This window comes from Pleurodeles waltl, chromosome 10 (assembly GCF_031143425.1).
Source record: "Pleurodeles waltl isolate 20211129_DDA chromosome 10, aPleWal1.hap1.20221129, whole genome shotgun sequence".
In the NCBI taxonomy this organism is placed as follows: domain Eukaryota; kingdom Metazoa; phylum Chordata; class Amphibia; order Caudata; family Salamandridae; genus Pleurodeles; species Pleurodeles waltl.
Genome location: NC_090449.1, coordinates 313,766,528 through 313,838,616, shown reverse-complemented (window position 1 = coordinate 313,838,616; position 72,089 = coordinate 313,766,528). Strand labels below are relative to the sequence as shown.

The 72,089-nt window shown below is 45.1% G+C and overlaps 1 non-coding gene across 1 annotated transcript; it reads right to left on the bottom strand.

Moving 5' to 3' along the window:
• Nucleotides 1-58,570: 58,570 nt before the first annotated feature.
• Nucleotides 58,571-58,705, bottom strand: LOC138262495 (small nucleolar RNA SNORA57). The gene has a single exon (XR_011199227.1). It is a non-coding gene; the product is annotated as a small nucleolar RNA SNORA57 (small nucleolar RNA).
• Nucleotides 58,706-72,089: the final 13,384 nt, after the last annotated feature.

Below are 72,089 nucleotides of genomic sequence, written 5' to 3'. Positions count from 1 at the left end.
GTTAAGTCTATCAAGAGGATCCTCTGGAGGGCCAACATCTAGAAAAAATGTTATGGACATGATTTCCTCCCCTCCCTCTTCTTTCCTTGTTCTTATAGTTAGTGGGCTTAGGGGGCTTAGTGTTAGGTTAGTATAGGCTGTTAGTTTAGTTAGTGTTAGTTGGTGGGGGGTGGGTGGTCCAGATTCTTTATATTTTTACTTATTAAGTGTGTGGGTGGGTGGGTGGTGGGCTATGTTGGGGTTCTGGTGTGTTTAAAAAATAATAATAATAATAACACAAGAAAATACAAAAAATATATATTTGTTTAGGATAGTATAGTATGTGTTTAGGTTAGTATGTGTTGTCCTCCATGTGTCCCGTCTCATAAGGGGGGTGGGGGGTAGATGTTTAGAACGTTTCTTTGCATGTGATAAGTAAGTGTAGCTTAGGTTAATTAGGGACAGTTGTGGGTAATGAGTAGTCAGGGTAGATGAGGGTAGGCAAGATTTTTCCCTCAGTTTCCTCTTCTGTGATTAGCATTTAATAAATATTTGGTTAACCCTTAATAGTATGTGTTGAATGGTACTTGATCGTGGGTTTGGATTCAGTGTACACAAATTTTGTACTATTACATTTGTGTACTATGCTACAAACAAATCCCAACTGAGCTGTACGATTGGCAGCTAGCCCAAAGCTACCTTGCAAAGTGTCGACCCTTCGTTGCAACCACCAATCACAGTTAATATGGATGACAATGTGTTTCTGTTGATAAGTGTGTTTTCAAAGTCACAAACAGTGCTTCCAGACTTGGTATTGGGGAAACAGTTTTAGGTCTGACTGCAGTGTGATGATCAAGGACACCCTTATAAGATGAGTTCTCGTAGGCACTCTTGTATTCTTGTCTTCATGACTCTCATACATCATTTGTGACACAGTTCAGCATGATTACCTATTTGTATGTAAACTCAGACACCTTCATTTGTGCAGTTTTTGTAGTGTTTGCTTAGATTAGTGTGCACTGTTATATGTGTTATTTTTGCATGTTGACAACATTTTGTGGCCACTATTTGATGACTTAGATATCCCCTGAGGAAGCATTCTTCTGTCCAACACAGCATGATTGTGTATGGTTTCTCACTTCATCAGATATGTCCCTCAGGATGGGCAGAGTATGATGCAATCATGGGCACTGTGCTGATTTCTCTGACTACATAATATCAGGACAGTTGTATTGACAACCTACGTAATTTGACAGTAGGCACATTTCAGTTATATACTGCACAGTTGATATGTCACATTACCCAGAGACAGATTTGTTGTGTAAGTGCTATTTATTGAAAAGTGCTGTAGTGCTATCTGTACATTCTCCATGATTGTTAGTCCATTATAGTGACATCTTACATTGTGATCCAACACAAGGGTTTACAAAAATGATTTTGACATGCTGGGGTTGCTGTTTCAGAAAGTGCAGAGGGATATACAGTGGTTTGCAGAACAGTGCTTGAGTACAGTTGTTGCAAGACTGGCAAGTTACAAAGCGCAGTACCTTGGTAATTGTTGGCCATGTGGCAGGGATTAGTCCTTGTGAATGTGATCTGTTCCATGCCTTCTTCTTCTGATGTGTGTGTTGCCTCCTCTGTCCTTGTTGTTGTTGGTGTGAAGGAGCAACACACACCTCAGTGTTAGAAGACGTGGAGTCAGACATCCAGGTCGCTGCTCCCTGTGAAGGTCTAAAGGGCAGTACTGCAGCAAGGAGTAGCTAGGTCGGCCCTGAGGGGTTCAATGTTGCATTCGTGCACGCGTTGACAGGGTTGCTGTTGTAGGTGTTGGGCCAGCTGTATTACAGCTGTGCTGATTTCCTTCTGGGTTTTCTGCAGTTCCTGCAAGTTAGATGTTAGGGCTTGCATATCTGCTGCCTGATCTGCAGATGACATCATGCATGAACGCATCCCCTCAAGGCTGGCTGCCATATTTTGCATCCCCACCCGCACCTCCTTGGCTAGCTCCCGCTCTACTCCAACTACAGTTCTCTCAAAGCTGGTGCCAGTGTCGTCAGAGTCCTCAGCTGTATTGGAGCTGGCAGGTCCTACAATTGGGGTGGTGGGTGGATCCTCTGTGATGGCTGCTTGTTCTGTGCTCATCCTTGTGACTGAAGGTGGGGTCTGGAGGGTTTCAAGGACCTTTTGGATAGTCTCCTGGGGAATGTTTATCGGCTCGTCATCCATGTCATCAGGGTAATCTGCAACAGGCATATCCGCAGGAGATCCATCTTCCTCTGCAATGAAACAGGGTACAATTAGTGTGTCGTTGTTGTGGCAATTTTGATGTGACGTGCCTGCCTTTTGATGAATTCACTTTGTGATCTTGTTTCGTGTTAATTGCTCCAGTCCTTCAGATGGGCATTCTTCCAGGCCTATGACCCACCTGCATGTCTCATGTATGTTATTGAGTTATTAGACTTGTCAGCATCATCGCCTCTAGGTGTTGGTTTAGGCCAAATAGAGAATTGCCACCTTCTTGTCCTACTCAAGCCTCCGTCTACATCCATTCTCATGGTGAGTCCTTTCACTGGCTGTGGGTGTTCTGATGGCCCTACCAGCACACTTAACAATCTGGACCTGCCCCAATCTCTGATCTTTCACATCCACTTAAATGTATTTGACATGTGGCATATCCTATGCATAGCAATGTTATGATCCGATATGGATGTTGACATTGGTAATGTGTACTGCTGATGTTGGGGAATGTGTGTTACATTGGATTGCCCTGATAATCGTATCAGTGTCCTATTTCCTCCTCTGACTGTGCAGGTGTATTTCAGTGACCCGTTACATGTGTCCACTCCTCAATGCTGTTGTCTGAGCAGTATGACATTTGGGATGTTGCATTGTGACCCAGGCACAGGATGGACCCTGACATATGCAGCATGGGTGTGTCCTTAGTGCTGAGTAGCTCCTACTGTTGTTTACATTGGCTGATGTTTGCAACAGCTATGGGCATTGACATTTGACAGTACTGGGGCCTTTGTCTTGTTTCTGGGGATTGTTGAAGTTGTCATCCTCACCCCCTAATTAGGTGTGTATGATCCATGGGGAGGTGACTGCCATTGGCTACTTGAGCTGCACACAGAGTGGAGGTGGTAGTGACAACTATTGTCACTGTTACATTCCAGTTGTCGGTATGGCTAGAGGTTGTTAATAGGGCCCTAGTTAATGTAGGGGGTATGGTGGCTGACGTGTGCCAGGATGTCAGTTTGACGTTGTGGCCTTCCCTCCTGGCGTGGCTTTCCCTTTGCTCCATCGCTGGCATGACAGCATGCCCCCATGGGACTGTTGTTGGTGTTGTGTAATGGTGTGCCCCAGGTCTTCTCAGAACGGGCCATGCCCCCCTGCCGTGCCCCTTTACCCCTGCCACTCCATTATTAAGATGACTTCCATGCATTTTGTGGTCGGTATCCCCCCTGCTCACAGTTGAAATTTTTTCCATTATTATTCCCCATGCGACTTACCCTGCATGTGTGTTGTCTCCTGGTAGTCTATGCTGTCCTGTCCTTGAATCCCTGTGACGATCTCCTCAGGGATGACAGCTGCGACCATCTCCTCCATGTGGTCCAGGGCCTCCTGGTGTGCTGGACTCCCACCTCCAGTCTGCAGTGCTGCCTTCCTGTTCCTGGCCATCTTTTCCTTGGTCCTGCGCTTGCGTCATGCCAGCGTTTCTTGCACTCGATGACTGTTCTGCGTACTTCAGCTACACTGTTAATCTTGTTGACAATTTGTTGCCATATAGCCTTTCTCCTACTGATGTCAACTTTGAGGTGACAAACAGTTGGTGCTGGTGTTCTATCACCTCTTTAACCAGAATTTCCTGCTCCTCTGCACTGAAGCAACACTTTCTTTTCTTCTCAAAAGTGTCCTGGTTCTTGTGTGGGTCATCCTGGCTGGTTCCTGGTCTGATGCCATCTTCCTGGGGTCTGTAGTGGCATCCGGAATCCATTTTGGCTCTCCTCTGGTGAAATGGCAGTGTTTGCGTTTTTTTTTTCACGCTATTGCGTAAAAAAACGGCACATATCCGGTTTGCGGGCTCGTAAATCGACCTACAGTCATTTCCGCTGCGTTAACGTCGTTTTGCTTTACGACTTGATGCTGCAGTGTGCGTCAAAAATAATTACTCCCACCTGTGGTTTGCGCCGCCGCGCGTCAAAGTATAAATTTGACGCCTGCACGGCACACCAAAATGGCGTTAGCCGGCGGTAATATTTTTGACGCAAAACTGCGCCGGCGCAGTTTTGCGTCAAAAAGTATAAATATGGCCCTGGATGTCTGAAACAGAGGAGACTTTCAACCAGTGAAGGACAATGCTGGTGAATCTCATCCGAGAATCCAGGATGTGCTTGAGAGTTGAAGGGTCAACTTTGTCGAAGGAAGCTGAGCGTTCCACCAATATTAGGAGGCAGAGGTCATCTTCAACTGTGGTCAGGAGGACATCATCTATGAGGTGTAAGGTAGTGGCCAACGTGAGCTGAAGCCAGACTCATCATCATGCAAGTGATGGTTAGCATTAATGTGATTTTGGATTTGAACATAGACTGCTTTTAGTTCACAAGGTTATCTTCTCTGGTAAAGTCTCCCCCACTATCTCTGGGTTTGCTCCTCACTGAGCCCACCAGCTTGACTATTGTTTTGGCAGCTCCTCTTGGTTTTGTTAGTTTCTTTTTAAATTGTTTACTCCCTCCCTTAACTATTTCTCTCTCCTGCCTCCACTGCAGTCAGCACTTACTCCATGTGCTCCCCAAGTCTATTTCATTGTTGCTCATGCCCCTCTCATTTTATATAGTTTCTAAGGGTGTAATATTGTCAGTCGAAATAGTTAAATTGCAACAAGTTCAGTCTTGGAGAAATTGCCTGTATCCTACATACTATCTTGGCTTCAAGCCCATTATCATCTAATGCTTGAGGTCGGTCACCCATTGTTCCTTCAGCAACTAGAGCGGGTCCAGTGCATTAATTACCACTGTTTTGTAAAGTCTCGAAATGCCCAAAAGAGTCAGTTTGGCCTTTGAGTGGCTGTCATCTGGAATGGGGGTAAGGGAATCCCTAAACCTGTCAAGTGCCCACACTTAAAGAAAACAAAACAATTGTGACTTGTGGAGGTCGTATTCCGTCCCCAGTTCAGCGAATAATTTAATATGAGAGGTGGCCCATACATTCCCTAGAGTTGAAATATCAGTTCTGTTCCAGGGCTCAAATCCTTGAACCTGTGAAACTGAGGGCATACACTCTGCCACCAAAAAGGGGATAAACTGAGTCAGCCTTTTAATCCAGGCCATCTGTTTGAGGGATAGAACCAATCATTCTAAAGATAACTTTGTAACTGGTAAAATATCTTCCTGTGGTTTTGTAAATAATATAGAATCTGCATACCATGCCCCTCAAGCCCCCTCATTTCAAGACTGAGAGAGCAATCATCTCTTTCTTCAAAGAGCCATTTGTTGATGGGGAGCATTTGTGTGGGCCAATCATATAGTTGTATATCCGGTACTGACAGGCCCCCATCCCATGGGGACTGAGCACATTTGGCAAATGGAACTCACGAGGGCTCATCTCTCCACATATAAGAAGTGAGATTAGCATGCAATTTACCAAAGAAGGAGGAGGATAGAGGACACAGGTAATTTTGAAAGGTGTAAAGTAGCGGTCTAAGAGAGATCATTCTATAAAGGGCTGCACTACCCATGATCAAGAGGGGGAGTTTATACAGTGCTGTCAGTTGTTGTTTAAGTTTGTGTAGCTGTGGCATTATATTCAATCCCCACTATTCATCTGGCCTCATTGAGATCTGAAGACCAAGGTAACGGAAAGGGCTTGATGACGATCAGAGGGTCAAAATGTGGACCGAACCATTTCCTCAGACATCTCAAGTGGGACCAGCACAGGCTTGTGCAAGTTCAACCTTAAGCCTGCTGAATCCCCATGAATAGGAATAATCTTAAAAGTTCTAGGGACCAATAATTGGGGGGTGTTCTAAATATAACAGAACTTTGTCAATGTAAAGAGATATATGGATTACTGAGAGTTTTATGCTCAAATCAATTATCTCTGTGGTAACCAACTGTGTCGAAGAAAACGTGTCCCCAAATTATTGCCCTTAGTGTCTCTCATAGTGTAATAGCAGAAGTGTTGGAACCCTTATTGAAATCTAAAAATTATTTAATACCCCCATGGACACGATCTGCAAAATGGCCACCTAACAAACTATAGGAATTTAGATGCCATTGAACCTCTTCCCTTAGGTTGGGGGGGGGAGCTTGACTGCCATCTCCACCGGGGAGTGTTCAGAAAGGAACCTAGTAAGAATGGTTGATTTTAGCAACATAAGCAGGTCAGATGCAGGGTTAAAGAAACAATCTAACCTTTGTCCAATGAGCCCCAGGGAAGAATGTGCAATTTCTAGTCTGTGGGTAGTGTAGTGTCCAATCATCAGTCAGCCCCAGTGCAGAGGCTCAGCCTGGTAAGGGAATCCTACGGCCTTTGGTACCCAAGGTAAAAAATGACTAAATATGCTTGAGCAGGAATGGTTCTCCCCCACCACAGTCCTCTTGTCTTCCAGTCTAGTAGCACATGATCCTGCGAATACCGCCTCATTCCCATTCAGTTAGTTGGGGTTTACTTCCTGCCTCTAGCAGACCTCCACAGTACCGGATCTTAGCTGCCACCTTGTCCCCAAGCTGAGGAAGCCCCGGCTTCACCTCCTTCACAGTCAATCTATCATCAGTCCTGGTGCTTCTCAGAAGCTCCTGGGCATTCACTGGCTCCTCCACATAGTCGCAAGATCTCTCTGGGGATTCAAAGAAGTGTGCATTCCCTTAGTGGATAACATTCAGGCTTAGAGGGTAGAGCAGCATATACTCGAGTTCTATGGCTCTCACCTTTTGTTTAATTTCCTGCAAGGACCTGCATAGCTGCTACACCTTAGTGATATAGTCAGGGAAATTTAAGACCTTGGACAAATTAAAAATTGCTTCCCTCCAGACTCACGCCTTCTGTAGTATTGAGGCTCAGTCCACATAACTCCATGCTCGTGCACTCATTGGGTAAGAAGGGGCATTTGGAGGGGGATTTGACTCCAAGGCATGGTGTGCACATTCCAGGATGAAACAGGGGGAAAAGGGCATGAGGAGGGAACCAGGATTTTAACCAGTCCGATAGGAATGCCGCTGGGTGTGGGCCTTCCTGTCCCTTGGGTAGCCGCACTAGTCTGAGATTGTTCAGACTGGACTAAGCCTCCTTCTCGTCCACCCGGCTGGCCAACTGTGAGTTGATTTCCTGGAGTTTGGGAAGGTCCCTCATGAGAATGTGGAGCTAGTCTGTTCGAAGACGAGATGCGTTCCTCCACTTCTTTGGTACAGCCTGATGAATTACGCAGGTCTTGGTGCAGCAGGGACACTTCCATTACCACCACCCTGCCAGCTAGTCCCCACCATACAGTCCTGCAGCGCAGTCAGGTAGCCTGTATTGCCTCATTTTAAGTGAGACCTGCTCTAACTGAGGGCTCCTGCAAAAAAGGCCAAATGTTGTCTTCTCTCACCCGAAGGGGAGACAGATCCCTCAAATGCCACCCTGAGGCAATCCCCATGGCCAAAATTAAACACTCCCTGCTGGGGATAGGGTCAGCTCCGTTACAGCAACAGCCAGGTAACATGCACGATCAAGCCACTGACTTCTTTGAATGAAGAGCAGTGCATCAAGGGTAATAGGGCAAGCAAGGAAGAGGCAGGTAAAGGTAGTGATAGTGTGGCTGCAGCTTTAACCTTGATAGCTCAGTGATGCTGTGCGGTATCAGACTACTACCTATCTCCTTCAGCAGCAGCGACAAGCATGGATCTCCCTAGCTGCATTGGGTGAAATGGGGCACATCACAGACCACTGAGTCCTTTAAATGTGTAAAAAAAGTCTGTATTATTGAAACCAGTTCTCATCACTAAAAAACATCCTCAGCATACCGCCTTACAAAACCAAAACCTCACTGTACATTTAATCATCTACAATTCTTACTCCCACCCTTAAGTTCCACCCCCCCCTCAATACATAGCCATCAAAAACTCTATGTCAGGGCATTCTGCACTTTCTGGTGTTGGCTTGTTCACACCTTCCCTAAAAGCCTATTTTGCCTATGTCAACAACCATAATTTTTTCTAAAGCTCTGCAAACTTGTGTGCCAACCGCCACACAACTAGCATTTGTCTCAATGTGACAATCAATAAAATTTATTTGCCCTTGCGCACTAGTCTCAACAAATACGCCCCCCCCCCCGAAAAATCAAAAAATGAATTTAACCCCTCAAAACCTTTAGTACAAAGGGAGGCTGGGTGAGAAAATTTACTTTCGTAAGCTAGGGGGTTTCCACCATGTGCATCGACCACAAAATGGTTGGTGGGAGGCCCCAAAACAGCCACTTAAATATCCCTTGGACGACATCCTTTAACAGATGGGACTCATGAAGCCCAGACTGCACCAATGCCCTCGGGGAACAGCCCTTCCTCTGATCTTCTGTCCCCCAAAACCCGATTGGGTGAAATGGGGTGCATCACAGACCACTGAGTACCCTATGTGTGTTAAAAAGGCTACTTTATTAAAACAGGGGCACATTTCACAACACATCCTTGGCATTCCATCTTAAAAAACTAAGGCCCTCATTACAATCCTGGCGGTCAGTGTTAAAGCGGCGGTAATACGGCCAACAGGCCGGCAGTTAAAAAAAAAGGGATTTGGACCATGGCGGTTACCGCCAAGACCACCACTTTAACACACCGACCGCCAGGGTGGTAATGGCCGCTGGGCTAGAGACTTCGGTCTCCAGCTCGGCGGCTGCCACAATCCCACCTCCGGGATTACGACCCAGCCTACCGCCATGGTTTTCATGCCAAACTTACCGCCACAAAAACCATGGCTGTAGGCACCATCAGTGCCAGGGAATCCCTTCCCTGGCACTGATAGGTTCTCCCCGCCCTCTGCCCCCTCCCCAGAGACCCCCCACCCTCCCCCCTCTCCTGCCCCCTGCACATATACACACCACCACGCACCCACATACACACATGCACACAACACCCCCCATGCATACCCTCCACCACCCATGCATGCACACATACATACCCACACACCGCAACACACACCAACATACCCTGACACACATGCATTCACAACACACACTCACAATCACTCATTCATGCATGCATCCTACGTGAATCACATGCACGCATACCAAAACATACACACACACACATCACGCATGCACACAACACCTCCACCCCCTCTCCTGTCGGAGAACCCAACTTACCTGCTTGCAGGGTGTCCTCCGGCTGGCGATGGTCCACGGCGCTGCTGTCAGCAGCAGCGTCCGCCAGCAAAACAGCGCCAGGCCGTATCATTGTTCATGATACGGTCGGCGGTGTTTTGCTGGCGTGGCAGTGCTGCTGTCAGCAGCGCTGCCTTACCGCCGTACGCCGCCATGCCCGTTCTGGCGAATACCATTGACGGTCATGATACCGTCACCGTGGCAGTAGGTGGTCAATACCGCCAATGTTGGAATGAGGGCCTAAAACCTCACTATACATGTAATCACCTACACTTCTTACACCCCACCTTTAAGTCCCATTCCCTGCAGAGGTAACCATAAACAACTCTGTCATGACCTACTGCATTCTGAAACTGCATCACTTAAAACGTCTCCTCCCACTTAACAGTGAATCTATTAATACCTAATAAACGTGATCTTAATGTGAGGTAACCTTTAACTTCCTGTCCCTTTCCAGTGTTGACTTGTTCATACCTACTCTTACAGCCTGTTTTGCCTATGTCAACAACCATAAACTTAAGTAAAGCTCTGCAAACTTGTGTGCCAACCACCACCAGAATAAGACAGTACCCTGGCTTTTGTTTTGTCCCCACCCTTCATTTTACTCTATACACCACATGTCTATGCTCTTAATGTCCTATATAAAACCTCTCTCACCTCCAAGAGGTATAACTCCATACCATACTTTGACAGATGCACTCCATCGTCCCAGAAAAATTCCATCATATAATATCGTAAGCCAGAGTACTCTACCTATTACTGCGTCCCTGCAGAAATGCCTCATTTCCCAATTCACATTCCTCCTAGCTCTATCAGTGGCAGCTGTCTTGCTAGCTCCTCTCCAACACCTCAGAGGAACAAACATGGTCCAAGCTACAAAACACTCAGACCTTAACATCTTAGGTGGTCATTATGACATTGGCGGTAAATCCCGCTTACTGCTGCAGTGATTGCGCCAACATACCATCGCAGATACACACATACTAAACCGACAGAACACTGCCACAAACACATATCCGCCAGATCAAAGGTGAGTGTTAAACTGTCGGTACGAACACCCACACCATCACGCCAACTAAACAACGCCCTCCACATTATGACAACGACTCACCCCTGCGGACATTCAACGGTGGTAAACCATAGGCACTACACACCGGCGCGGTCAGAATGGCCACCAAATACAAAACAACACAACATTGGGCAATACCAAAAACACACACCTGACACCAATACACTCAGCACACCCACCCACCAACAATATAAAACCCACAATACCTACAACCCTTTACCAGCACGAAAAATAGCCACAAGACAGAAACGCAAATCACAGACACACCTACACACAGGTTCTTGACATCATGCAGGAGAACCAGCAGCTGCAGGAGGTACACCATCAGGAGATCAGGACAGATTTGCAGGCCATCAACACCACCATGGTCTCCATAGCAGGGGTGCTGGCTGACATGGCCAACATAATGAGGGAATATACAGCAAACCAGCGGGCCCCTTCCACTAGCCAGTCAACTGAACCGCCCACCAAATCTGCTGCAGCTAGTGGACAGGAGGCCCTGCCACAGGACTCACAGGCCACCAGCACCCCTCAACCTGCAGAAGATGAACCACCACTCAAACGGTCCCTGTGACCCAGACAGATGCCAGAAATACTTGCCAAGATCAAGCCCACCGGCAGGAAATGAGACACTCCTGAATAACCCCCTTGTGTCCCACTCTGTCTCCTTGACCACTTTGAACTGCCTATGCTCCCCTTCCTATGGCCCCTTGGACACTGGACCTGTGCTACAAATAGACTGGACCAATACCCTGTACTTACCTCTACCATCACCCCATTCTATTGCACTATTCCGTCTATAAATTTCACTACAATAAACACCCTTGAACACAACTTGAGGTATAGTGCTTTATGTTAAGAAAATGTGCAATTATGGTAGCAGTTGCATCTTGTGCGAATGACCTGAACTCTGTTATAGCATTAAAAAAAAAGACCTGTCGCTGTCTGTAGTCATCACATCAGTACACAGTAGTAATAACACCAACATCTGCAAAATAAGAAGGCATAGGTGACAGTTGAGGTGCAAAGGAATTGTCTGCCATCATGCTACAGCCACACTGAAAGAAAAATAATCAGAGGAATGATCAGTTCCGCTGTCTCACCTGTGTGTCATTGGAAGTATTGCCGTATAACTGATGTTCTGTTGACCAAATCCTCACACTCTGCCTCCTCATCCTCACTGTCCTCAAGGTCCACTGCTGCCACACAGGCATTTCCAATCTCCTCCTCCTGCAGATAAGGTACATGTCATCTGAGGGCCAGGTTGTGCAACATGCAGCATGCGACAACTATCTGGCAAACCTTCTCAGGGGAGTGGCACAGGGATCCACTTGTCAGGTGGAGGCATCTGAAACTGGCCTTCAGGAGTCCGAAGGTACGTTTTATGATCCGCCTGGTTCGCCCATGTGCATCATTATACTGATTCTCAGCCACTGTCCTGGCATTCCTCACAGGAGTCAGGAGCCACTATAGGTTTGGGTAGCCAGAGTCACCTGCAAGTATTGAGGGACAAACATTAGCCTTACACAATGGTATTGGGGATGACTCCTGAAGGCATACACTGACATAAAGTGGGTGGGGAATGTGGCTCACTTATTAGCCACACCCTGTGGCTCTGTAGTTGCGCCATCACATTTGGGATACTGCTATTCCTCAGGACGAAGGCGTCATGCACCAACCCAGGATACCTGGCACTGATGTGGGGGATGTACTGGTCAGCCAGGCACACCATTTGCACATTCAGTGAGTGGGAACTCTTCAGATTCCCGAATACCTGTTCATTGTGCTCGGAGGGGTGGGGACAAAAGCAATATGTGTTCCGTCAATCGCACCAATAATATTTGGTATATGTTCCTTTGCATAGAATCCAGCCTTCACAGTGGCCAAATCTTCCACTTGGGGAAAGTGATGTAGCTGCACATGTGTTTGACCAAGGCAGAAAAAACCCTTTCCAGCACTATTGAGAACATTGGCTGTGACATTCCTGCTGCCGAGGCCACTGTCACTCGGAAAGAACCACTTGCCAGGAAATGGAGCACTGATAGAACTTGCACAAGAGGGGGGATCCCAGTGGGATGACAGATAGCTGGTATCAGATCAGGCTCCAATTGAGTACACAGCTCTGTGATTGTCCCTATCCAGTCTATACGTGAGTATGATGTGCCTGTCCTCCAGTGTAGCTAAGTCCACAGGGGGTCTGTACACCGGCTCTTGTTTCCTTCTATTCCTCTGCAGTGGTAGGTATCTAAGGGACACAAAATTGGGTAGGGTGCCACAATCAGAACAATGCACCACCTCAATGTACATAGAGCATGTATGTAATCCGAAATTTGTGAAGGCAATGTATGTGCCATTTATAGCAATGACGCAGATCCAATTTCTGAATGTTGTCCACCAGCATAAAATAGCGACCGCCTGTCCTGTAATTATGCACAGGTGAAAGTGATATAACTCACGGGGTTGGACGTCATGGCGGAAGGTGGTCTTGCACCGCCGTGCTATCCCTCATTGGCTAAAATGGGGGTCTATGGAGTACAGTGTCCATTGAGGATCACTAGCAGCGGTGACAGCGTACACTGCAGCGGACGTGATTTTCTGTCTAAAACCTCACTTGAGTCCTGACTTTCCATATGACAACAGCTCCACAGCGTGTGCTGCTGGTACTTGCGTCTGGATCCCGCCATTGACCGTGTGACAGGGGAAAAGGCCCCTGCCTTCACTTCGGAGGAGTTAGAGCACCTGGTGGGTGGGGTCCTACCCCTGTACGGACTGCTGTATGGGCCTCCAGACCAACAGGTGAGTACACCATGGGCATGATGCATGTGACAAGGTTGTACGGAGATGTGTGTGCTAGCAGTGTGTAATTTGGGCGTGGGGTATGTCTGGTGGTAGTGTACATGCAGTGCTCTGGGTGATGTGTGTGCCAATGGAGATGGAAATTGTATTTTTGGGTCAAATGTGTGACTGGCTGGATTGTACGGTTAATGGTGTCCTCCTGTCTGTATTACCTCTGCAGGTCAGCGCCCATCAGATGAAGGGATTGTGGCGTGCCATCGCCAAGGACGTGTGGATCCTGGGGGTCTATAGCAGGCGGAGCACCCAATGTAGGAAAAGGTGGGAATACTTGAGATGCTGGGCCCGGAAGACCTTGAGGCCCAGCTGGCAATTGCCTCCCAACAAGGGTGTGGTGCCCGTCAGAACCTGACCCCCCAGATGGCCCGCATACTGACGGTGGCCTACCCAGAGCTGGATGGGCGTCCAGAAGGGAGTGAGTACAGTGAGCGTGAAAACAATTATCTTTGGGTCGCATGGAATCCTGGTGGTGGGTTTCAGTTAGTGGGTGCCCCTTAATGCCAGCTGAGCCACTGCTGCGTGATCAAACTCAAGGTAAATGGGTGTGTAGCAAAATCTGGTATCCCAGATAGGTAGCATTCCATGTCAGTCAAGGCTTAGTGGGTCCCAGGAGGGGTGCTGTTGGCTGTGGTTGGTTCTCATCTTGTTGTGGCACTAAGCAAATGTTATGCCAGTGTGATGTATAGTGCTCAATCCTGATCCCTGCATGTGATGGTAATGTGTATGCCAACTGTGGTGTTGTTGCTGTAATTGACCCAGTGCTCCCTTTCTCTCTCTCCCCCATTATCTTCTGTCATCCTGTACATATGTGCATTAGCATCATCTGGCAGAGGAGCAGGGACACTGGCAACTGAGGGAGCTGCATCCCACAGGACCCAGGAGGCAGAGTCCACCGACCCCAAGAGGACCTTTGGGAGGGAGGGAGCGGAGACAGGAGGTGACAACCCTGACTCTGACTCCTTCTCCGATGGGAGATCCCTGGTGGTGACGAACACCTCTTGAACCACCCCAGCTACAGGTACAGCCACCACCCCGTACCAGTACTGCCCTCCCAGTAGCAACCCACGAGTTGCCTGTGCCAGCTCACCCAGGAGTGTGGGCATCTCCTTCGCCCCAGACACCTCAGGCCCTGCCCCATTGAGCCCTGACACCCTCAATGAGGAGGTTTATTGACTTCCTGAGATTCATCGCTGTAGGGCAATCAACAATTGTGAATGCCATCCAGGGGCTGGCATCCCAGATGCAGCAATGCACACCTGAAGGGCATCCACGGTGGGTTGGTGGCCCCACAGAGATTGTTTCAGGCTCTGGCCTCCTCTCTGATGGCAGCCAGTGTCCCTGTTCCTATTGTCCCTCCTCCAACTACCACTTCCCAGTCAAAGTATCCTCAATGCCTGCCCATCCAAGGCACAGATGTAGACAAGCATGCACACAAAATATCACACAGGAGTAGAACAGTCAAACACAGGCAGCACACTTACGGCCACATGCACTCAGACAAATAACAGTTGCACACACAACCTCATCCACTGCCTCCACTGTCTCCCCGTCCTCCTTCTCCTTCACAGTCACATCCACACTCACACCTTCATGCACTGTATCAACAGCCACCACAACCATCACCACATCATGCAGCACCCACATCTCACTTGCAGACACCTCCACATCATCCATTCACACATCCCCTTTGTCCTCTCCCACCCTGTCTGCCCCCCTCCTAAGAGACACCACCACATGCGCACAGATACCCAACAGCCATCCACCCCACACACGCACACTGTCCATGCACCTCCACTCAAGTCCAGCAGACGTACACCTCCGACAATCACTCCCTCAATTTCTACTCCCATCCCTCCTCCCACATCGCACCCCAACGCCCCTATGAAGCTTTTCCTTGCACGTCTTGACCTCTTCCCTCTGCCTCCACCCCTCCATCCTGCCCGTAAAAGCAGGGTCCCAAAGACCCAGCCCAGCATTCCAGCCTAACAGTCTTCCACTGCTCCCATCAAACCATCAGCTGCTGGCACAAAGGGGCCTCAGAGTGTGACAGCTGCCACTCCTACTGAGAGCACACATCTGGCTCAGAAAGGGAGGACTAGGGTGGTGAAAAGCAAGGGACGTGATACGGGGACAGTTGAGGCGCCTCCTAGTCTTGGAGGCAAGGACACACATGACATTTCTAGGGCCAAGGGTACCCGTCACAAGAGGGGACACATGGATTCCCCCTCCACCAGCAAAGAAAGTGAAGGTTCCCACTCAACCACCAATGAAATTGAAGGTTCCCACTCAACCACCAATGAAACTGAAGGTTTCCACTCAACCACCAACAAAACTGGAGGTTCCCACTCAACCACCAATGAAAGTGAAGGTTCCCACTCAACCACCAATGAAAGTGAAGGTTCCCACCCAACCATCAACGAAAGTGAAGATTCCCACTCAACCACCAACGAAAGTGAAGGTTCCCACTCAACCACCAATGAAAGTGAAGGTTCCCACTCAACCACCAATGAAAGGCAAGAAGCCCACTCAACCACCAATGAAATGTAAGAGGCCCACTCCAACAGGAGAGGGCAAGGAGCCTCCACCTCCAGCAGCGACACAGCAGCCCTCATCTCCAGAAGAGGGCATGTAGGCCACCCTCCAGGGACTGTTGTACAAGGAGCCCCCTGCAGAACCAGTGGGCAAGTCCCCCACTTCAGAGACTGTGGCCATGCACTCCCCAGCAAAGACAAATGGGCATGAAGCCCCCTCCAGAACCAGTGTGCAAGTCCCCCACTTCAGAGACTGTGGCCTTCCACTCCCCAGCAAAGACAAATGGACATGGAGCCCCATCCAGAACCAGTGGGCAAGACCCCCACTTCGAAGACTGTGGCCTTGCACTCCCCAGAAAAGACAAATGGGCATGGAGCCCCCCTCCAGAACCAGTGGGCAAGTCCCCCACTTCAGAAATTGTGGCCTTGCACTCCCCAGCAAAGACAAATGGGCATGGAGCACCCCCCAGAACCTGTGGGCAAGTTAATTACCGCCAGCCTGTTAGCGGAATTACCGCCATTTTAACACTCTCTGCCAATGTCATAGTGACCACCTCAATCACCTTCAAGTCCTGTTTTATTGCCTTCAGTGCAGCTAATCCTTTTTTCTACTACTCAGTCATTTTCCCCCAAATGTATGAGCAAAATAACCGGGAAACCCTGTTACACATTAACTGATTCAATTTGGGCAACAGTTCCTTCCACTGCATGTCTCTTTTACCATGTCATGCTACCAATAAGGATGTGACGTCAAAACCAAGATTACGTCCCCACACCCTCTTCCCTGCTTCCCGATCGGCCCATTTGACAATTGACCCACGATCCACCCCGCCAAGCTGGCAGACAATCGGCCTAGAACCAAACCTAGGAAGAGAAAGTGGTGTTAACAAATTGGGCAACTTTTACAACACATTCCCAACATATGGCCTAACATAGCACTGAAAGCAATCTGACGACCATCTGTCTAAATCTACAGTTTGTTCCCTGGGCCAACATCGCCGACCCGCTTCAGTCACCGCCCCTGTGCGAAATCAATGAATGCCAATGTTCACAGGTACCAAACTTGCAAGTGCCTTTTGCAGCACTGCTAATAGCTGAAAAGTTGTAACCTGATCCTCTTGAGTGTGAGTGAAGACCCACTCCTTGGGATCGTGCATCTGAATCCGAAGCGTCATGTCCCATGTTGTGGGATACAAGGCCTTCAATCCATGCACAGGCAACATGACCGTCATACCTCTGTATCACTGGTCTGTTTTGGAGTAGCACAATTTTATTTCTACCCCTTCTGGCCTCCACAAGAAACCCTTGCCAACCGTGCCCTACAAAAGTTCTGATACCCTAAATGCACAAAAAACATCCACATCATTAGTGTGTAAAATAAAATTATTTTGCTAGGTGATGAACAAACTCCAGGCAAACAATGAACCACCCTTCACAACAACTGTCAGATAAGTGGTTTCATTTTGCACCGAGCACCTCTGTTCCCTGCCCAATATTCCAACATCATTTTTCCCAGTTCCCCTGCTAATGGTGCAAAACCCTGGAGCAGCATACCCTTAAATGTGATGCCTGCCAGTTCCCTGTGGTTGTTACTCTAGACAAGCCTTTCTCTGTTAACCACAAAATGAATTGTACAACATCCTCCACTTTTTCCCATTGCCCTGAATGTTGACAAGACTGTGCTGAAACTTTTTTCCCATGCCTGATAATATGCCTTACGAGTGACTCAGCCAATGACCCTACCACCAGCTGAAACATCTTCTGTCTCCTACTGTCCATTACTCCGAGTGCATGAAAGTCTTGTCCCTGCATGCTCTGTGGCCAGTCCATGGAACCTCTCCCACTGTGAACAAGACAAAGCATCTGCAATGTCATTGTTCATAGCGGGCATATGCCTTGCTTTAAACAAAATATCCTGCCTCAATCATTCTAACACAAAGATACACAGTAATTTGAGCACCTGTTTGTCCCCCGCTGATTGCCTATTGACTACTTGGACCACCGCTATATTGCCCACTCTGAAAACAACTCAAGAAATGGAGTGCTGAAACCCCTTCACTTCCAACTGTCTGGCCATTCCTTAGCGCATCGGTTTCCCTGCCAGTACCATCCAAGACCTAGGGCCCCTGATTAATCAAAGTAAATCTGAACATCCCATTCCAACTCACGTTGTTATTGTGATAGGAATCCCATTAAAGGTATCCAAAAAGAAACACCACATTCGTAAATCCTCTTTCACTTCTGCTGACAAGGAAACATGATGATGTGGCAAAGACAGTCCTGATACGGCTAATCCCAGTCTCCTACAAAAAGTCCTACCTGTCCTCACCACTCCAGAGGCAACGTTTAAGTGACCCAATAGCACTTGCACCTCTCAGGACGTGACTTTATTTTTTGCCTACAATAATATTTGCATTCCCACTTCCTTGTCTTGTGGAACTTGAGCCACCATCACTTTTAATTCCAGCTCAATGCCCAAGAATAACATTGTTGTCAATGGTCCTACCCTTTTTTCAGGTGCCAAAGGGGCCCCAACATCCACCGTAAGCTTCTGGAAATTTACCAGCAATCGCTGACAGTCCACAGAACTGGAGTCTTTCACAAAGAAAAAATCATCGAAATAATGTGTGACCTTGTCATGTCCAGTGTACAAAGTAAATGACCATCGCAGAAAGGAGCTAAACTTCTCAAAGAGAGCACATAAGATTGAACATCCCATTTACAGTGCTTTGTTCACATACCAGTAGCCCTTCAAATTCAGAACCAACGAGCTGAAAGTCCTCTGGATATACTGGTAATAATCAAAAAGCTGATTTAATGTCACATTTCAACATATAGGCTCCAACTCCAGTCTGCTCAACCAGGAACATTGCCACATCCACTGATGAATAACTCACTGATGAAATTTCCTCACCAATAAACTAATTTACTGACTGTGCTTCTGGCCATGACAGGTGTTAAATCCATATGAATTTCCCCTTGTCTTTCTTTGGCATCACCCTATCAGGAAGACAAGTTCTCCATTGGCCATTCCTCAAAGGGGCCAGCTATTCTTCCTTCCCTGACCTCCTTCTGAAATTTGTCCAGCACTTCCAATGGGTGTGCCTTAACTGATCTCAAGTTGTCAGCCTAATGCCACCTCCTATGTCCCTTGTACCCCAGTCTGACATTGAAAACCATTTTGTATTATTGCTGCATATTCCGTGTTAGGGTAAGAGCACAACCACATTGTTAATCTGTCCAATTTAACTTGAGTATGAGTGTTTCCCATTAGGTACCTAGCCCGACCTACCCTGTAGCTCCCTGAGGTGGCTGATCCTGTCTCTCCCGAAAACTGTTGCCACTGTTCTAAATATCCACCTGTGTGGGTCCCCTGTGAGCTTCCTACATTCCTGTTACAGTGTACAAGGGTGTGTTTCCCTGCACATTTGGAACATTCATGACCACATTTACAATATTCTCTGATGCACATCCCCTTGTTGTAGTCCCAACAAGCCACTTGTGTGCTTCCTTGGTTATTGGCTGTGTTACTCACCCATCCCTCGGTGGGACCAGCCTTAAAGGGTCAACAAACTATGGCTAGCCCGCTGGCCATGAAAACAGTCTTTCCAAATTTTGCCTGGCCCGTTGTATGCTGCCATAAGTCTGAATCTATCTCCTCCCACTTATCTCAGGATCCAAGGCCATTCATGCCCTGAATTCATCATCATACTGGGCCCATGTGTTGTCACCAAAAGATATTTGTGCCTTGCTTATAACATCCATATATTTGAATAATGCTCCACTCCACTCAGGGTATTTCTCACAATATATTCTGGCGTAGATGAGAAATGCCACTGTCAAATTTTCAGTGGGCATGGGCACTTGCAGATGTTTAGCCACCTCATACTCATCCTACTTTGCATCTTCCCTAACCCTTAACTCTCTATGAAGGCGTTTGAACATCTCAACATACTCCCCATTCCAAATTCTTTTCTAGTGAACATCAAATGGGCCAACCATGGTTTGGTTACTCCCATGTATGGGAGTTTTTTGATCTTCAGGTCCATACTTTCCTTTTCTTCCAGTCCCTCTGCCTCACGCTTTTCTCCAGTGTTGTCTACTCTACTGGCAACTTTGGATGTGCTCTGTGCACTTGTATGTCATTCTCTGTTGTACCTGGCCCACTCCCTGTACTTTTGATCTCTTTCTGTGAAAGCTGACAATCCATTTCCTCTGTCCCCACACACATATTGTTAACATCCCTACCCTTCTGCAGCCTTATTTCTCCCTGCTCTCACCACCATCTCACATCCACCCCCTTTGACACTGTCACTGGGCCTGCCCATGCATATGTCCTTGTGCTCTTACCTGGTTTTAAGGTCGGTGCCTGCTTTAAGCCTGTCGCCTTGCCATTGAAAGGTGCCTCTATATTCCTGGGATGTCAATAGACTCTTCCGGTGCCTTATGTTGCACCTGCAAGATAGTACTTGACAACTGAATGGGCTGACACCTCTCCCTTGTGAGCCCCATGTCCTTGTGCCACCAACACTGGCCCTATGTCCTCAGCAGCTCATGCTCCACAGCCTTGCCCTCTTTGAAATTGTCATCATCATAATCCAATTTCACAATGTCATGCCATGCTGCCACTTCTGCACCATAAGACACAACAGTCACACCCCATGGCACTTGGGGCCAGATGTAGGAAACAATTTGCGACTCGCAAACGGCAAAAATTGCCGGTTGCGAGTCGCAAATCGGAGTTTCCTATGCAGAAATGCATTTTGCGAGTCGGGACCGAATCACAAAATGCATTTCCGACTCGCAAATAGGAAGGGGTGTTCCCTTCCTATTTGCGACTCGCAGTGGTATGCAATTCCATTTGCGACCGCGTATGCGATCGCAAATGGAGTCGCAGTTACCATCCACTGGAAGTGGATGGTAACCCACTCGCAAATTGGAAGGGGTCCCCATGGGACCCCTTCCCCTTTGTGAATCGACCACAAAATATTTTTTCAGGGCAGGTGGTGGTCCAAGGGACCACTACCTGCCCTGAAAAAATACCGAAACAAAAGGTTTCGTTTTTTTTTTAAAGTGCAGCTCGTTTTCCTTTAAGGAAAACGGGCTACACTTGAAAAATAAAAAAACTGCTTTATTTAGGTGCAGTCATGGACATGGAGGTCTGCTGACTACAGCAGGCCTCCATATCTGCGAGTGCCCATAGTCGCTATGGGGCCACAATTTGCGACCCACCTCATTAATATTAATGAGGTGGGTCTTTGCGACCCCATAGCGAGTCGCAGACGGTGTCCGAGACACCGTTCTGCATTGCAAATTGCGAGTTGCAATTTGCGAGTCGCTCGGACTCGCAAATTGCAACTCGCAATTTGCAATATTGCTACATCTGGCCCTTGGTCCTGCTATTGGGCTATCATGCACCAGCACCTGAGGGGTTGTACCAAATGCTTCCAGAATATCCAGTGACGTGGGCCGCCACAACTGGTGTAGTCTCCCTTCCGATGATGTCCTGCATTTATCCATGGATCCCCTTGGCGGGCCCTCCCCAGACTTTCGCGTGCCAGCTGGGTATGGGTCCCATGGCACTGTCCGACAGTGCCGCCCTGTGCTGTGCCTTCACTTCTTCTCAGGGTGCATGAGCCACACTGTGCTTTCCTGAGTCCGCCACCTGACGTATGCTGGAGAACTGTAAAGAAAAAGGTTGGTCCGGTGTGCAGTGCCCCGAGAACCTAAACCCATGAATTTGCTCCTGATCCACCATGCCCTCTCCACATGTAGAATTTAGTAAACCAAGCCCTCCACTAACTTGAAGGGAGGACTTGTTGCGTCATGACTCCATGATCCTGGAATAAACCCTCTGTGGCTTAGCTCCCTGAACCATAACCTCCTCACAAGAGACCTCCTTGTCGCCCCATTTCAGCATGGCAACAATCATCGAAGACACCATGTCCTTCAGCGCTATTGAGGTAGGCGTGCTGGATGAAGCAGCAGTCTACCCCTCCACTGGACCCCCAAGAAACTGGTTGGCTGCTTTCCTTTCCAACTCTCTTGCCTACCATCTGTCCTGAAACTCATGAGGGCCCTGTCCAGCCAGCCCCATTTGCTCAAATCCAGATGTTTATCCACCCCAGCCCTGCTGGCCTCATTTGAAAATTGAAATTCGCCAGGTAATAAACCCCACTATCTTTTAAATTCAAAAGAACTCCTCCATACCCACGCTTTGCTGTGGTCGATTTTGTGGCTCCCTGTCCCACAGCAAAAGTCTCTGGCACACCTCACTGTCCCTTGCCTGGTGGTTGCTCATAGGATCAGGCCCTGTATCCTGCACGCCATTCCTTTCCTCACTTTCTTCCTGCACTCAGGACTGGAGCACGACCTCTAATCACTCTCCCTCCCCTACTCACTGCAAGCAAAGGGCTGGCCTATGAAGGTCTCCTTGACCTCTCTCAATTATTTTTTTGGCCTCTAGCAGCTAGCTTTACTTAACGTACCCCAATTTTCCCCCCACTCACTGGAAGCATGACACTCATACCCCACAGCCCCTTCCCAAACATGCCTTGCCTGGCTTGTTAACTGGAGCCGCTTCACAACCATGCGGGTGCCCTCTTGCATATACATGGGCCTTCCCTGCACCTGCAACATGGGAGCATGATGGAGAGCATGCCCGAACAGCAGCGGCCACCCCTTTCCCTCTGTACACCTCACCTGCCATGACGGCTGGGCCACTGCGCTGCCCCCCACCAGGAGATACAGGCACCCGGCATCCTGCAGGAGTCAAAGTGCCTACTGTATTTTTCCGTCAGACATCACACAACGGAAATACTACACAAAGTGACCTTAGAGAATACACTGCAACTTGCTCAGTAAGGCTTGCCCTGACACTAGGAAAAAACAGACGGATGTGAAAATTGACTTTTCTAAGCTAGGGGGCTGCCACTGTCTGCACCTACCACAAAATGGTGGGTGGCTACCCCAAAATGGCCACTTAAATATCCCTTTGGCTACATCCTTTAATGATGTGGTCCATGAAGCCCAGTCATGTAGACGGTGACTAGCCCCCCAATTCCTCCGGGGGACTGGCCTCCCTCCGATCCGATCTGCTATCCCCCAAAATCAGAGTGTCCAAGCAGGGGGTGAGGGGATGTGAGAAGGGTGAGAAGAGAAGTGCTCCAGTCAGCCTCTGCAGCCAAGAGTCTCAGCATGTGCATGCCCAACCCAGCCTTTGAGTGCTCTTGACATCTGCCTGAGCGGGCCCCTAGCGTCTCTGGACAAGGAAACGTCCCAGTCCACGGTCAGAGGCAGAGGCAGAAACAACAGCAACCACATTCAGCCACCAACTCAGGCTGTTTAATTGTCACTGAGTCCAGTGCGGCATTGGCACAAAACCATCTACGCTGGAGTTAGGTTGTGATGATTGCATATCTGGGCCGGCTAGCCTCCACTGGCAGCGCCTACTTTAGCCTTGCCACCTGTAGACTCTGTGCACTGGGATTTGTCTCGGCCAAGGGAAATGTTATTTTTGAGCTGCGCCTGCAGTGTCAGGGGAAATGTGCTGCCAGTAATGGCCCCCCCATACCCAGGATGGGGGCTGGTGTGCAGTATTTTTTGGGAATAGAGGGCGATCGCCTGTATCCGCTCTGAATGCTGAAATTTGTTTGAAGATCAGAAGCTAGCAGGGTCTCTAGAATCTAATGAGGTTTTTATTTTATTTTACTGGCAGTGTGATGATGCCTCTTCAGTGTCAATAGCATTGTACTTGCTTCAATGGTAGATATGCTATTTTCGAGATGGAAGGGGCAAAACACTCAGGAAAAAATTATCTCCAAATTGCCTCAAGAGGCTTAAGCCTACATTTGACTAGCCATTCTAATTTGATAGTTTTGCCTGAGTGGGTGGGAGAAGTTGCAGTGAATGAGCTTGGATGAATTATGCCTCGATCTCACAATGAAAATTCCCAGTACAGAGTGGTGGCACATTTAGACAATAACTTAGTTTAGTAGTTGCAAGGATGTAACTCCTTAAAGTCTGGAATTTGGCTCAAAAGAAACTGGCATCTTTGGGTATTTCAGGAAAATATGAATGTCTGTTCAATGCTTCACTATATGCAAGCCATGCCTTAATTTGACAATTTTAACATAATAGAATAACAGAATAAAATAAAGTTGGAAGGCACTTCGAATTATAACCAACAATTTATTTCTTCTCTTTGTTTTTCCTAATTTCATAATCACACTTCCATTTTTCTTTCTTGTGCTTGAAAAATAATTCAGTTCTCTGCATGTACATAAAACATAGACTATCATGAGTCCGCTAAGGCAAACCGTACACCTTGATGCAATTCTGCAAACAAAGGGGCATATTTATACTCTGATTGCGCCGTTTGTGCATCTTTTTTTGCGTAAAAACAGCCCAAACTTAACTTCATATTTATATTTTTACGCTAGACCCTTCTAGCATCAAAATATAGCAGTTAACGTTATTTTTTGGATGTGTGAACCCACCTTGCGTCAATGAGATGCAAGGTAGGCGTTCCTGTCCAAAAAATGACTCTAAGTCTGTGGCGCCATATGTATCCCCGTGTAAATGGTGCACGGGTGGGAGGGAGGCCTAAATAATGGTGCTAAGCCTGTTTAGTGCCATTATTTCGCACCTGGGTCAGACCATGCATTAAGGTACCTGTGGACCCATTTCCATGGCCAAACACCATGGGATGGGCCCAGAAGTGCCCACCCCAAACCCTAGGAACACCCCCATCCACAACAGGACACCAGAGGATGGGGGAAGGATGGTAAGTATAGGTAAGTATTTTAAAAAAAGTTTCTAGTTGTCATTGGGGGCCCTGACGTGGGCCCCCCTGCGTGGCACTGGGTGCAGTGGCCATGGCCAGGGGACACTGGTGACCTGTGCTGGCCATTGGAGTGGTGGGCATGACTCCTGTCTTTGCTAAGACAGGAGTCGTGTGTTCTGGATTGTTGTGCATCAGGAAATGATGCTCGGCTGGTTGAGGGCATTTTTTTGCCTCTAACCAGCCAAGCATAATTTTTTAGGCAAATCCCCCTTTACCCCTGCTGCCACCCCCACCCGGATAACATAATTTTTTCTCATGGTAGCCCAAGCTTAGAGTCGGCTTGCGGCGTTCCATAAATTTGGCACGCGGCTGGTGCTTTGGAATGATGCAAGCCGGTGGTAAACATTTTGACGCAAAACTGCGTTAGTGCAGTTTTGCACCAAAGTATTCTTTGCTGATTGAAAGCCATGTTTGATGCATTGCTGGGCAAAGTATTATGTTCCGTATAGTGCAAACTTTCAAATGTGAAGTTGTCTTTTTAACCCGAGACCACCATGTTTCATGTAGAAGTCTCAGGCAGGGAAAATGAGTGATGGTGGGATGACTAAAACTCGCCTATTGTATGGTAGATGAGCATATCTGTTAAGGCTTCCACCGGCGGAGCAGGATAAGGCACTGTTTTATAGTGGAAGCACTGTTTTGCAAAACTCTACATAACCCCGAAGTCTGCTGCGCTGTCCACAGGGCTACTTGTATGTTTGTTGGCTTGGGTAAGTAAGTACATAAGAGTCTGTAGGAATTGGTGGTGTTGTGTCCACATGTGAGCATACATATGTTATCTAGTTCAGTATGAGTTGTCTTTGTTAATGCTTGTTGTTTTTTCTGCTGCAGCATCCTCAGCCTCCCACTACATCAATGCAATGGGAAGGGATTTCTTCATACGCTTTAGCACTGTCTCACTTTCAGACTTTAATTAAATCGTAATGAATCGAGGCACTCCAGCTTTACAGGCAGTTGAAGATCACTAAGGTCACACCAGTCTAACACTTCATCTGCCTGACGTATATTTAAAAGTGTTCCCGGTTGTCATACTTAATTATTCTGCTAACTCACCCCATCACCGACAGAGGCTGAATAAAATGTCAAACAATAATTTGCTCCGCTGTAGCTCAATATTACCAATAGTGATGGCACAACAGTCACATCCTACCTCATCTATCTCTCTGATTGGAAAAGACACAGGACTTCATTGAGCCCTCAAGTCCTACTAACTTGACGGTGGCATGCTAGCTGCATCCCACACAAAGAAACTATTATGGGCCTATGCAGGGAATCCCCCTCTATTTCACCAGTGGGTACAAACCCTGTGCAAATCATCCTCCGCCATTCCCTGAGCCTGCACAGATGAACTTTCTTTATCCTTGCGTTTTGACTCATTCAGCAACTCCATGGTTGTTCCCTTTCCTTTAAGCTCTTGCCTTCCTATTCTCTCTTGGTTAAAATACTCCAGCAACTTTGGTTCCTTGATCAGAAACATTTTTTATCTGTCAGTAAAGCAAAACACACCCTTATTGAAGTGTAAGGCTTCATCTGGACATTAACTTCATAGGGTAAAGGTTGCAGTCACAGAAGGAAAGTATAATCCTGGTTAGACATCTTGAGCATCATATTGGTGTCATCCTTCCCATTATTGGAGTAGACACTGTGAGAAAGTAGCCTTGTTCTAGCATGGTTACCCCACTTTTGGCCTGTTTGTGAGTGTGTGTCAGTGTGTTTTTACTGTCTCACTGGGATCCTGCTAGCCAGGACCCCAGTGCTCATAGTTAAAACCCTATTTGGCAGTGTGTTTTGCCTGTCTCACTGGGATCCTACTAGCCAGGACCACAGTGCTCATAGTTTGTGGCCTAATGTGTGTGTTGTCAGTAGTGCTTAACTGTGTCACTGAAGTTTTGCTAACCAGACCTCCAGTGCTTATGCTCTCTCTACTTACCAAATTAGTTACTATAATTTAGTTACTCCATATTCCAATTCCAATTGGCACACTGGACCCCCTTATAAGTCCATAGTATATGGTACCTGGGTAACCAGGGCATTTGGGTTCCAGCAGATCCTTCTGGGCAGCAGCATTTCTTTTGCCAACAATAAGGAGCTCAGACAAACCTTTCTTCAGGACTGCCACTGCAGTCTGAGTGAAATAGTGTACACACTATTTCACAGCCATTTTCACTGCACTTAAGTAACTTATAAGTCACCTATATGTCTAACATTCATTTACTGAAGGCTACGTGCAAAGTTACAAAGAGTGAGGACACCCTTGCACTAGCAATGGTGCCCCCACGCTGTCCAGGGCCAAGTCCCCGGACTTCTTGAGTGCGGGGATACCATTACACGTGTGCACTACATATAGGTCAATACCTATATGTAGCTTCACAATGGTAACTCTGAATATGGCCATGTGAGGTGCTGCTCAGACCCCAGGAGGGCAGAACCCTGTCTGTGAGGTGGCAGCAGCTGTAGCTGCAGTGCAAGCCTCAGAGAGCTGGTTTAGCAGTACTGGGGGTCCATAGTGGAGCCCCCAGGATGCATGGAATTGGCTCCCCAATACCAGATTTGGGAGGGGGGACAATTCCATCATCTTAGTCACCTTACATGGCCATATTCAGAGTTACCATTGTGAAGCTACATATAGGTATTGACCTATATGTAGTACACACTTGTAATGGTGCCCCCACACCCACAAAGTCATGGGAAATGGCCCTGAACTATGTGGGGGCACCTTTGCTAGTGCAAGGGTGCCCTCACACTTAGTAACTTTGCACCTAACCTTCAGTAAATGAAGGTTAGATATATATGTGACTTATAAGTAACTTAGGTGCAGTGAAAATGGCTGTGAAATAGTGTGTGCACTATTTCACTCAAGCTGCAATGGAAGGCCTGTGGAAAGGTTTGTATGAGCTCCTTATGGGTGGCAAAAGAAATGCTGCAGCCTATAAGGATCTTCTGGAACCCCAATGCCCTGGGTAGCTAGGTACCATATACTAGGGACTTATAAGGGGGGTCCAGTGTGCCAATTGAAATTGGTAAATGAAGTCACTAGCCTATAGTGACAAATTTAAAAGCAGAGAGAGCATACACACTTAGGTTATGATTAGCAGAACCTCAGTGACACAGTCAAACACTATGCACACCACACACATTAGACCACAAACTATGAGCAATAGGGTCCTTATCAGCAGGATCCCAGTGAGACAGGCAAAAACATACTGACATACAGGTAGAAATGGGGTAACATGTCAAGGAAGATGGTACTTTCCCACAGAGGGTCTTCTGGGTAGCTTTAGCAGTTGTCCAAGGGTAAGCAGGAGGGGAATTATTGGTATGTTGGAAAAGGGAGAAGAATAGAGGAAAGATGTCTATTGGATTTAAGAGTTATGAGGAGTTAGAAAGGGGGAATGAGATGTTTCAGGGTTCTGGGGAGGGATGAGATTATAAAATAGAAATACGTAGGTAAGGGCTTGCAGGGAGTTCTGAGACAAATGGGGTCACATAGTCAGGAGAGGACGTGGGGAAGGGATCAGGCGAAGGGCTGGAGGATGGGTCAAGTGAGACCTGTCGGGACCTGAGTACAAATACCTGCATGGGTTTGGTAGCCACGTGGGGGGAAGGCAAGCATGATCAGCATGGTGTCTGCTTGAAGAGTTCAGGCTTTGTGCAAGCCAGGAGCCTTTGTGTTTTCTCTGATGGTGGTGGTGTGGAAGATGGGAAGTACCCTGGAAAAGTATGAAGCGAATAATGGTGACATACCTGTCAAGTCACAATAATGAACAAGCTAGATTATGATGAGGAGGATCGGGAGTATTTGAAAAAGTGGTGATTGTAAGGGGAAGAGAAGGTTTGAGTTAATTGAAAATAGGAAAATGCAAATAAACTGGGGATATCAAATAAAAGATAATCGGGAGAAAGGCAGACATAATTAAACAGGATTATATTTACTGAGCACTGGAGGGGGTATGAATACCTAGAAGCCAGTATGAAAACAAATAAAGAACAAATTAGTAATGAAGTGGAAAGAAGACAAGCTGGAGGAAGAGTGGCTTAAAAGGACCCAGCTAGAAGAGGTTGGTTGGACCTTTGGGGTGCCAACAGGGAAAGAATGTGAGGGAAGGATGGGTGAGATGTAAGCGTGTTGATGAGAAGGAAGCACTTTTGTTGTTTAAGAAGGCCATGTCAATGGGGAAAAGGTCGGAGGTGAAAGTGAAGGAGCCAAAATAAACAAAAGAGAAGAATTTGAGAGGGAGAAGAAGTTAGTTGTGCTTGACAAAAAAGGCATAATAGAAGCAAAGGGGATACTAAGAGGGTAAGTAGAAGAAAGTAGGAGATGGTTTGAGGTCAAATGGGAAACCAAGAATAGTCTGCCTTCCATGATAATGAATAAATAAATCCAGGAATTGAAAAGTGTGGCAAATCACCCATGAGGGTCTCAAGGCACTGAATTGTGGGCACAGGGAGATTAAGTGATCTGCCCAGAATCACATGATGTTGAGCCGCCCATCCTATGACTCAAGCCTGGTTCCCTCAGCTCTGAAGTTACCAGCTGAGGCCCTTAAGACACATCTTCCCCATCAAAATTGAAAAAAGTAGGAGGAGCATTTGATGAAATCGACAAAAGAGGAAATATGGAAGGGCGAGTTTGTGGATGTGTTTAAATTATTACATAGAGAAGTCTGAGTGAAACATAGGAGGTGCCGGTTTTGATTAAGTGCTGAATGTCAGATTTTTTTGATATATTCTGTTTTTCTATTTCGATCATCATCTGGAGTGATTCTTAAGACACAGATCATTTTTGGTAAATTAGTATCAAGAATTTGGAGGTGAGGACTGCAGAAGATTCAGAAAATCAGGTGGGTTAGATAGACAATGATTTATAGTAGCAAAAGATGTCTTTAACAAAGGCTGGGGCCTCGCACCTAGTGGTGACAACGGGGTTAAGGCAAGGGACAGTTGTAGGTGGGGAAGCTTTTTGTCTTTAACTGAGACTTCTGTAGCTGAGCCTTCCATGAATTGAAGCATGGCTGTCCCGAATAAGTAGCAAATTGGACAGGGTTAGAAATAGATATTTTCGAGGGAAGTAGTCATACACCGGCTAACATTTTTTTTCCATATATGTTTATAAATTTTACTCATAGCATTCACTGTTTACATCAAGATATTGCAGTACTGCTGTGCAGGCTAGTCTGGTTCAGATATTCTGTTCATCAATACATCCACATAGTAATGAAAGGGCAAACCCAATTCCATGGTAATAGCGAGTATCAAAACCATGCAACAGAATAAGAAGAAAACAACGATCAGAAAATAAAATTAACTCTCCCATACACTGGCTAGCTTAGACAGGTTATCCTTTTATTCTGAACACAAAGTAGTGTAAATGATGCAAGAGGGATTCACAGAAGAAATCCATCTGTAAGATAATGGGCCCATAGACCAAAGGTGTGAAGATAATTTGAAACCCGCTGAGTACGTCCCTCATGTGATAGGGTCTGGACACAGAACAGTTATAGGCGCAGCTACAAAGAGCCAGGATAGAGTCTCAAAATGATTGATTGAGGGCGTTGTGGCATCCAAGAAGTCGAGTCACAAATAATGCCCATGTTGATGGATGGGCAGGCAGGTCTGTGTGCCGGCATTTGGCCTTTGCATTGTGAGGAGTGGTGTTGCTGCTTTAAAGGTTGATAATAAAGACTGGACTGAAGTCAGATTTGTGGCAGCCTTTTTGAAGAGATTTGATGGCGCTATAATGTGATTACTAGATGAGGAAGCAGAGTGCCTGTTGTAGTTTTTTCGAGATGCATTGCTCTCTGGAGAGCCTCGGTTAAGTGAGGTAGTAGAATTGTGTTTCTGGCATTTTTCCCTGCTAGTGGTCCCTGTGGCGGTGTTGGGAAAAGGAATTGGAAAACACGAGTTTCATATTACACAGTGGTAGTGCTAGGTAGCAGACACATTCCGAAAGGTGAAAATGTGTTGAGATTACTGTTAATACCCTGCATCCTTCCCTAAATTCATTCTAGTAACATCCTTCCTCCCATTAAATATTTTTTTTCTTGGGGTACATATTTGGGCCCATATTTATACTTTTTGACGCACAACTGCGCCAACGCAGTTGTGCGTCAAAAAGTTTACCGCCGGCTAACGCCATTCCAACGCGCCATGCGGGCGCCTTATTTATGGAATGACATTAGCCGCCGCTGCGGACTGGTGTGCGTAAAAAAAAATGACTCACACCAGGCAGCGCCGGCGTATGGGAAAATGGGGGTTGTGCGTCAAAAAATGGAGCAAGTCAGGTCTGAGGCAAAATTCAGGCCTCAAACCGGATTTGCGCCATTTTTTTTGACTGACGCCCAACCCCCATTGACATGACTCCTGTCTTAGCAAAGACAGGAGTCATGCCCCCTTGCCCAATGGCCATGCCCAGGGGACTTCTGTCCCCTGGGCATGGCATGGTCATTGGGCATAGTGGCATGTAGGGGGGCCTAAATCAGGCCCCCCTATGCCACAAAAAAAATCTGAAAAAAATACTTACCCGAACTTACCTTTACTTCCCTGGGATGGGTCCCTCCATCCTTGGGTGTCCTCCTGGGGTGGGCAAGGGTGGCAGGGGGTGTCCCTGGGGGCAGGGGAGGGCACCTCTGGGCTCCTTCCGAGCCCACAGGTCCCTTAATGCCTGCCCTGACCCAGGCGTTAAAAAACGGCGCCCATCAGGCTGTGCGTCGTTTTTTAAGGCCCACCCCCTCCTGTGCGTCAAAATGACGTCAGAGTATAAATATGGGGCACAGGCCTTAAAGTCATTTTTTGTAAGGGAACGCCTACCTTGCATATAATTAACGCAAGGCTGGTTCCCCCTTCCAAAAAATGATGCACATGGTGGAGTTTTGACGCCCGCGGGGTCGGACGTCAAAGTATAAATATGGGGCAGGGTTTGCGCCGATTGTGCATCAAAATTTTTGACGCACATTTGGCGCAAACAGAGTATAAATATGCCCGTTAGTTTTTTTTTCCTTTAAATATTGCTGCATGCAGAGTTTTCGATTAGGCTACTCTTATGTATTGGGACAAGGGTACAAGATTGTAGCAGGCATTTTTCAGTGCCCACGTCTAGTCTAAGGGGAATTACTTTATAGTTGCTTCTGTTAGGAAAGGTCTGCAGATAAGACTAGGCTAGCTGGTAACAAGTTAGAGGAGTTTTTGTTGGTGCACACATTGCAAAATGTTGTGCTCTAAGCCCACCAGGTGCCTAAAGTCCAGTAAAATGCAGCAAATTACGGTATGGCTGAAAACCACCAGTACCACCTGAAATTCAATTTGATCAAATGCCACATATAGGCCCTCCTATTCAACATCCAGAGTTAAAGGTGTCATCCTCTTATGAACATTGAGATAACTCATGCTTCTAAAGTGGCAGGGTGCAAATAGCGAAGCACTGCAACAGTACGCAGAAAAACTGAATCAAGTGTTCAACAATATCAACAACGATTCTCACGTTAGGTCCTGGCCAGAAAGAATCAGCATTGCAGCAAACTATATAACTTTGGCTGGTCTATTGAAGTATGTGGACAGTCACAATCATCGTCCGCCAAAATATCTACTTTCTTCAAATGGAAGAACTTAATCACCCTTATATCTCTGCCCTAATTGATGTGTATGTCCCACATCCTTCATCCCCATCACTATTGTATATACAAGCTCAGCCCGATGACTTTGATAATGGAAAACACATCTTTGTAAGTGGAATATGCACCCAGGTCAATGTAAATGCCAGTGTCGCTGAAAAGCTGCACTGCCTTATTCACAACGTCAGTATTGTCCTGCAGTTGTTAACACTGGAGTCTCACTGCTTTCCACACCTTCCACTCTTTGACATAACACCCAACCAGACCGCAAACTGGGATCTGTATGCAAGATTGAACAAACCTAGTACTGTCAGCTATCATATCTGCCACGCATGATGCCTCCAAACACAGGACCAAAAGGCAGTTAGGTTTTGCCATTGGTACAGGGCTCGTGCTGCTCCAGTTCCCAGCCTTGTTCCGATCCTGTACTCCATTTCCGACCCCCTCTATCCAGTTTTTCTAACATCCACCCAGTGCTCTATCATGAATTGACAAATTAAGCTAAAAACAGGTGGCTTACCGAACTGACAACTCTACAACCCCGTATCCTCACCACACAAATACAGAGCTGTCCATGTGTCATATGGACACATGACTGGGGGTGAATGTTTGATTTGCTCTGCCTGCCGTCCAGCATCTGTTGTTTTGCACATAAGAATATGACAAGTTCAAAGGACTAAGCATCATCAAGATGACAGATGGTCCTCCAGCCTATTTCTCCTGGGTTGTTATTATGTTCGAACCAAAGTTCACTAAAAATGTAACTGTGTAGACATGTGGCTTCCCAACTAAATAATGAATGAAATTGAAAATCTCAGTGTAGCACAAAACTCAAAGCTGGACCACACGACTGCCTATCACCTCATTCAAATTTACACACAATCACGACCTTCATGAATGGCAGCATAGACTGCTAAAATGACTTAATTTTGGTGTATCGTCAGCTACAGAAATTCTCACAATCACCAATTGAATTATGCCTGCCAGCCTTTTAGGGTGTCGAATGATATTGAGGTCATTGTGGGGGGTAACAATCATTAGGAAAAGTCACATGGGCATGCATTTCTTGCCAAGGGTGTGATCAGCGAATGTACTGTGATGAAGAGCACCGGTGTAGTCGTCAAAAAGATTGCACCACTGGCCATTTTGACCACTGGTTATTAGCTGAAAGTGTATTCTGGAAACTAACATCTGAACATCAGATTAAAATTACTGTGAAACCTATTTGGCTCCTCAAGAATGGCAGAGAGGTTTTTTTTTCCAAACCCTAAAGGCTCATCAGAAAATAAGTCAGCGTTAAAAACTCTATTCATTCAGTAAATCAATCAATACAGTAATATACTCTTCACTATTGGTAATTAATCCTCCTAAATATTTCAGGTAAAAGACATTATAAAGTACAAAATGCAAAACAAAGAATGCACCGGCTCCATAAAGGAACTTCCCTATTCTAAACGAATCATCAAAATGTGACAGCGGGAAATTCTAAGCAGAAGGCTTTAATCAGAACTAAACCAAGTAAAGGTTTAAATTAAACTGCAGAAACGTCTAACTCAAGATCTTCGAATGATGGGATCTCAGTAAGCAGAGTTATGGAGAGGTTTTCCCTCAGCACAGACAGTATAGGATATGCTGCTGTAATTAAACTAAGATTCACTGATAAAATGATACATTTAGTTGATGATTTCTTCCCATAGTCTTCGCAAAAATGGGGCCACTCAAGTTGAATACTTTTTCAGGGAGAAAGTAAAATCCCCTTAATCCCACCATCAAGCAAAGGCACACACACACACAGCTGCACAACGTTGTATGTATCCATGGTCCAGACTGCCTGATACAGGAGGATCTTTCAATCCCCTACCACATTGTAAATCATAGACGAATTAGCTTACCTTTGCTACAAGCAAAACAATGAGCTATTCCTTTTCTATAGAAGGCCATCTAGCTTCTGTAGGGGAGAGAAACACGTGAAAGAACATTTGGAAACAATATTAGGTTAGCAAAAATGGTTCCCAAACTGTGTGCGGCGCCCCTGGCTAGTTTTGATGGCGCACCAGGGAGCCGCGGCTCCCAGTTTGGGAACCACTAAGAACACAAAATAACACATGATTACTTAATAACTGGAACATAAATGTTATGCTGCTCCAGTTGTCATGAGCCATCTCCACCTCGTCGCTCCACCCCCCAAGCCATTTCTACATTTTAGAAATTGGCTCGTGGATGACTTCTCCTGCCACACAGTGGTGAAGGTCAATACATCAAAAGAGTGTGTGACAGATATATCTCTCATCCATGAAATTATTGTTGAGCAAGATACTGGAGCCTGGCCTCACTTCGACAGTGGCCTCCTTTACCAAAATCAACCAAAGAGAGGTTCCCACAGCATTTCAGGTTCAAACTCCTGCTCACACAGATAAGAAAACGTAGGATGAGTTCTGCCATCTTGAGTCACCTTGAAAACTGTCTTCCCAGTAGCCAGTGCTTTTGACACATAAAACTGCAGACAGCTTTCAGTTTTGTGACTTCTCTCTTGGAAACTAGCTTTCTTCTACAAATGGACCTATAATAGGCAGCTTAGTGTTGCACAACTTACCGATGTTTTCCTTTGGAGCTAGGATGAAAGAGAATCACACAATCAATATACGTTTGAAAAAATCTAGATAAATTCCTTCCTCAAAGGAATACATGCGTTACAAAAACACACGTGTTAAGCGGTCATCTCATCCTTTAATTCCGAGTACAAACAAGACTCATCAAGTGTTTTAAAGAGCAGCTCAAAAGGCACGATTAAATTCAATTCATTATTAATGCTCCTTTCTTGTACAACCTGCAGCACCGTGAACGGAATCTTGCTGCGCCAGTCCGCGAGCTTTCTTTTTGTCATAGGTCTAGAAGGGGGGTATTGGAACACACCCGGGGGTTGGCCTTGGAAAAGAATAAAATATAGGGCCCTTGCGAAAATGTAAGTATGCCTGTGAAATTTACAAAATTTGTAATTTCGACTTGCAAGAAATTCACATATTAACAACATTTTCACTGTGCAATTGCCTATCATCTTTCGCTCTCAGTAAAAAAAAAAATCCCACGTGATACCAGTAAACCAGGTTTCAAGCTATCTGTGTAATTCGCTTCATTTTTGCAAGCTTTCACGAAATTTCCTGAACAAAATTACATGGCTTTGCAAGCCATGTTTCACTTAAGAGGCTTGGAATGTCATATTAATTTGGTATGTGCAAGTTGTGAAACGTTTTTGCTACAAACTTTGCCATTTTTTTCTCTTCAAAATTTTAGATTTTGGGGAAAAATATTCAGCAAAAGTAGGTTTTGCAGAAAGAAAACCTTAGCATAAAGCTCGACGTTATTGGAATCATTGTTTTAAAATGTATTTTTGCTGGTAAATGCTTCCACAAGCAAAGTTTAAAAAGTTTAGAAAACTTTGCAATTTCACAATGTATAAAGTTTGTAAACCTTGCAAAAAAATTGCAAGAAACAAATAATATTTAATGATAGGTGAACAAAATGCTTATTCAAGCCTAACATGTGTTGCAGCAGATTTGCACTGTGTAGATTTCTGATGGAAACTCAAGTACAAGCTTCACTTAAGAGGATGGACCTTCAGTCCCAGACTGAGGCGTGACAGAGAAAATCAAATACAATTGAATGTCGTAAAGTACATTTGGCCGCACAAAAATGAAGGAGAATGTTAGATTTGCAAACCATAAACATTTATAAACAGATCAGCAAATTACAAACCCAAATCATTCAAATTAGTTGTAAATCAGTAATTAATACATGAATGCATTCGTCAATGTAATTCAAAGCAATTCAAAATCGCAAATACAGAGGTAAACTGTTAAAAGTTGCCATAAAGTAAATAAAAGCATGTACAATTTCCCATGAAGATGTCAGCAGGTAAAGCTTGTAAAGGCATAATCAAATTAATCAACTAAAGACTCAGTCAAGCAACTGAGAAAGGAATTTGCCCAGGAGTCTAACTCTTTTAGGCAAAAGCAAGGGAAAAAGTGACTTCTCTGAGGAGAGTGGAAAACGCATCTGCTCTAACTAACCCAACAATGCACAGTTAAATCATGTCTTCTATGAGCGTTTCAACTCCCTACGATTCCCATGAAGAGAACCAATAAAGATCAAACGTTGCAATAATGAAGGTTTTGGTTTTCTTCCCAGTTATCACACAATGGAGACTCTACTGCATGACTTTCAGCTAGATGTCTATATAGGGATGATAAAATTCGATCAGGATGTTCCTATCCGCAGGTCTGAGGCTCATTATTTCATTCTCCAAGAAATATAAACAGATAATCATTCATGCAGAAACTAAACAAAAAAGTACATTTTAATCATCATTCTCTGCACAGCTTTGATCCTGTAATGAGAAAGAGGAAAAATACAGGGCAGGCTGAAGACAAGACAACTAAACATGGGCAAATTTAAACTGAGGCCTACATTAACTATGGTCAACTTAACGTCAACATCACACAGTGTATACATATGCATAGGGCAAATTAATGTAAATCTGTAATGAAGAAGCATTTCAAAATAAAATCACATGTAGTTCATTTAAGTGACCCTCTCTTTTCCAAGTGAGGTTGTAGAAGGTGACACATATCCGTTGCACCACTCCCAAATAAGGAAGAACATTCTCTTGCATATTTCATCTTTTTCACTTTCCAGTTCAGGAAACCTGCAACTAAAGTTGACCAGCACAATACCTATTTACCCCAGCAGAATGATTTTCCCGGTATTGATCTGCTGTCATCAAATAAGAAGTAATCTCAGAAGAAGTTCTCTACCTCAGAACAATTTGCATCTAGGCGAAAGCATTCACTTCAAGAGAAATGTTCACAAAACGAAGACTCATTGCTTCCAACCACTAAGCTCCCCACCACAACAGGAACTGTCAAAGCACCAGAAATCATTGTAACCAGTAGATATTGCCCACATGGTCATCAGACCCTTCGTTGAAATAAATAAATCACCAGAATGGCTTATTGACTAAGAGTTTCCAGCTGCATTACCTGCTTGATTTTCTGGTCTAGGATGTTCGATGTCGGTCCAAGAGGGTATACTCCATACCAGATTTGCTGCCTAAGGATTGTCTAAGTAAGAGTTCCTTTATTAATTTTTGCCTTTTCTGGATATCCTATAAATACGGCCTGGATCTGAAATTTTGGCCTTCTACAACATCTATTTTCCAATGGCCTTACTTCTCGGTTTTGACAGGTTTTAGTGTACAGTCATTCAAGTCAGACGTTATGGAACGGAGGGCACAGTAGGGAGAGAAGAATGTCACCTGCCTGCTCCATTGCCACAAAAGATGATTTGCTAGTCAACACTCTCCCCTCCGGCTCACACCATTTGTCTTGTTTGCCTCTGGCATGCTTCAAGGGCTGCAGCTTATCCTTTCTACGGTCAGATTTGGCATAGATATAAACTAATCTTTTGGAGGTTTGGTGTTATAATAGTCTCTTGTGGTTGTTGAAGCATAGCCCCTGTTGCCTAAAAGACTACAAGGAAACTCAAGAAAGCTTCATTCCACCTATTTAGCACATAACCACTAGCGAACCCTTGCTGGTTAAGCATATTATTGTTTCTTCTCAAAGTTATTTTAAAGCCTGATATGATACTGCCTATAAAAGATGGTTAAGGAGCACTTCTGAGTAAGAAAATGCTGGTAAGGGACACTATTTAAGACATGTACTGTTGGAAGTTTCTTTGTGTTGCAGCGCTCTGAGATACTGCATTGTCATTCTGTCCTACGCCCACTTCGTGCCATCCCCCTCTTTCTTCTTGTGTCTGATTTTTGTTCTTGTCCTTCTGCTGTTAGATTTTTTCTGCTTAATGCGTTTTCCCTTTCTCAAAGTGTCATCTTCTTTGAAGAACGTCCTTCATCCTTCTTTTTGGCACCTTGTCTTGCATCATCTTGTTGCGTTCTACTTTGGTAGCATGAGGAAAGAGACCCCCTTGTCCACCTATCTCGAAGAGGAGAGGAGAGAGAGAGAGAGGGAGGAGGAAGAGAGAGAGAGAGAAAGAGCGAGATCTGTTATGACAGTATGAGGTAAAGGGAAGAATTAAAACAACGGGAGGGAGGAAGGATAAGGCTTGAGGAGTGTGTCTGCATTTCGTAACTCTACATCCTGGAAAGAAGCAAGACTTTTTGCTATATCTTCTTTACTTGAAACCATACAGCAAGCAAAAGCTCTGAAAACAAACTGTGAGAGAAAATGCCTATGATTTAACCATCTGAACAAATAAACCAATGCAGTTCCGCTCTCCCGACTCAGACCATTTGCTGTCCGCTGTCCCTTTTTCTGCATCCTTTACTGTTCAGCTTGCAAGCTATGCAGTGTTCACTGGTGCTCAAGAAAGACGTCTTTTTATAGCACAAGCAAAAGCAGTTTTTCCATTGTTTGAAAGCAGGACTTGATTTAGATTCTGTGTAGTCTGTTTGACACTATGAGGTGATAGAGCGTTCCGTACTAGTAATTTACCTATACTTTGGACGCTCTTTTGGCCGATGAATCTTTTGGCTAAGTGGGACCCTCTCCACCCGAAATCAGTCAATTTAATTAAACCAATAATCAATAACGAACATAAGCAATGCCCTGATCTACATAACACTTAACAATTAATCCAGAATACATTTCGGCGAACCCTGACCTTTCAGTCAGGAATAACCACACCAGTTTATTCAAAGTTAGTGAATTTATTTCCCTATATTAACAAAGCTAGCACAATATAGATGTGTCTCAACACCAAATGATAAACATAAATGAACATTAATAGCTGTCCATAACGGCGAAACAGGTGCAATCTATGCAGCATTTGAATAACAAGGCATTCGATAATAGCAATGCAAATCACTAGAACTATAATCTGTAATGAGCTAATTGCATACATTTAATCAGCATAACAAGGTCTCAAATTGCATCGTGCGACAAAAGGAATCCTCCTCTAACCTCAAATCAGCATCGGCATGTGGGACTTCATGCAAAAACAATTTAGCAACATTAATTTGGAAAACTCCTAACTAAGGCGCTTCATCAAAAAATCAGCAGTTGGTTACCTAAAAGAAACACAATGCAATTGTACAATTTCCTTTCATATTTACCAATTACAATCAGCATTCAAGGAAGTCTTCGTCTCACAGGTACCGTTTCTCGATCAGCATGGGACGGGGCAAAAGGGCAGGGGTGGACGGGGCAGTTGCCTCACGGCGGCAAGATAAACTACTACTTCATGCAAAGGGACAAATCAAAGTTAAAGTCTCTAGGGTAAGAATCATTTAAGTCTCTTTCTCCCGATTAGAGAAAGCATCAAAGTCTCTCAAAATGGCGTCGCAGCAAGGTGGGCCATAATAGCTGCAATGTCCTGCAAAATGGCCGGTATATGGGCTGTAATGTCCGTAATGGCTGCTTTCCTCTCGTACACCTGGTTTAAATAGACAACAGTTCAAATCCAGTAGGGTCTTCCATTGGAGGGTTCACAGGTTAGCTTCAAATTGTCCAATCAAAAACAACAGTTCTCAAGCTTTTACTTAAGCATACATTATCCTTGGAGACGGGTACGCAAGTTGCAACATTTTATACCAATTAACTCACTTTCAGAGCTTCCATTGTCCGCACCTGCAGATTGACCTTGGAGCAAAGAGAAAAATGCCAGGCTGGCACGAAACCTTAAGATAAGCCTGTGAACGATCTCAGTGGAAAAGTACAGCTTCAAGCAGAAATACACGTTTAATAGCACATTGGAAAAATACGAGCATCTAAATCGTGAGACCAGGCAACTAGGCCGAAGCCTGCACTAAAGTAATGCTAAGCTAAAACATTTCAAACAAGCAAATCATAGCACACGTTTATGATTATGTCAGATTCGTGCAATTCTAATACATCACGTTATATAAAGCACGCTTATAAATGTTGGCAAACTACTCTGAGGGCACATTTTGTCCCCGTACAATCTTTATTAGTTCGGTTAAAGTCACACATGATTATTTCACACTACGTTTATGCGTCAATAAATGTAAAACCTTCATTTCAGCTTCATCAATCCCTCCTCTGATGACTACTTGTCATCACACCAAATCATGCCCACAAATTTTATTCCATAAAAATTCTGTCAGTTCTCTTTTCCTTTTAATTCCCCTAGTTTTCGCTTTATATTCTTCTGCCATTCTTTTCATCATTTTCTCTTCCTTCCGTCTTTAAATTCTTTCCATAAGCATTATTATTCCCATTTTTATTCCCCAAATTCCAAATATTCAAATCAGTACTATTAAAATTCCCTGTATTATTTTTAGTAATATTCCATTCCAAATTCCCCCAATCCAATTTCCCACTGAAGCAAGTCCTTTTCCAACCTTCTCCCACACTCCTGGTTCTTTCAATTCCTTCAAGTCCGCACTCTCTTTTGTTAGATTAGCAAGCATAGTTTTAATTTTCACACTGTTGTCGGGAATATACGTGCAACAGTGGCGCGCACCAAGCATTTTGCAAACGCCGCCATCCTTTGCTAAAAGAATGTCTAAGGCAAGCCTGTTTTGAAGAGTCATAGCTCTTTCCGCTGCAAGTTCAGCATCTATCAGTATTATAGCACCTGAAAACTTTGTCAACATGTTATCCACTATAGTAGACAACTTTCTTATTTTGATGGAATTCAGCACAACTCCCAACGAAGGAATCATGGCTCTAAATATATCTCCTACCACAGCAGCTGCGGTCTCTCTTTTCTGGATACGATGGGATCCAGATGTCTTTGGAATCATCGATAGGTCATCCAGTTGATAAACCTTTGGGAACACTATACCCAAATAACATCTCCCCCACCATCCCTTTGGAAGACGATAATAGGCATTATACCCACAAATGTAATATACACCTGGTATGACAGGGTCAAGTCCGTTCATCATGAATGTCCATTTGGCCTTAAAGATAAACGTATGTTTACATTCACTCGCACCCACAAAAATGTTATCATAATAAGACTCACCACGATATATACAAAATTTCCCTACATGCCAAGCATCTAAAGCTATTCTCCCTTGTGTCTTTATTGCGGCAAAATCATAATGATCTACTGAAGTCCTCTTACTTAGCTCTTTTTCTAATTTCGCATTCATTGTGCCCTTCTATCATCTGTACGATCTAAAAAGCTTATTTCTACTGCAGAGAGCGAGCAGGTAAGGTTTTCCCTATGAGCGTGAGCCGTTTCAAAAGGTTGCATTGGCTCGAAAAATTCCCTCATTATTTTAGCATCCCAATCTTTAGCAATCTGGTTTAGCTGCTCTATTATAGGAACATATGCAAAGGTAACATCATAATTTGAGTAAAAATACTGTATGTTAGTTTGACCATAAAATCTAGAAGTTACTATACTACATGTAATCCCGTATGTAAGAGGCATGTGGTGATAAGTCACCCCTTCCTTTACTGATGTCGGTATCTGTGTACACACATAACAATCTTTCGCATCCATAGTCTCAACATATTCTGTTAGCAAGCGATAGAAAACATTATACGAGAGTTCTTTCTTATCATGCAAGTGTCTCTCATCTAATTCTAGTCTTTTCAATGCAGTTAGTTCAGTGACAGTAACAGGAGCAAAAGTAGAAGCATCGATTTTCTCATTCTCACCCTTACCATGCATTCCAAGCACGATTGCCATTATTATTAGTACACATGCAATTACCAAGCCTATACACGCATATTTACAATATTTCTTTCTACTCTTTTGTGTAGCCATGATCTGTATAGAATCAGAGAGCTAGAAGCACGTATAAAGAAACTATTTAGCAATTCAGTTACAAAGCTGAACGAGCGCAATGTTCACACAGTCTTCTTCAAGAGGCCAGTCACTTATCGGTTAGCAGCATTTGTCTCAATTCGGCAATAACTCAGTCTTTATCAGTTCAGCAAGTGTCTCATCCGGTTTAGCAGTGTCTCAGCTGGTTGTTTATATCACGTTAGATTGTAGCAAGCAATGTCATTTATCACCCTTTCAATCAACAGCGTCCATAAAACTTTTCTTTTCTATTGGTATCTCTTCTTCTTCGTTCTCGAGGCTTAGAGATACAAATTCGTCAGTCCAGTCGTCATTGACTGCATAGGCCCATTCTGGACCGGAATATCTCCTGTTCGGTATCCTTTTCCTTTTCAATTTTGCTTCTCTTTTCGATTCTGCTTCGCTGGTACTTTCCTCTTTGGCCAAGTCTTTTCCTTCACTTGAGGTTGGTACCACGACAGACACTTCCTTTCTTTTCTCTTTTACTTTTGGCCTTTCTCCGTCGTTCAAATTTTCTCTAGTTCTTTGTTTTATTGGTGATATACTTAGTCTCCTCTTGGCACCGTGTCCATTTGATGGACCTGCGATCTTTTCTGTGGAAGCTTGAACTGTTTCGTTCTGTTCTGCCTTGTCCCCTCCTTCTGGGGAATCAATCACGTTCTCTTTTTCTTTTTCTGTATCGTCTGCTTCTGGGAAAGCCCTCCTCTGATCAGGCTCTCCTGCTTTTTCACCTCTTTCGAGCCCTTCGTCACCGTTACTTTCTTCAGACTCTTTATCACTTTCAGCTGCTTCAGGCTCTTTATCACCTTCAGCTGCTTCAGGCTCTTTGCTACCCTCAGCTGCTTCAGGTACTTTGTCACCTTCAGCTGCTTCGTCGCTGTCTGAACTTTCTCCTTGGTCTTCCCCAAGTGAGTTGGTCGCTTCGTCCTCAGAGAATATCTCTCTCTCTTCTGTTCCTGCCTGTTCGCTTTCAGTTTGGTTTTGCTCTGTCTCAGCGCTCAGCACTGTTTTATCAGGCACTGGCAGTTTCAGCGCTTCAACTTCCTCATCTGTGGGACACAACACTTTCTTTGTGTGACTGGCGTGAATCCAGTTGGGAACTCCCGCACACTTCACAGCGGTAGTGGTCGTCAGGATCACTTGGAAAGGGCCTTTCCAACGGGGTTCCAGACACGACTTTCTCACGTGCTTCTTTACCACGACCCAGTCACCTGCTTCCAGTGTGTGTTGGATCGGTGGCAAGGTGGTTGCTTCCACCTGGTGAGAGAAAGAGCGAACCACGTCAGCCAGACCTTTGCAGTAGTCTAACACCATATCATCTGTAATATTCAAAAGCGCGTTTGCGGGAACTGCAGGAAGTCTCATAGCCCTGCCCATGAGAATTTCGTGCGGAGACAATCCAGTCTTTCTATCAGGGGTGTTTCTCATTGACATTAGCACCAAGGGCAATGCGTCAGGCCATTTCAAATTTGTCGATGCACATATTTTCGCCATTCTTGATTTCAGTGTACCATTCATTTGCTCCACCAGTCCTGAGGCTTCAGGGCGATAGCTACAATGCAGTTTTTGCTCAATGTTCAGCGCTGCCAAAGTAACTTTATCACCTCGTTATTGAAGTGACTTCCCCTATCTGATTCTAAAGAGATCGGGAATCCGAAACGTGGTATTAACTCTCTCAACAATAGTTTTGCAACTGTAAGGCTGTCATTTCTACGTGTGGGGTATGCTTCAATCCAGTGACTAAAAATGCACACAATCACCAACACATACTTCAGACCTCCATGCACAGGCATCTCAATGAAGTCCATCTGCATTCTACTAAACGGGCCACTGGCCCTGCCAATGTGGCTCGCGTTCACTACTGTTCCCTTTCCTGGGTTCATCTGCTGGCAAATAACACATCGATGGCAAACTGCTTCTGCAGCTTGACGAAATCTGGGGTTAAACCAATCAGTTTTGAACAATCTTATCATGGCATCTCTCCCTAGGTGAGCTTGCCCCTGATAGAACCGCGCAAGCTGTGATAAGAGACTGTTTGGCAAAACAAATTTTCCCTCATTTGAAACCCATAACTCATCTGGTCTCTTTATACATTGTAATTTAATCCAGGAATCTCTTTCATCCTCCCTGACGTTATTCTGTAATGCTTTTAATTCATCTATTGTATCTACGACCTTCAAGGCAAATGCTTCAGCTGGTTCGAGTTCTGCTTCACTTATCGAATTCCATTCGTCCCTGAGTAATATACAGTTCAAGGCACAAAATCTTGCGACTTGATCTGCATATGCATTTCCCAAAGAGACATAGTCCTGTCCTTTTGTATGAGCACTACACTTTACCACTGCAACTTCGGCTGGCATTTGAATGGCGTGTAACAATTCCCTTATTCTCTCCCCGTTTTTCACTGGGGATCCTGAAGAAGTCAGGAAACCTCTCTGTGACCATAGTTGTCCAAAGTCGTGCACAATTCCAAACCCGTACTGACTATCGGTGTAAATGGTGACTTTCATCAATGCAGACAATTGACATGCTCTTGTAAGGGCTACAAGTTCTGCTACTTGTGCAGAATAGACTCCTTGAAGCCAGGACGCTTCCAAGACACCTGTTACAGTACATACAGCATATCCTGCTTTCAAAATCCCCATCCCATCTCTTAGACATGAACCATCAACAAAAACAATTTGGTCATTTTCATCAAGCTTAGTATCCTTAATGTCAGGTCGAGGTTTTGTGCAAAATTCAGTCACCTGAAGGCAGTCATGCTCGACGTCTTCAGCGTCCTCAATTTCAGCATTTTCACCGGGAAGCAAGGTTGCTGGATTCAGCGTAGTGCACCTTTTCAGCTGCACATTCGGTGAGCCCAGAATTATCGTTTCATACCTTGTGAGTCTTGCTCCAGTCATGTGTTGCGTTCGGGAGCGGGTCAAAAGTATCTCAACTGAGTGAGGGACCATGACTGTTACTGGGTGTCCCATCACTATTCCTTCACTCTGAGTGAGGCTGATACCAACTGCTGCTACGGCGCGCAAACACCCTGGAAGTGCTGCTGCGACCGGATCCAAAGTAGCTGAAAAATACGCTACTGGTCTGTTTATGCCACCATGGGCTTGAGTCAAGACAGACAAAGAACATGCATCACGTTCATGACAAAACAATGTGAAAGGCTTTGTGTAATCAGGCATACCTAAAGCTGGAGCCCTGCACATGCATTCTTTCAATTCAATAAAAGCATCCATCTCATCTCCTTTCAGCTCAATTTGATCCAAGGCATCCTTCTGGGTCAGCTTCAGTAAAGGCTTTGCTAGAGTTGAGAAGTTGGGAATCCACTGACGACAGTAGCCCACCATTCCCAAAAACTTCCTCACCTCCCTCCTTGTCTTTGGTGGACTCATTTGAAGTACACTCGTTATTCTTTCCTTCATTATTCTCCTTGACCCTTTCTCTATCTGGTGACCCAAGTATTTCACTTTCTTCTGACAGAACTGCAATTTGGAAGGAGACACCTTGTGTCCGTTCCTTCCCAAATGGTTCAACAGAGCAATGGTATCGGCTGTGCAGCCACTTTCTGTCCTTGATGCAATCAGTAAGTCATCGATGTACTGTACTAGGGTTGACTCGAATGGCAATTCTAACGCTTCCAAGTCTTTCTTTAGAATCTGATTGAATATTGACGGTGACTCAGAAAACCCTTGAGGAATTCGACACCAACTGTACACTCTGTCTAAGAATTTGAAACAAAAGAGAAATTGGCTGTCCTCATGAAGAGGCACCGAAAAGAATGCTTGTGACAAGTCGATGACTGAGAACCACTCGGCATCGCAAGGGACTTGAAACATTATCACAGCTGGATTTGGTACGACAGGGCAGCATTTGACTATGATGTCATTTATTTTCCTCAAGTCCTGTACAATTCGGACCTTTCCACTCGGCTTTATTAGTCCCATGATTGGTGAATTACATGGACTGCTTAACACTTCTTTCAGTACTCCCTGTTTTACAAATTCGTCAATGAGTTGGGCAACTTTCATGAGGGTGTCTGGTGCCATGTGGTATTGTGGGGTCTGGGGAAAGGTTGCATTGGGCTTTACAGTCACTTTCACTGGTTCCACTCCTTTCATCAATCCCACCTCTTTCCCTGTCATATCCCACACTTCCTTTCCAACTGTTTCCCGTAATTCAGCTGGAATATCTTCTTCAGTTATCATCGGGAAGAGACAAATCAGAGGATACTCTTCATCGACACTTTCCATCTCATCCCCCTCTGCACTGTCCTCTTCTTCCCCATCACTGCTCGTCTGGATTTTGATTCCCTCGTTCGAACACATAATCGAACAACCCAATTTGCACAATAGGTCTCTCCCTAACAGTGCTATCGGGCTTGAGTCACATACCACAAATTTGTGTAACCCTTGATAGTTACCAATGCTGACTGGTATCGGATCTGTAATTGGGTTTGTCAGGTGCCTGTTTGCTACTCCCACCACTTGAACTGTCCTTCCTGAGAGTGGCAAATTTGGTACTTCAATGCTCTTAACAGTTGAACGTGTGGCTCCTGTGTCAACCAAGAATGAGACACGATGACCCATTACTCTTCCCTCCACGTACGGACCCTTTTGATCAACTTCCAAGGATGCTGCAAGCACACAATCTCCTTCCTCTCCTGAACTTTCACTCTCCCATACATTGTTTATTCCACTCTCACTGTGTAATGGGAACTGTTGTACGGTGCCATTTGTATTCATTACCTGACCCGAGACCTGTGGAGGAACCATCACTTGCTGCTGACTCATTGGTGCCAAAGGTATTTGCATTTGCTGATTAGGTACCATGGGAAACTGCTGTTGCATTGGCTGCATTTGCGTCATCTGCATACGGGGCATCTGCATCTGCTGCGGCTGCATGGGCTGTAATCCCTGTAGCTGATTTATGGTCTGAAAATTTGGGTTTGGACCTCTCATTTTCGGTCCCCTCATTGTCTGAAATGCATTGACATCATTGTTTTGCTGACCGACACCTGCACCTTCCTGCACCACCATCGGGCACTCGCGTTTCCAATGACCGACAATTCCTCACACGTGACACGGCATCACCTTTTTCAATGCCTGCACACCATTCGGAGTCACAACAGTGTTCAAATCCGGACCATTATTCACAAAACCTCCTCTGCCTCTGCCTCTCGCCTGTGGCTGAAACGCCATATTTCCCTGCAATTGCGGCTGCGGTTGCGGTACCTGTTGTTGGAACCCTTGCAACCCTTGCAAACCTTGCAGACCTGTCTGAGCTACTTTAAGCTGCATCATCATCACTTTTTCTTTCAACTTTTTCTGTTTCACTTCAATTTCGTCGCTACAGTATTTCGCATAATTCAACACCTCATCAATAGGTTTCGACTGCCAACAAATCAAATGCGACTTTATCATCTGACTTATCTCTGGTCTCAGCCCTTCCACAAATCTAAACACAAAATGAAGCATGTCCTTCGCCTCTATTGTTTCCGTGCCACTGTAGTTCTTGAACGCCTTCAACAACCTCTCATAGTAACTATGAATCGACTCTTTAGCCTCTTGGGCAGTTCGATCGATCTTCTGCCAATCCACATTTTTCGCGGCAACCTTCGTCTTCAAATGCTCAATCACCTTATAGTACAGGCTCATCACCATAGGTGATGGTGCACCCGTATCCCTGTCTCTCTCTGGTTCACTTGTCGGCCAACCTGCAGCTCTTTTGCAATCCTCCCACAAATCTGCCGGAACCACAATCTCAAAGAGAGTGTTCAGGTCTTCCCAGAGACATTTTGCAAGCTTCACAAACCTGTCAGTCTGTTGATACCATTCAATCGGTGTCTCTCTCAGTTTGGGAAAATCATCCGTAAAAGACTGAATGTCGCTTCTATGCCATGGTACATGTATTAATTTTCCCCCTGCTGTCTCCCTCATTGGTAACATGGTTACTGCATCACTACTCTGTGGTCTTTTCTCGTTGAGCTCTGGGACACTGTCTTTCCTCTTTTCCTTTCTCTTTACCCATCTGCTTTCCCATTTGTCTAAGCACCTCCACACTTGTGCACTCTGCAACAATTCTCTAAGGTGCGCCTTCATGCCTGCTGACCTCATGTGTTCAAAATCTGTGGTCCCGAAATCCAACCTGTAGCTCCTGCTCAAGTGTTTTGTCTTGTCTATGTCAACCCCGTTTTTGTCAGCTATTTCCTGCAAGCTTTTATGTACCTTGTTCACTTCTCTCGTAATCCTGGGACATAGATATCTCAGCTCTTCTTCCGAGTAGGACTCTAACCTATTCACACCCATAGTCCCTTCCACCAATTCTTGTGCTTCCATGTTCAACCTGACCCTATTCAGATAATCTTCTCCCTTCCCACTGGCTGAGCTTTGTGTGGAATTCAGACTGTTGAACCACTGTGTCAGCTGTTGCGCATTCAACCCCAACAGTGTAGCATTCACATCGACTGCCATTGATGGTTGCGGCAACTTTTCAGTGTTCGATGTTAGAGGTATTATCAGTGGGGGGCTCGACCTCACCACTGTCGACTGAGCACATATGGGACTAAACTCCATCAAGGACCCAGATCCAGTTGGTTGAGCCGCTATCGGAGTTATCCCTGGAGTGTTTTCTATGCACCTCCTTTCTGTCCCACTCTGCAGCATTGATCCCTGACCGCTCATACCTAAGTTAGGCTGACTGTACAAAGGTACCGGTGGACCTACAGTAATGGGTAGTGATATCGCGTCTGGGTTCTGTCCATTTCCCATGTTCTGAGACATGTTCATTCCCACACTATGGGTCATCATTGCCGGCATGCCCATCTGACTCCCCGTCATCTGAGCATGTGCGTTTCCCCCCTGCATCTGCTTTTGAGGCATCAAAAACTGGGTTGATTCAGCTTGTGCCAGTGTTGGGTGGTGACCATTCTGTCCTCCCATTACGGTTGGATCTAAAATCATTCCCGTACTGTTGTCACTGCTGTAGTACCTTGGGATCTGCGGCTGATAATTTTCTGCTGGTTTCAACATGGGCACATCTGGATATATTCTCCTAACCTGCGGTATCTGCGGGGTGAACAGTAAACTCGGGTCCTTAGATCCCGATGATGCTCCTGAACTCTGAGTTTCAGTGTTCTGTACCAGTGCCGGAGGGGCAGAACTGGTACTTGGACCTTGTCCACTCTCCGCATAAGGTGGTGGACGGTCGTTCAGCAATTGCATGATTAACTCCTCATCCTCTAACTCCTCTTCTCTTCTCAACTTTTCCTCGTCCTCTCTATCCTTGGAACACCTCCTGTTTGTCTTACAGGTAGCTTTCTTACCTGTCTCCTCTTCTTCCTTAGTAATTGCGGGAAACAATTTTATCCCCTGCAATACATCTGACCTCCACACCTTCTGTGCATTATCCCACCTAGCGTCCGCTAGTGTCTTTTCTACCTTCCTTATCCTAGTCTCGAACTTATTTTGCTGCTGCTGTCTAGCCATTAGTTCCCAAATTGCTAGAGCCTCAAACTGTGCTGGCCTTGGAGGTACCTTCATGTCGTACATCGCGAATCTCAAATTCTCTAGGATCCTTATATTGAATGTCCCATGGATCGGGAACGCTACGCTCCCATGTTTCTCTGTCAGCTTGTGCCATTGCTTTAGCCAAAGACACGGAGCTACCCCCTTTTCCTCCATTACAATGTAAGCTGGTGTACCTTCGGGTGGCGTCTCCTCTCCTACGCTCGCTTTAATGTAAGACTCCCCCTTCATCGCACTCTTTAATGCTTTAAAAAATTTAATTTTCTCGTCTTTTGTTTCACAAAATATGTAATCAATAGGTGACTTTAATTCCCGGAATACTCTTCGCTTGCCTTTCCCCTTCCAATCGAGCCCCACGGACTGCGTCCAATCCGTGCGCGACCCTTCTCTGCAACCAACCTATCCCAGCGCAGCTCCTAGTGACGTCACACTCACACTCTCTGCGGCTGACAAAGCCTCGCGGCTTGTCCTCCTTCACTCAGCTCCTCTCGTACCAACTTCTGGCATGTATCGCGAGCTACCAAAAAATATAAAACAGATCTGTCGGTTTACTACAGGAGGGGTAACACAATCGCTTCAGGACCTTAGGGATTTTTCACTAGCCTCGGCAGTTATTCCATCTTTCTCGGTCCCCACTTTCGCAAGCAAATCTGACCCGCAGACTCTGCTCTCAACTTGTCAATGATCCATTCTAGTGCACTTAGAATTGGTCAAAGCCCGAAGTCGAAGTTTCTTTCACTCCCTTCCCACACGTACCGACTCGTTGACCACGCCCGATCAACCTACTAAACCGACCAAACCACAACATAAAACAAGTGTCTCATACACTTTCCAACATACTCCGGAGTCTCTTGACCTCGCAGGGCCCGTCTCAACAACAACAACCACGTGGACCTTTTTATGCACGAAGCGCCACATGCACATGAAGTTCGACGACTTCCCTACTCTCACACTCGGAGTCGCACCTCCGCTATTTCTATGAAGTTCGACGACTTCCCTACTTCTACACTCGGGGTCGCACCTCCGCTATTCTCTAAAATCCTCGCAACCTTTTCACACAATCTGCGGCAATAAGCTGTGCAAGCGCAAAATCCTAACTTCTCTCATACCGTCACTAGTACCACCAACGCCGATCTCACACCTCCATTCTCTTCATTCGCAAGCTCCGAGATCCCGGGAAAGTCGCGGTGGACTTAGCCCATCATCATTTTCTCAATCTGTTTTACCCAAGAAAATCTAATTCAACTTCTCGAGTGGGATCTCAAAAGTCGAAACCGTTAATTCAACACCATGTACTTTAAGAGTACGGGGTCCCAAAAGGCGAAACCGTCCTCTGCTACCATCTACTGATAGAGCGTTCCGTACTAGTAATTTACCTATACTTTGGACGCTCTTTTGGCCGATGAATCTTTTGGCTAAGTGGGACCCTCTCCACCCGAAATCAGTCAATTTAATTAAACCAATAATCAATAACGAACATAAGCAATGCCCTGATCTACATAACACTTAACAATTAATCCAGAATACATTTCGGCGAACCCTGACCTTTCAGTCAGGAATAACCACACCAGTTTATTCAAAGTTAGTGAATTTATTTCCCTATATTAACAAAGCTAGCACAATATAGATGTGTCTCAACACCAAATGATAAACATAAATGAACATTAATAGCTGTCCATAACGGCGAAACAGGTGCAATCTATGCAGCATTTGAATAACAAGGCATTCGATAATAGCAATGCAAATCACTAGAACTATAATCTGTAATGAGCTAATTGCATACATTTAGTCAGCATAACAAGGTCTCAAATTGCATCGTGCGACAAAAGGAATCCTCATCTAACCTCAAATCAGCATCGGCATGTGGGACTTCATGCAAAAACAATTTAGCAACATTAATTTGGAAAACTCCTAACTAAGGCGCTTCATCAAAAAATCAGCAGTTGGTTACCTAAAAGAAACACAATGCAATTGTACAATTTCCTTTCATATTTACCAATTACAATCAGCATTCAAGGAAGTCTTCGTCTCCCAGGTACCGTTTCTCGATCAGCATGGGACGGGGCAAAAGGGCAGGGGTGGACGGGGCAGTTGCCTCACGGCGGCAAGATAAACTACTACTTCATGCAAAGGGACAAATCAAAGTTAAAGTCTCTAGGGTAAGAATCATTTAAGTCTCTTTCTCCCGATTAGAGAAAGCATCAAAGTCTCTCAAAATGGCGTCGCAGCAAGGTGGGCCATATTAGCTGCAATGTCCTGCAAAATGACTGGTATATGGGCTGTAATGTCCGGACGGCTGCTTTCCTCTCGTACACCTGGTTTAAATAGACAACAGTTCAAATCCAGTAGGGTCTTCCATTGGAGGGTTCATAGGTTAGCTTCAAATTGTCCAATCAAAAACAACAGTTCTCAAGCTTTTACTTAAGCATACATTATCCTTGGAGACGGGTACGCAAGTTGCAACATTTTATACCAATTAACTCACTTTCAGAGCTTCCATTGTCCGCACCTGCAGATTGACCTTGGAGCAAAGAGAAAAATGCCAGGCTGGCACGAAACCTTAAGATAAGCCTGTGAACGATCTCAGTGGAAAAGTACAGCTTCAAGCAGAAATACACGTTTAATAGCACATTGGAAAAATACGAGCATCTAAATCGTGAGACCAGGCAACTAGGCCGAAGCCTGCACTAAAGTAATGCTAAGCTAAAACATTTCAAACAAGCAAATCATAGCACACGTTTATGATTATGTCAGATTAGTGCAATTCTAATACATCACGTTATATAAAGCACGCTTATAAATGTTGGCAAACTACTCTGAGGGCACATTTTGTCCCCGTACAATCTTTATTAGTTCGGTTAAAGTCACACATGATTATTTCACACTACGTTTATGCGTCAATAAATGTAAAACCTTCATTTCAGCTTCATCAGAGGTAAACTGGTTTATATTTTCAACAAACCTATTTCATAATATTTGTTCATGGACTGTTTCCCTCTCTATTGGAGAACAATCTCCTCCTTCGCACTTCCTCGAGCATCCGCACCGCCCTGACACTGCCCCCCATCCCTGCAGTGTGCTGAGAGCACCTTCCTTCCTTGACCCTTTCTAACTGACTGAATAGGCTTAAGTTTGAGCAGATGGAAGGGTGCAGTCTCCGGAACTACTACAACACCACTCGAAGTGCTGCCCATGTTGCCGTGACTGCACTGCAAATGCAAATGTTGATTATTCTTTTATTCCAGTCTCACATCTGCTACAGATTCGGTTCCACCGCTTGATTTAGTGATGAGGGGCTGCCGGGTGTCAGTGGGGTGGCTTGTGTATCATAAGCCTTAGTGCAAGGAAGTCAACAAGTCAACAGGCCCCTAGACTTTGTTTGATTTGTGAAATATATAATTAATCATGGGCACCTGAGGCCTGTGGACCCTGATGTCAATGATGCTGTTGCAGCAATGGAAGCTACGTCCCTGGCGGGTTTCGACAGCTGTGTCAGCCATTGCCTTGCCCATCCACTACAGGTCAACTGGCTTTAGTATTTCACAAGGCCCCACCAATTTACAGCGGGCCTTCCCACTCTTATTTTCCCTGTTTGTCATGAAATCGCATTGGGCATATACTGTGGGGTCAATCTTGTCTTTGTTTGACAAACATAAACTGCTGTTTTGTTATTGAGAGCACTTTTGGAGAAAATGCCCCACAATCGCAGCAGGGTTCGCTGAGTTTGGCAGAGGGGTAGCTGCTGGGCTGTGTAAGGCAATGCCTCTTCCACCTGAGCGATGTATTGGCCCACTGCCAGAATGAAAATGGCTCTCATTATCTTTAACGAATTTAAACTGATTAGTCAGCTGGAAAAATAGTGGAGGAGCCCTAAACAACCAATAATATGTGCCGGTCAGTTGGGACATATAATTCAGCTTTTTTCAAGCTATCGGAGGGAGAGGATAAATACTATTTAAGACAGAAAGATGAGGATTTCCCTGACTAAAAAAAAGCAATGAAGAGACAGAGCCAAAGACAGAATATGAAGTAAGCACAGGGAGAGTCTTACGGCTTGATTTAGAGTTTGAGGGACGGGTGTTTACTTCGTCAGGGTGATGGAGTAAAGTACTCTATCACCCCGACAGATTCCAGTCTGCCAAATTCTGAGACATCCGCCGGCCTAGCAGACATCTCTAGCATTGGCTGGAACTGGCGTCTTGTTATGCATTGTAAGTTCGGCTCTGTCAACATGACAGAACTGAACAGCACACGGCATATTTATTTTTCTTTTTCAAAACAAAAACCTAAAGTGTGATTTTGTTTTAGAAAATAAAAAAAACAATATCCTCTCACCATGGGAGAAAACTCCCATGGAGAGGGGGCATTTTGCAATTTTCGCTGCCCAGACTGGCCATGTGTTCGCCCAGTCTAAATCAGGTGGGCGGACACATGGCCAAACCTCCGACGGCCTTTACTCTGTCAGGCTGTCCGAGGTTTATTTCAGTGGTGGAGACAGAGCAGCCTCCTCCGTTGACATAATGAATATCTGCCTGAGTCTTAATGAGGTAGGCATGCCTTCAGTTTGCCTGGAGGGTACTCCTTCGCCGTCTAAATCAGGTCATCCGATTGCATTGCTTTACCTGTTTAAATGGTGAGTTACACCATTGAGACAAACACATACATACCACTCACACTTAGCAATGCCACAAACACCCCACGCAGACCGTGGCATAAAGCAAAATGAAGGGGTTCCCTACAGAATGTGGTGTTAGCCCCTTTGTCTCCCATATCTCACACATTTTCATAGACAATTGGTTTAATGGGGTTCAGAAGTGGCCTCTGCACTTGAAACAAACTTTGGCATAGACAACAGGTCTTGCCTTTTGGATGAGAGTTCAGACCTACTAGTTTTGCCTTGTTTTTTGCTGATATTGTTCAGCAACAACTGTCAAGTGTAAAGCATCAGGCAGGGCAGCAGGAAAGGAATATCAAAGTCTGCAACTAGAGTTTCAAGTGGAGCAGAATTCTGTGGTTTATCTGGTGGTAAAATATTAACAGCTGCACGGGGAAGAATGGGAAAATTGACGGAATCATAGGGAAATGCGATCTTTGTTTAATCTGGACACCATTTCAATAATTTAGGGCTACATGTACAAAGCTTAAAAATTGCGAGTCGGAAATAGCGACAATGCGAATTGCTATTTCCCACTCACAAAACGGGATGTAAGAAAAAAATCGCAATTCCATTTTGCGATTTGGTGCCGAGTCGCATCGCATTGCGATTTCCTAAATTGCACATGGGTGTATTACAGAGTCGCAAATTGTGATTGTGTCGCAATTAGCGAACGGGTGCAAAAGGAAAGAGAAAACACACTTCCTGGTGCTGGTTGATGACATCAGAACCAGGAAGTACCCCCCAGGGAGCTGGGAGGAGTCTAGCCAGCACAGACAGCAGGGCACACCCAGCTGAGAGGAGCAACTGCAGCTATCGCAACTCAAACTGAGGAGGAAACCACTGCAGGGAGGAAGAGAAAGCTGAAATTCTCTGATAAGGATTTGGAGGTCCTGACTGTGGAGTGTTGCCTACACCATGAGGTCCTGTTTGGCAAGGCAGCAATGAGTGTCCCTGACACACAAAAAAGAAGATTTGGCTGGACATACAGAGCAAGATTAATACGATAGGAGTCAGCCATCGCACCATCAAGTAGGTTTGCAAAAGGTGGTACGACCTTAGGTCAAGTACCAAACAAAGGGTGGCAGAGCGGTTGAGGGAGGCGCATGGAACAGGTGGAGGAGCATCTAAAGTACCACCTCCTACAGCTATAGAGAGCATGGTGGAGACCACTGTGGAGCCAGAGGCTGTCGTAGGAATCGGGGACCTGGACAGTTCAGCACCTGGAACCTCCAAAAGGAAGTAGAAAATCTCACTTATTTACACCATTAAAGGCGCCATGCACACAACCACAGTTCACAAAAGCATGCATCATCCAAATTTGTTCCATGCCTATATTGCAAACTCAAGGACAGTGCATTATGGGCAATGTAGTACAGTAGTCTAACTATTTAGGAATATTTATTTTGATACGCCACCCATCAGAGAGGCACTGACAGTGTATCCCCTGTGTCCCACAGGTCTCCCCCAAGTATCCACTGATGACCCTAGTGTGGAGGTAGATGACGATGCCACCAAGACAGCAGACAAGGCAGTCAGCATATCTGCAGGGGAGTGCAGTACCACACCGATTGTCCACCATGCACGTGAGACCACAGAAGAGACAGATGTGGACAATGAGGCAGGAAACCTGACACCAGGGCCACAGATGGGTGTGAGCTGGTCACTGCGAACAACTGTGTATGGCTGTAGACGGCGTCATCGAACACAGGATGCAGGTGAGGAGGATGTCACAACTGAACAATTCCTTGGACTAGAGGCATCCCTACTGAGCAGTCACCGCCTGCAAAATAAACAAATGCGGATGATGAACCAGAACCTGCACAGAATGCAACAGACCCTAACACAGGGATTTGCCAATGTTGAATCATAATTTTCCAACATGAACACCAACATGGTAAACCTCACCACCGCCATCAATGACCTGTGTGGGGAAAGGGTTGCGGATCAGGCTCAAGCAATTGCAGAGAGCGCAACACAGCTGTATGTTTGGACTGGCTCAGTCTGTCCATTGGCCGCTTAGCCACCACAACTACCTGCCTGTCAAGGCGCACTGTCACGCTACAGGTAGAACTAGGCCATTTTGCCGGAGATGTGGCAAGGGGACTAGGGCGCATCACTGCTATAGTTGACCTCATACATCCTCCCAGGCAGTGAGAGGTATTGGTGACACCCCTCAGGACAGTGAGGACATCTCAAGCGGAAGCAGCGTTTCTGTCTCAGATGCCCGCATCCTGGGTAGTAGCAGTGCCCGCCAGACATCAGGGGACCAACCAGGCACAGGCCATGGTAGACATAGCCGAAGGAGGGTGTAATGTTGTCTACCTGGGTTTAGCCTGAGGCACATGATATTAATGTGTCAGACTTTGTTACATTTTACTTCTTTACTGCTAGCTATGCGCCAACATTTCAATAATACCCTCCTGACATGAAAGGATTTTTTTTTTTTTGCACAACCTGGCTATGTGTGTCTTACATTTGTGAGTGCTGTAACGGTTGCCACGTACCTGCCAAAGTAGTGAGTTGCAATGTGGTCCCGTCTCTGTCTGCCCTCCATTGCAATGCTACCATCCCCAGGCTGCCGTTTTGGTGGCTCTTGCTTCTCATCCTCTGAATCGTGTCATCTAGGGTGAGATGTAGCCCACGTCTGGTTGCTATGTTGTGTAGGATGGTACATGTCGCTACAATCTTGCATGCAGTCTCTGGGGCATACTGGAGTGCACCTCCACTTTTGTGCAGGCTTCAAAAACGTGACTTTAACATGCCAAAGGTCCTCTCAATGACGGTTCTGGATCGCCAGTGTTCTCTGTTGTAGCACCTCTCAATCTGATTGGCAGGTGTTAGATATGCGGTGAGTATCCATGGCCTCAGAGCAAATGCACTGTCACCTGTGGAACAAAACGGCAGATATGAGCATGGCTTCACATGGTTGTGCAGTGACATGTATTTATGACATTGGTGTGTACTACACAGTACCTAATAAATATCCTTCACCAAACTCCTCACGTTCTAGGCATTGGTGTATCCCACTGTGCCTGAATAAGTACGCATCATGTATGCTCCATGGAAATGTTGCCACTATATCAGTTATGACATTATGGGCATCACATACCACCTGGATGTTGAGTGAGTGAGTACATTTCCTATTGCGGAACACATATTCCAGATTTGCAGGTGGACAAATGGGTATATGTGTCCCGGCCACACACCCTATTACATGGGGAAAGTTTGCAATTCTGTAGAAGTCCAATTTGGTGTTGTGTATTTCCTCCTCATTCCTGGGTAGTTATATGTATCTGGACATGTGTGTGAGTATGTCATCTAAGAACCGTCTAAAGAATCGTGACAGGTCACTTTGGGACACCCCACCAGCAACTGTAATCACCCTCTGGTAGCTACCCAAGGCCAAGAGGAGCAGTGAGCAGAGCACTAGCACATGTGTGGGGATGGAGCAGCTGCGCAAGGTCTGACGTTGTAGCTGAGGTTTCAGCAGTTCAATAATCTCTAGGATAACTGCGCTGCTCAGTCTGTATTTGTCATATATTTCCTCCTCAGTCTGGTTCTGTATATCCTCTCCTGTCTCCGCCTCCTCCTCCTCCTCTGCTGGGCAGCCTCGAATCGCTTCCTCCATGCAATCACGTAGAGTGCAGCCATTTTGAGAAACCCAGATGCCTTCTGGGTTTTATTTTATACTTTGGTTCTGGTTACCACCTGTTTGGAATCAGTGCTAATCTGGGTGTGCAAAACGGGCTTTTTGCGACTATTTGCAATTTGCGACCTGCCTTGTACATTCGGTTTGCGAGTCACAAATTGCGATTTCTTAATCGCGAGTCACAATCACAAGTCGCAAATTTTTGCGATTCGGTAATTGGTCGCATCGCTATTTGGGACTCCAAAATGGCATTGGAACATACCATTTCTCTTTTTGCACAGTCGCAAATGGTGCTTCGACCAATTTGCGAGTCGCAAAACGTACGTACATGTAGCCCTAAATGTTGAAGCCGGACAATTTTAGTTGTGTTTACAATTACACTCTTAGCTTGAAATTTTACTTGTAGGTTCATTATGGTACATTTCAGAGCTTTGGTGTCATTTTTTTATGTACGACTATATTTGGCCTTTAGTTGCTCACTGTCCCTATCAAATATCCATTCAATCCATTGAGTTTCCACAGTATTGATTCTTGATCGCATTTAGATCAGTTGCAGCAACTGAAACAGATAGCAATAAATCACATTTGGATTTAGTCAGCAAAGGGTTGCAAGCACAAGAAATATTATCTCACAAGATTAACTATTTAAGTGTGAAGCATTAGCATCTTCATCCTTTAGGACTCTGTGCACAGGTAAAAGGCATTTAAAGGGTTCCAGCGACTAAGGGTCGAACCAGCTGGTGGGAGCAACTGGCACTAAAGACATAGCACTGGGAATTACTCTGCCTCCGAACATCGCACACCTTGGTACTGGACAACCAAGACATGCCAAGAGATGGAGGCTCATGCACACCACAACATCCTGTGCAGCACAAGATTAAGGAGCTGCTTTAAGAGCTTCTAGTGCCTCCTTGCGCCAAATTAGCATATTGTTTTTACATTAATGTAGCCCACAGAGGACAAAACAACCGCTACAAATTTACAAAGTGGCGCAATGCATGTATTGCACCACTTTGTAACCCTTTGTGCTACATTATGCCTGTGCCAGGCATAATGTATGCAAGGGAGGTATTCCCTTGTTAGGGGGGCCGAAAAAATGGCGCAAAGAAATCTAACAGATTTCTTTGTGTCATTTTTTCTGGCACTTTTAATGCCTGCTCAGAGCAGGCGTTAAAAGGAGGCACACCATTGTTTTCAATGGACCCCAATAGGTTTTGCAGGATTATCATCAACATTTTTGACGCTAGTCCTGCAAAGTTCTGAACTAGTGTCAAAACTGTTGGCGCTAATTTCCCTAACTACCACCATGGTGCGCACACACATGATGGCGTTACGGGGGGCGCTAAAGGGTGCAAGAAAAGTGGCGCTGCACTATGTGCACCGCCACTTTTGTTAAATATGCCCCTAAAGCCCCCTCTACCATCTGTAAGATCCAAGATAAGTACTAACACCCACCGCATTCCGATCAGCGATGTTGAAAAGGTATTCCCCCTTGCCTCCACACAGTTCTTTTTCCAGGCACAGCGTTGAGCTACTAACTACAACTCAACAAGCAATCAAATTGTGGTAAAAAAAATCAGTCAAGCTACCGATTGTGGGGAGGTATACCAATGGATACCGGGCGCAGAATGTGTCTTGGAGCTTAAATGACACATTTTTATAGCAACAACATATGACCTACTTTATACGTAGAAGTGCAGACCATAAAGAAACAGGCCAAAGATAAAAAAATGGGGAACGGAAGCAAACGGAAATAGTATTTTAAATTCCACCTAGTATTAAGTCACTCACTACCACGGTTCTAACTTTAGGTCTAATTAGTAAATAGGTTTTATCTTGCATTTCCTCCCTTCGGTTCAGCCCCTCCTCTTCTTGCCGCCCAACAGTCTGGCAAAAAAAATAGGGTTAACGCAGACCTTAAAGATACACCATTAAGGAAAATGGAAAGTTAACTTTTTTGAAAATAAAACTTGATAAGCGTGTGCCCTCACTGAAGTCTAAGGAGACATTTTGCCAGGCGGGTACCCAGGAGTGAAGAGTGACAGACAGCCAAGGCACCCACCTATTAGCGTGAAATACATTACACTTAGGGCCAGATGTAGCAAAACGCCAATTTGCGACTTGCAAATTGCGAGTACCTGCGACTCGCAATTTGCAACTCGCAAATTGGTATGCAGTACGGTGTCTCAGACACCGACTGCGACTCGCTATGGGGTCGCAATGACCCACCTCATTAATATTCATGAGGTGGGTCACTAATTGCGGCCCCATAGCGAGTCTAGGCACTCGCAAACATGGAGGCCTGCTGTCCTCAACAGACCTCCATGTTCGTGACTGCTTTAAATAAAGCAGTTTTTTTTTTTTAAGTGTAGCCCGTTTTCCTTAAAGGAAAACGATCTGCACTTAAAAAAAAAAACGAAACCTTTAGTTTCGGTATTTTTTCAGGGCAGGGAGTGGTCCCTTGGACCACTCCCTGCCCTGAAAAAATATTTGTGGGTCCATTCACAAAGTGGAAGGGGTCCCATGGGGACCCCTTCCAATTTGCGAGTGGGTTACCATCCACTTCAAGTGGATGATAACTGCGACTCCATTTGCGACCGCATATGCGGTCGCAAATGGAATTGCATTCCACTCCGAATCGCAAATAGGAAGGGAACACCCCTTCCTATTTGCGATTCTGAAATGCATATTGCGAGTCGGTCCCGACTCGCAATATGCATTTCTGAATAGCAAAGAGGCTTTTGCGCCTCGCAAACAGCGATTTTCGCCGTTTGCGAGGCGCAAACCCTTTGCTACATCTGGCCCTAAGGCTCATATTTATACTATTTATGCGCCGCACGTGCGACCTTTTTTGATGCAAAAACGGTGCACACTTACAAAATATGATTGTATTTTGTAAGTTTACGCCACTTTTGCGTCAAAAAGTATAAATATGGGCCTTAGATACATTGAGATATGCATAAACTGACAATGGCAGCCTCTGTTAAAAAATTCCCTTCAACCAACATTTGCCAGCTTCTGTGCAAATCGTAAAGTGCCCAGCTTGTGCAAAAAGGCACGCTTAAGCTCAGGACTATCAATTCAAGCACCGTGCACCCACACACGTAAAATGCACACCTGCCGACCATGACCCCTAATATCCGTATGCACACAATATTTTAGAAGGATTACCTTAAACAAACTTGTTACGTTCATTAAACATCACGTTCGAAACACATTTCGAACGGTTTTATAAAGAGCAACGGACGTAAGTACTGCTTCACTTTTCTACAGCATCGGAAGCTTTCCTCACACATGCGCATATGGTCGAAACCTCTACGGGAGACAAAAGTGTGGTCTTGCCCTTTGTTTTAGCTGGTAAATGAGGGTGTGTGGTGTACCCTTATGGATTCTGATGGTTTATAGATGGAATGTCAAGTATTGAGAAGTGTCATTTGATTTTGAAAAAAAAAGCGGGGCAGTGGTATACTTTGCATGGTATCGGCCCTCAAAGTTTGAATTCTCAAATGTGAGCTTTAAATATTTGTCATAGTTGTGTATATTATTCGTTACACATGCTAACATGGGAAGAGATATGCACATGTATGCTTCCTGCAGACCAGTTCTAGAAGGGCTGATATGGATTCTGCTGGTAGAACATCAAGTTGAGACGTACCATGACGAAGGTGGTGGTAACATAAGGGGTCCTAGCACGTATCCCCTTTCCCCACTCACTGGTGACCTTCTCAGAGTGAGTTTTTTGGAACAACTTTAAATTTTATTACCTGTGTTTTGCAAATTCAGCCCTATGTAGCCTACCAACATTGAACTATAGATTAAAGTATTTGTATTTTATTAATCATGATGCAGTTATTGAAAACATTTATGCTTTAAAGGTTAAGAATAAAACATGCATAGAAGTGAGCTAGAGGGAAAGTTCACTTTCACGGGGGGCCCATTGGAAGGTGGGGGCCCTTGTCATTATCCATTTTGTCCATTCCTTAAAATGCCTCTGACTCAGCAATATATCCCATCTTCATGTTTTTTTTCCCTAGCTTCCTCAGCCGACCTCAGGGATGAGAGGCTACGTACTCCACAGGGCAGCACCCCGGTAAACAGGTGGTGTCGAGTGGGCTTAGGCCGAGGAGGACAGGTAATGTCCAGTGATGGATGCTTTGGTGTGCAGGAAGGTTGGGTGCTCTGCAGTGTGAGGTGACTGGTTCTGTTGTGATACAAGCTGTGATAGATCAAACAAGGTGGGTGTCATGATTGACAGCATGAATGGAAAGTATTTAATGACTTTGCCTTTTTAATAATTACTGTAAGGGAGTCTGTTGGTATTTAATTTAGCATTTCATCATGGATTAATGCACAGGAAACAAAACAAAGATTTCTCGAAGAGCTTTGATGAAAAGCCCTTCGGCGATTTGTCCATTTTGTTTCTGCTCACAATATCGGAGTATCTTCCCCTCGCTGACACCCTCATTGCTCATCCTCTGCTCTCTTCCCCTGGTGGGGGAGGCAAGAGTAAGACCGGAGCCCAGTCGCTGCCGGCGAGGAGTGAGGGAGCAGGGGCAGCGTCTGGCGGGAAGGGGCTGATGAATTAGTAATTGATCTGGGGGCAAGGGGCCCTTCAAGACAGCAAATTCGGAAGCTTACCTCACAGAGAGACATCAATCAGACAGTGACCACAAGTTGCAGTAATTAGTGTACTTTATGAGTATCTGCTCCAGTGAAAATACCCCAGCCTCAGCTTACTTTGCAGCCAGTATGATTTTTTTGCATGCAATGCGGGGATGTGACCCTATATTAGGGGTCTCCAGCGATCCAAATTTCATTGGCATTGGAGGTTGTAAAAACGGAGTGGCCATGTTGAATACAACCAATTTTTCATCTCTGGTAGTGGTCCTGCGCGGTCTTTGAAATGTCTGCAAGATGTAGAAAGCAATCAAGGGAGCGGTGTTAGCGTACTAGTCATGATCAGATACCAAATCCACGCCATTCCCAAGCTAACTGTGCCTCAGCTGGTTAATGCGAGAGATGAGTGCGGTCTTGACTCCTGTGATGTCCAGGCTGCGCCCCTTGAGCTGAGGTACAGCTTAGAGACATTGGGCACCAATTTGCAGATGTGCTGTAGGAGAGAACAGAAGAAGCAGCCGAAAAGTGCAAGTGTGAACAAACAGCAGCATCTCAGTGGGTGTGCACCTATTATATATCCAACCAGCTGGAAGCTGAGGGAAACAAGAATTAGAGCCTTGTTTTCAATTCAGAGGTCGGAGCGCCTAAAAACATTGAATGCATGTGTGACAGGAGCAGGAAAGAGCTAATAAAACAGTCCCCACATGAAGGGTTAAACAAGCTATGTGTAGGGATACAGAACTTGGTTGGTGCTCTGTGGGAGTAAACAAAAGACAAAAAGGAGGGGCAAAGAGGAAGGATTGCCCATTAGCAAGCAAGGATTTATAGAAGACACTAACTTAAACAAATGAAAGGCAGTGGGCAGATTGGAATCCCCACAAAGCATACACAACAGGTCACTATGCAACAGAGCAAGCACTATCTAGGCTCGACCTAAAAATCACACATATACACACCCTCTCACAAACAGGCTCCCAGACGCATTCACACACACATTAATTACAAGCACATACCAGTCACACTCAGACATAGCCCTTTGGGATGCCACTTGACATGTATTGAACTGAAATTGCCAGTATCTTTGTGTAAAGGATGTTAAATATGTTATGAACATCCACAAAAGGCTGTACTGTTAGTCTTCAAATGTAAACATACAATATCATTTGACATGAATTGTAAAACATAGCGCTTGATTATTGAGACAAACATAAGCTGAAATACTGATTTAAAAAGTTTTGAGAATTTTACACAAATTCGAACTCAAGGGTGAGCTTCTGATCCTACCAGAGTCTAAAAACAAGAACAAAAGTCCACCTCTTTTCTCTTAGAAAGGTGGCAACCCTGAATGCACCCATGCCATTTACAGAATATGCATTCATAAATGCATATTCACACACCATCCACAAACACTTATCAATTACAAACATAGCATGGATACTTGCACGATTCATACACACATACACCATTCACATACTCAATTGAGAATATCAGCATTCCCAAATCTCAATGCCCCCTTTTTGTCTTGGCAAATTGTTATCCTACATTAATCTCATTATAACTGAATTTGCAGTACTGCAGTGCTTAGCACAGCTGAGTGAGCTCAACAATCTATTGTGTGTTGCTCTGTAAAGGAAATACTTTGGCTCAGATCCTAAACACGCCATGTGTTATAAATATTCTATTAATTCAGTCATACAATCTATCATGGCAAATCGCAGAGTGCAAACTTGTCACCCCGGGGAGTCTAATGGCGCTGGGGGAGTCCAAGATCCTTGGCCGGCTGATGATGGAAGTTGAAAAGCCATGTCTTGAGCTGTCTTCTGAAGTCTTCCAGATAAGGGAAGGTGCTCAGGTGAAGGGCAAGGTCGTTCAAGGACTTGGGAGCAACGTGAAGGAAGGAGCAGCTATCGAGTCATTCTCGATGGATACGGGACGTAGACCAGGGTGAGTTTGGCTAAGCGGAGCTCTCTCATAGGTCGATGGAATATGATGCGTTTGTTGAGATAGGCAGGTCTGACGTCGTGGAGAGCTTTGTAGGCATGAGTGAGGAACTTGAAGTGGCACCTTTTCTGGACTGGAAGCCAGTGGAGGGTTCTGAGGTGGGGACAGATGAAGGTTCTTCTGGAGATGTTGAGGAGGAGTCTCACTGCCACAATCTGGATGGTCTGGAGGCAGTTCAGGAGCTGTTTCTTTGTTTGGGCGTAGAGTGCACAGCCCTAGTCGAGGCAGCTGGAGATGAGGGGCGGGATGATTGTCTTCCGGGTCGTGATGGGGATCCATTAGAAGATCTTGTGGAGCATGCAGAGGATGTGGTAGCAGGAAGAGTAGAAATCATTGATCTGTTGTTTCATGGTGAGTAGGGTGTCCAGGATAATTCAGAGATTGCGTGCAGTGTTAGTAGGGGTGGGAGGGGCCCTTGAGCAATGGGCCACCTTGTGTCATCCCACGGGGAGTGCTTTTGCCCAAAGATGAGGATTTCTGTCTTGTCCGAATTTAGCTTGAGTCAGTTGGTCCTCATCCAGATGGTGATTTTGGTCATGGTATTTTGGAAGTTCCTTCGTGTGATGGACGATTCGTCAGTGAGAGATAGGACACGCTGGGTGTCATCAGCATTGGAGATGATGTTCAAGCCATGGGTGCGTGCTATGTCAGCCAGTGGAGCCATGTAGGTGTTGAAGAGGGTGAGTCTGAGGGAGGAGCCCTTGGGAACACTGCAGTTGATGTCTTTGGTTGCGGAGACAAAGGGGGAGAGGAGGATCCTCTGCGCTCGGCCGGAGAGGAAGGAGGCAATCCAGCAGAATGCGTAGACTTGTATGCAAATGCTATGGAGTCTGGTGATGAGGGTGTGGTGGGAGACAGTGTTGAAGCCCGCAGATAGGTTGAGGAGGATGAGGGCTGCTGTTCGTCCTAGGTCGAGGAGGTGTCTGATATCGTCATTTGCTTCGATCAGAGCAGTCTCTGTGCTGTGGTTGGGCAGAATCCGTCTTGAGATGGGTCGAGCAGCTTGTTTTCCTTGAGGAAGTACGTGAGCTGGCCATTGAAGGCTTTTTCAAAGAATTTGACGGGGTAAGGGATGAGCAAGATAGGGTGGTAGTTCTTGAGCTTGTTAGGGTTCAGCTGAGGGTTTCTTCAAGAGGGACTTGACCTCGGCATGCTTCCAGACGTCAGAGACAGTGGCTGTGAAGATGGAGGAGTTGAGGATTTTTTATGAGCGAGGCTCTGATTATTTCTCATCCTAGGTTGTAGAAGCAGTGCAGGCATGGGTCAGTGGGGGATCCAGAGTGAATCATGATGGTGATAGTGTCTTCTGTGGAGAGCTGTTTCCATTTGGGGATCCATCTAGGTGGGGAGGTGTGGGTTGGCATGTGGATGTGGTCTAGGTCGGTGGGCTGGGGGTCAAAGTTGCTGTAGATGTCGGCAATCTTGTGGTGAAAGAAGTCTGAGAGCATGTTGCAGAGGGCTTGGGAGGGGTGGATTTGATTCTCTGTGGCAGATGGGCAGGAGAACTGTCTGACGATACTGACTAATTCTTTGGCGTGGTTGGTGCTGACCTCAATACAGGTGTTGGTGTTAGCTGTTGAGGGCTGTCTTCAAAGTGTTGAGGTTGGTGGGGGTCTTGTTGCTGCCCCAGTGTCACTCTAGTTTCCTGCAGTGGCGTTTGAGGTTTAGGAGTTCCATGGTGAACCACCTGGCCTGCTTGATGGGTTTCCTGTTGGTGGTGCACTTCAGGGGGCTATGGTTTTGGCTTCTGAGGTTATCCAGTTGGTGAAGTTTTGGATGCGATGTTCAAGTGTGTCTGCGGAGACGGGTCTTGCTACTTTGAGGGCAGAGATCTAGGTTGATTCCATGATTCTGTTCTAGTTGTGGTTGGGGGAGGGTCGGTGGTCTCGTCGGGGCTTCCGGCCATCCTTCAATGGTGAAGTGGACGATGCGGTGGTCAGTCCATGTTACCTCTGTGGTGTGAGAGAACATGGCTTTGTCACTGTTGGAGAAGATGGGGTTCAGAGTGTGTCCTGTGCTGACAAGTTGAGAGAGGCCGATGACACTCATGTTCTTTAGGAGTGAGATTAAATTAGAGTTGTCCGGTTCATCTAGGTGGAAGTTGAGGTCCCCCAGGAAGTTGTAGCACTTGGAGTTGATAGCCAGAAGGGCAATAAAGTCCAGATGGAGTTGCAAAAGCTGTGGCGGGCCCAGGCATCTGTAGGTGATGGTTCCTCTGATGGTGGGTTTGGCATTGGCTTTGATCTGAAAGTTGAAGTGTTCCATGATCAGAGTTTTGTCATCGTACGAGGCGGAGAAGTGGATAACTCTGGCTAGCAAGTGTTTTATAATATATAACTGTTCATTTTTTGAAAAAATATTATTCAGGTGGTGTAGGGTGAGATTTAACCAGCCACCACCCTTAGCAGTTCTTTAATAAACCACCCTTAGGAGTTATTTTATAAATATAAACTATGTTTGAGATGCAAAATTTGATAATGTAACTTTTTCCATAAAGTCGTGGTTTTTTTCAGTTTGTCACTATTGCCATTGACTTATCACTGGGCCTATGCAAAAGATTCCACTGAAATGCAAAATGCACCAAACCCATCCATGAAGGAATTTAATTCACATAAAAGAGTTATCTCTGATTTTCTGAAACTTCGGTTTCATAGTTCCCTGACGTTTGGGTGTTTCACAGTGGTTTACGTGTCTTGTGAACCACATCAAAAGGTTCTCTACTGTTCATGTTTTGTGCCTTATTTCTGGTGCCTTTTTTCTCTAAAAAAAATGCTCTAGGACCAGAAGAGGGGCCCTGTCCCTGCCTGTGTTAGGTGAACCTTTTAAAAGGTGCACTTGGAGCAGACAAGGAAAGTGTTCCCTCTTTTCATAAAAGTGCTGTCCCCCGGGCATCTGTAAACTCATGCCTGCCCTAAGGGCAATGTATTTAGTGAAAGACAAATCTGCTGTTTACAAGCCACTCTGTGTTCCGCAGTGCAAGCGGCAGTGTCCTGCACTTTATAGGGGGACTTGAGATCCCACTGCAGGTGAGTGACTGCACCCACCTGCAAGGGTGGTATCTGAGGGTCCATGGGACTCCCTTTGCCCCTCCAGAAGAGAATCCTTATGCCGAGCTTAACAGTCACCACCTTTTTGTGGCACTTTTTCACTGCACCACCTTAAAGCCCGTTTGTCTCTGCACCCCGTCCTTAATAGGGCATGTACGAAGAGGTACAGTGATTCCCTCATTTGCCTGGGGCTCTAGTCATCATGCAAATGAGCCCTCTCAAGATAGCACTGGTGCTACATGTATGCCAGCATTATCAGTATTACAGAAAGGGCAGCACAAGTGTCAGCTGCCTTTTCTTTAATACCCGAGTGGCCCAGGGGTAGAAAAAGTGGGCTCACCCGCCCACACACATATGCATAATTTGGTCTCAAAAGTCTTTCTTCTGTCCTAGATAATTTGGGGGGGGAAACTTATCAGAGGTTATATGCTAATTAGGTAGGTATACTGTGTATATTCCCACACAGCTGTTATTGTGCCAGATCTGGGATCCTGACTAGCTTCATTGAAATGTGCTGACTTTGTCCCAGTGCTGGGGACATTCAGCAGGGCCCACATTTTGTCTGCTTTGTGTTCAGAGAAGCAACTACTGGACTGTCTCTTACTTTCATTATCAGTAGGATCCATCACAAACACCTTACTTAATGGCCATCAGCACTCCTTTTGTTCAGTTTTATGACGGAAGCATGCATGTCTTTACCGCAAAACGTTTGTTGTAGAGGCATGACTGGTTCAGGCATATGAGGCATATGCGTGGTAAAAGTTTATGGTAAGTATTATATATATACATACAGATATATATATATATATATATATATATATATATATATATATGTATATAAAAATATATACAAATGCATACATGCCTCAGACAACTTCTGGATTTGCTGTAATTCACTTTATTGAAAATACAATGTCCCCGCCAACCCGTTTCAGCCGTATCTTTGATCACGGTAAATGAGGAACTAACCCTGTCAATCTTTATATTACATGTAAAAAATAAACAACGGACTACACTCTAGTGAAGAATAATTCTCATATGCAAAGGCAGCCCCCATTTTTAAATATGCAAAATAAATTGAGTACACCATGGTTTCAATCATCATATATTTTGGAGTACAAGTTTCTCATTCTAGTATCGCATATTTCCATTGAGATGTGAGGAGCGCTAGTTTCGTACGTAAAGTATGTGATGTTTACCCATCACTCATTACTGTTGCATTTATGTAATAAACCCAATTATGCTCACTTCAACTATTTCCAAATGGTAATTTCAAACATTAATCAATATGCATTGTGGGTTATGCAGTTCCTATTCTAATATAGCAAATTGATATGTATTATGGCAGCGCAAAGTGCGCATGCAAACTAAGTAATATTAGTCTGTTGCGCGTCCCTATTACAGTCACATGCTTAACCCTATTCTGCCCAATTAGGCTATCTCCACCTTGATTAGGTTGAGAAATATATAGTCATGGTGGCATCTATCTGCTCCAACATATATAAACATCTACCTGCGCCAACATATTATGAATGATTCTGCCCTAGTGGGCTATAACAGCTAATATTGTGCTGAACCACCAGCGTGTACATGTTATTACTTCAATCATTAGATCAAATTCACCTCCTCCGTTTGAACATGATAGGGTTTAGAGATTTCCATATTTTCAAACAACCTATTATAGAATGTTTACCAAGGATAAAATTAAAAAAAAATGCAAGCTCTTGATCAGGGGTATTACTGATATCATCGTACAGTCCTGCACTTCTGTTCCTTCTGACTCTATTGTCCCTCCTTTCTATGAAGTTACTCCTCTCTAAATGATGTATCCTAGAGTATGGGGAGGCCGGCTGACTATCTTCGGAAAACTTCCAGTGCACCTACCTATATAAAAACACAAACAAAACAAAAACCAATGCTCAGCTTAAAAACAGTGCCATGTACCGAAGTACCATTTGGAATCAAGAAAACAGAAAAATATTCATCCTAGATGTACAGACATCTCACTTGAATTTAGACCGAAAGGTGTCAGTGTCTCAAAATCCAATATAAATGTAGACTCCAAAATCCTTAAATTGTGTTCCCTATTTCCTCCTCTTATATTAGGAGGTATATTATCAGTCACCACAAATTTTAAAAGATCTTCTTTGCCAAAATGTGCTTCACTGAAATCCCTAGCAACTGGATGAATCTTGTTGTTGTGCCGGATGGCACATTTGTGTTCCAGTATTCTCTTTCTAGTTCTATGAATGGTGCTGTCTGCATACAATTTTTTGCACGGACAATGGAGATTTTCTTAGCTGTCAGTGAAAGAAAGTCTTGATTTTATTAAAGACACGGAGGCGAGTATTATGCTATCCTTTCTTGCTTTATTTTAAACAGCAGCCATGATAACCACAACTCCCAGCAATCCCAGCTTGGGACTACAAAAAAAGTCATAAAGCCAAGAACCAATCAACACACAATATAGGTATAAACGTCTTGACTGAGAGAAACAAGTCCTCTTTTCTTGCGAGAGCAGTTAATAAACTCTGAATAAAGGAAAAATAATCAGTAAAATGGAAAAAGCTAATAAAAACGTTAAAAAGTTTTTTAAACAATTGATTATCTTGAATGTCTGTACGTTGAAATCTGGGAACATGGCCATGTCTTTGTGCCCATCCATTAACAAGAAATTGTGAGTGGTTGAAGTCAAACCAGGAGAAGGAGAAAAACACGGAAGGAGATCCTTCTTAAGATGTCTGGTTAGGAGTAACTGTTGTACCTGATAAAACAAAGGGAGGGTTAATGAACAGTGGAGGGATAATACTCACTGCTGTGTCTTTAATAAAATCAAGACTTTCTTTCACTGAAAGCTAAGAAAATCTCCATTTTACTACAAGGCACAGAGGCTCATATTATGCTAGTTAAAAGCATAGAAACTAACAAACTGGCTACATGAGACACTGGCTTGCAATAAAAAGTTCTAAAAGTTGTTACATTTGACCAATCGGCCAATTTGCGAATGTCAGCTAAAGTCAATCCTGCCCAAAAGGCTTTGGATGCCATAGCACCTCTAGTAGAATGTGCCCCAAAGGTTATGTTGAATTTCTCAAATCTTTTGTTTTAGAGATGTATTCTCTCAAACAGGTTCCCACACATAGATTTGGATGGTCTGGGAAATATGGATAAAATACAGACATTAAATTTGTTTTGGTTCTTCTGTGAACCTGAAAGAAAACACCTGCAGCAGTTTACTGTACAGAGGAGACATCTAGAACTTTAACATCAGAAATGCGTTTTAAAGACACTAGGTACAGAAGCATAGTCAATTTGTCAGAAAGAAATTTGAGAGACAATAGGGAATTAGCTGGTTCTTTTAGAAAAAACTGTAAAATAACATTAACATCCCAAATAGAAGTATACTGAGGTAAAGGAGGTTTAGAAAATCTTACTCCCTTCAAAAAACGGCATATCAGAGGATGCTCTCCAACCGGTTTATCATTGATTCTGGTATGTTTGGCAGAAACTGCTGACCTATACATATTAACTGTTCTATACGCTCTACCTTGAGAGGCTAAGGAGGCCAAAAAATCAACGATCAAAATTACATTTGCTGAAAAGGGATCGGCACCCCTGTCCATACACCAATTATTCCATATTCCCCAGGCTGATTTGTAAGCCTTGGACGTGCCAGGTGCCCAAGCCTGTCGAATGAAGCTTGCAGCTTCCTGCAAAATTCCTGGGATTCTCCAGGAAGACCCGAAATCATCCATGCAACTAGCCATAGCGAGCCGTTGAGGATTAGGTTGTAAAGCTCACCCGAGGGTTCAGAAGAAGGGAAGGAAATTGAGGAAGTAGGACTGGGAAGTCTGATAACAACTCTAGGGCTGACGAGAACAAAGGTTGACCCTGCCAAAATGGGGTGATTAACAAGACCTTCGTAGCTTGGCATCTGACTTGAGCTAAAACTCTGGATATCATGATAAAAGGAGGAAAGGCATAATTTGTCTGGTTGGACCAATTCTGTAGAAATGCATTGGTAGCTATAGCTTGCTGATCTGGTCTCCGACTGTAAAAGAGAGGGAGTTGGGTGTTCAGGCGAGAGGCAAGAAGATCGATAGAGAAGGGACCAAATTTGGAAGAAAGATTGTTGAAGACTGAAGGGTGAAGATGCCAGTCGCTTGAATCCCGCAGGAACCTGGAGCACCAGTCTGCTATCACGTTCATGTTTCCTGGAAGATATTCTGCTTGAAGGGATATCTGATTCTGGGGGCAGAACTCCCAAAGACTCTTTGCCAATTCGGCTAATGGTTTGGATCTTGTGCCTCTGAGATGATTGATGTACTGAACCGCTGACAGGTTGTCCATTCGGAGCAGTATAGTACAACTTACCTTGTCTTTGGCAAACGTTTGGATCGCAAAGGAACCTGCAAGAATCTCTAAACAGTTTATGTGCAACAACAACTCCTCTTTTGACCATACTCCTCCAGTCGAGAATTGCGCCCCAGTCAGTCCGACTTGCATAGGATTCTAATACAAGATCTGATGCTGTAGAGAAAATTGCCCTTCCGTTCCAGGC